The 72,089-nt window shown below is 41.5% G+C and overlaps 2 protein-coding genes across 2 annotated transcripts in view; one reads left to right on the forward strand and one right to left on the reverse strand.

Annotated features, from left to right (window-relative positions):
* Nucleotides 1-21,225: 21,225 nt before the first annotated feature.
* On the reverse strand, nucleotides 21,226-30,653 carry Triml1 (tripartite motif family like 1). The gene is made up of 6 exons (XM_021647615.2): nucleotides 30,139-30,653; nucleotides 29,806-29,901; nucleotides 27,764-27,994; nucleotides 25,743-25,765; nucleotides 25,461-25,558; nucleotides 21,226-22,087 (listed from the first exon to the last, which is right to left on the reverse strand). Exons 1-6 carry the CDS (start codon nucleotides 30,562-30,564, stop codon nucleotides 21,549-21,551), a joined length of 1,413 nt encoding a protein of 470 aa, XP_021503290.1. The 5' UTR covers nucleotides 30,565-30,653; the 3' UTR covers nucleotides 21,226-21,548.
* A 36,999-nt stretch (nucleotides 30,654-67,652) lies between these two features.
* Nucleotides 67,653-72,089, forward strand: part of Triml2 (tripartite motif family like 2) — an 11,968-nt gene continuing 7,531 nt past the window's right edge. Inside the window, exons 1-4 of the mRNA XM_021647613.2 lie at nucleotides 67,653-67,841; nucleotides 68,319-68,414; nucleotides 69,828-70,022; nucleotides 71,846-71,986. Coding sequence (XP_021503288.2) covers nucleotides 67,653-67,841; nucleotides 68,319-68,414; nucleotides 69,828-70,022; nucleotides 71,846-71,986 — 621 coding nt within the window. The remainder of the gene's footprint in view (nucleotides 67,842-68,318; nucleotides 68,415-69,827; nucleotides 70,023-71,845; nucleotides 71,987-72,089) is intronic.

Genomic DNA, 72,089 nt, shown 5'->3' on the forward strand with positions numbered 1-72,089 from the left:
ACAAAACAAAACAACAACAACAACAAAAACCAAAAAGGTGAGCCTATTTGTTTTGTTTTGTTTTTCTAATTTTTTATTTATTTTTATAGTGTCCTATATGTACACAATCCATATCTATCATGCCCACTCCTCTCTCCACTCTCCCATAACCCCACACACATTTCCTTTCCACCTTTCCCATCACTTCTCCTCCCTTTTTTCTCCTTCCTTGTAACTCACTGAGACCAGCTGGAATACTGACGGAACTTGTTGTCTTCATCATATTCAGGTCACATGCAGTTAACCATAGCTGTGTTGAGTTCATGCGTGCCTTAGCCACACAATATCCAGAGGCAGCATTCCATGGCTTTCATCCCCATACTCCTGCTCCTACACTCTTTCCCTCCTCTTCAAAATGTTTCTTGAGTCTTGGGAAGGAAGGTTTTGTTGTTGTTGTTGTTGTTGTTTGTTTGTTTGTTTTTAATTTTTTTGAACCAAAACCTCTCACTATAGCCTAGGCTTCTCTGGAACTCACTGTGTAGCCTAGACTAGGATAAAGCTCATGGTAGTTTTTCTGCCTTGACCTCCCTAGCCAGGCAGCAGTATTGAGCTTTTTTTTTTAAACCTACATTTTTAAAGTGATAAAATTATAAACATATGTAAAAAAATACTTAGGTTTTATAAGAGTGTGATTTATTTTTATGCTATCCTAGTCTCTGATCACTTCGGAGTTGATCCATCTTCATACTCTAAATCAGCTCTGTTATATTTTGAAATTCTAATATAATTTCTTTATGTTTCCCTTCCCTGTTTGACTATTTGGTATTGGACAACCAGATGGTGTGTTCTTTTCTGGGGAAGACTATTTCAACATTCCTTAGTTATCTATCATTATTTTTCCATTAATTTAATCTTTCATATGTTACATCCCAATAGCAGTTTTCCCTCTATCGTTCCTCCCAGTCCTTCCTACCCACACCTCTTCCCTCCTTATCCACTCCTCCCCATTCTCCTTCAGAAAATAGCAGGCCTCCCAGGGATATCAACCAAACCCGGCACATCAAGTTGTAATAAGACTAGGTACCTCCCCTTATATTAAGGCTGGACAAGGCAACCCAGCAGGAAGAAAGGGGTCCCCAAAGAAGGCAAAAGCATCGGACGCAGCCCTAGCTTTCCCTGTTAGTAGCCATACAAAGCCACCAAGCTACACAATTATAATATATATGCAGAGGGCCTAGGACACATGCAGGCTCCATGCTTGTCAGTTCCAACTCATTGAGCCCCAGTGTCTCCAGTGGTTAGTTGATTCTGTGGGTTTTCCTGTGGTGTCCTCGACCTTTCTGGCATCTACAATCTTTCCTCTCCTTCTTCTGCAGAATTCACTGAGTTCTGCTTAATGTTTGGCTACGGATCTCTGCATCTGTTTCTATCAGTTGCTGGATGAAGCCTCTTTAATGCCAGGCTGCTGTCTATAAGTATAGCAGAGAATCATTAGGAATCTTTTATTTACTTCAAGCCTGTAGGGTTGAGGCATTGTGGGCTTTCCTCATTCATGTTTATGTCTATTGTTATGGCCCTTGTTCATCTCATGATTAGGGAAGCATGTTGATAAGAATCTAAAGGTGTAGTTAGCTTCTCTAGCATCTTTTGTTGTTGTTGTCATTGTGTTTATTGGCTTTTGTACTGATGTGTTTTATGTCACCTTGATATAAGCTAGAGTCATTTGGAAAGAGGGAACCTCAGGAGAGAAAAATGTTTCCATCAGACTGGCTTGTGGGCAAACCTGTGGTTGGTTTTCCTGAGTAATGATTGATGCAGGTCATGACACCCCTGAGTTGGTGGTCCTTGTGCTATAAGAAAGCAGGCTGAACAAGCCATTAGAAGCAAACAAGTAAGCAGCACTCATCCATAGCCTCTGTGTCAGTTCCTGCCCTGACTTCTCTGGATGATGGACTACAAGATTTAGGCAGAAATAAACCTTTTCCACCCCAAGTTGCTTTTGGTCATGGTGTTTTAACATTGCAACAGCAACCCTTACCAAGATAGCGTGCTAAAAAAATTGTTTTTCATGTAATATATTTTGATTATATTCTTCCCCTCCCCCAATGTCTCCCAACTCCTTCCCACTTTCTACCAACCTAACTTCATGGTCTTTCTTTCTCTAAAAATAACAGAAGCAAGACAAAACAAAAGAAAAAAACTGAAAAAAAAAACCCAGAACCCCTGCACAGATGTAGCCCAGGGCAGTTCAGAGTCCAATTGGGTTACATAGTAATGTGAAGAGGGACTGCCTCTGACATAATCTGATTGGCCTGCTCTTTGATCACCTCCCTCTGGGGGGGAGCAGCCTTACCAGGCCATAGTAGAGGACAATGCAGCCACTTTTGATATGAACTGACAGACTAAGATCAGAAAGGAGAGGAGAACCTCCCCTATTAGTGGACTTGGGGAGTGACATGCAAGCAGAGGGAGGAGGGAGGGTGGGATTGGGAGAGGAGGAGGGAGGGGCTTATGGGGGATGCAGAATGAATAAAGTGTAATTGATGAAAAATTAAAAAAAAAAGAAATGCCAAACAAACAACATACAAATGGCGTCTATATTGTTTTTGCTAAACACAGGAGGCATGCCCTGAAGTGTGGCTGACATACTCCATGACACTCAGTTGGGGAGAGCTGATTTTTCCTCTCCCAGCAGGTATCTATTGCAAATAGCTTCTTCATTAGGAGCAGAATTTTGTACCCCCTTCTCTTTCTCTGAACTGGGATGTTTGTCTGGCTCAAATTTGTGCAGGTATCCTGCTTGCTACCCCTCCCCACAAGGCCTAGGAATCTACACACACACACACACACAAAAAAAAAAAAAAAAAAAAAAAGGAGACAGAGAGATCGCAAGAGCCAAGAAAACAAGAGTCTTCCAGACAAAATAGGGCTGGTGCACATATGAACTCACAGGGAATATGGCAGCATCTTTTATTAATATCCAAAAGTGCAAAGTGTTGATAGTCTAATTTAACCAGCTTACCAGGAACATGGTGGTGGACATCTCGGTCTGACAACTATAAAATCTGTAACAGTGAGCAAACGACGAGTAGTCATGACCCAAAGTGCTTTTATTTTGAAGTATCAACAATACCCTCTGGTTACTTAACTAAGAATGTGAGACTTCAACACTGTTGATCCTGCTTTATAAACAAACTCTGCTGGAATTTTAGGAGCCTACATTTTTTTGACAAAAAAAATGTGAGAAAAAAAGTAGATTGAGCTTTTGATTTTTTAATTTTACTCTTTAAGGATGAACCTGAGGGCTGAGGATATGGCTCAATTCAATAGAGTGCTTCTGTAGAAGGCAGGAGAGCTTGGGTTCACTCTTGGGCAGGATGACAAAGGCAGTAATCTCAGCCCTCTGAAAGAGAGCAGCCTAGAAACCACATCATAGACATCCTTGTCTATATAGTGAATTTAAGGCCAACCTATGCTATATAAGGTATTGTTTCAAAAACAAACTAACAGAAAGTATTTGATATCACTAGCATACAATAGTGCCACCTTATCCATAGAGATATATTCCAAGACTCACAGTGGTTTTCCTACACATACATACACACACACACACACACACACACACACACACACACTACTTTTCAAACATGCACATACCACTGATAGAAGTAAATTGGCAAGTTAGGCGTAGCCCAAGATTGACAATAATGGCCAATAATGAAGTGAAATATATAACGATACACTGAAATGGAAGTTTTATGAATGTAGTCCTCTCTGTTGGAGTACCTTGTTCTGCATTCATATTTGTACGTTTTTTAAAGATTTATTTATTTGTTTGTTTGTTTATTTTGTATACAGTGTTCTATCTGCACACATCTATCTGCATGCCAGAAGAGGGCACCAAACCTTATTATAAATGGTTGTGAGACACCATGTGGTTGCTGGGACTTGAACTCAGGACCTCTGGAAGAGCAACCAGTGCTCTTAACCTCTGAGCCATCTCTTTAGCCCTCATATTTGTAGACTTTTAATGGCATTTCTGTTATGTTGGAAACAACAGAAATACTATTCCTTTACTTTGTGACTATTATTTAGTAAAAATAAGATGCACTTCTACAAGCAGTGAAAGATTACCGTAGTTGGTATAACAATTGAAGGCTTACTAACTGAGAGCAGGTAGTAACTACAGTGTGGACACTGTACAAAAGGAGAGTTCACAATCAGGACATGATAGCAATGACTTCCTCACACTGATGAAGAAGGTACACAATTCCCAATTAATGAATTGTGCATTTTTCAAATTTTCCAATGAGTAACTTCTGCTTAAAAAAATTTTATTATTCTGTTTTTCTTTTTATTAATTACAGTTTATTCACTTTGTATCCCCCCCCCCAAAAAAAAAAAAACAACAACACTTGTTGGAGAATTGAGCGTACTGAACCACAGAAGAACCACACCAAATTTGGAATGCTTGTTTCATTCCAGCAGCTGTGAGAGGCATGGACCAGCTTAAAGCTCCTCAAATCTCCACCACAAGTCAACAAGTGACTCTCTGCAGTCTCTGTTTGCAGATCTGGAAATAGACCCACTGAGAGATCAGTTTCCAAAAGCACTGTGTATTTATTGTGGCTTGGGAGATTCATACCCGAAAACATCTGACCCCAAAACCCGTGATTATCTGTTACAGATAAAACCAACCTCTGGGGAAATTCAAACTCATGAATTCTTTACACCTTGTGCATGGGGACAAATGATCAATAAATTCATATATCAGGTGGGGTGAAAAAAAATCTTATTATTGCAATTGTGTGTGTACCTGTGCATGCGTGTGTGTGTGTGTGTGTGTGTGTGTGTGTGTGTGTGCACGTGCACGCGTGGTGTTTGGCTATTCACATGCTACAGTGTGACTGTGATATAGTAAGCATTGAGTGTGTTAATCAGAGAACAACTTGTTGAACTTGGTTCTTTCCTTCCATCCTACTGAGTCTGGAGATCAAACAGGTCATCCGGTTTGAGGCAAACACGTTACTTGCTGAGTCATCTTCCAGACCCTCCACTGATCACTTTAATCTGCTGTTGGCTATGTGTAACCAAAGCCGTGGGTAATGAAGGTAAGGCTAAGGAAAGGGGTCTCTGGAACCATTTTCTAGTGGCCACCATCTTGATCTGAATGGTGTGCCAGCAGAGCTTCAGCACATCCTCTGCTGCTCTCTGGGCCTGCACCATCAGCATTCCTTCAAGCAGCACTGAAAATAGAATTTCTCCTACTTCCTATGGGCACCTTTCATGAAGTAAAATGACGTCACCACCCAATTTCAGTTACTATATCTATGATGTTTGCTTTAAAATAATTATTCCTTCATCTCCAGCCTGTCAGTCAAATAGATTCCCTGCTCCTAAAAGCCTAGGAATTAACTGTTCTCTCCATGTTTCTGTGCCATAATGTCCCTCAAATTCAAACATTTAATCAAACTGACTCCTTCAACTAATTTTTACTGAAGGATTATATAGCTCTTGTGCTGTACAGGGTAGTGCATGCCTGGAATCCAAGAGCTTAGGAGACAAAGGAAGGAGGACCTCTCAGTTCAGCACCAGCCTGAACTCTTAAGGAGTTCCAGGTCAGTCTCAGCTACATAGGAAGACCCTGTCTCAATCTTTAAAAAGAATAAACGTGCTTCAAATAAAGAAAAGTACTAGCAATATAGCCCAGTGGCTAAGAAGAGGGCCTAGTGTTAGTCAGCCTAGATAGTGCTTCGACTTGGTGGACATGTGGAATTGAGCAGCTTTCCTAATTATAATAAACATTATACACAGTACCCAGCCTGTGGTGAAGGTTAATAAAAATGGGAACCTATTGTTCGTCTGGGATATATTACCAAGAGACTGTAACATTCTTAGAGAGAAAACACACATGCACAGAAAATTTTGTTTTCCAGGTATTCTTCTTGATTTAGAAGAAGTCAAAGAAAAAAGGAAGAGGAGGAAGGAGAAGAAGGTGTGGAGGGATGCCACTCAGCATAACTCAGTGGGCTATGAACCCAAATATGAACCCTAACTCATCATTATGCAGAGATGAGCCATCCAGGTGACAAAGTCCTGGGCTTCCAGGGAAAGGATGCAAACTTGAATTCCAACACAATTTCCATGAACTGGAAGACACACATGCTAAAGATGGTTAGAATTCAGTTTGTAGCAGAAAAATATAAATTATTAAATGGATTGTCCATCTATCCTCATTTCCTTCTAAAGGTTACTCTCAGCTTTTTCTCAATAGCAGGTGAAAAGAAACAATTTTCAAGCTATCTATTCAGTCTCCAGTCAATAATATCAGTTTTCTGTATTTAATATGTAATGAATATTTTATTCTGCAACTACAATGGTATACAGGGGCTTGGAGCCAGACCACCTGCATCCAAATGCTGCCTGTCCTGGTCCTTAGCTCTGGGAAAGCTGGCAGATTACCCAGCCTCCCTGTGTTTCATTTCCTCAGTCAGAAACCCTAGATAACAACAATAATTATCTCTTGGGTTGTTGTGAGGATAAAATGAGTTAATGTGTTTAAGCATTTAGAACATTTAGTTCCAAGCAAGGAGAAAGTGCTACAATCATTTGCTCTCATCATTATTATTACTATTATCATTGCATTTCAACACATTTCTTTTCTCACAGGAATTGTCCTGCTAATGACAGCAGAAAACAATTTAAATGACAGTAATGGAGTTAACAGCAATGCTTCGCTTGATGGGAGTCTTTGTCTGGGGAAGCTGGGCCTCTTTGGGTATGAATGTGTCATCTGTGCATACACGTGTCTGGTGAGGAAATCTTGAAGGAAAGAACAATTAGGATAGTCAAGGTGGTGTTCACAGATAAATTTCACATCATGTATTTTCTCTAAAACTGTTTATGAATTATAGCATGTAAAACTTTTAAATAGCACCAATTAATAGCCTTGAGTACCTGATGCATAGTAAAGTCTTCTCCCTATTGACAGAGGAGGACAGTCCATTGCAATGAGGTGGCATGGAAATCCCAATAGTTAAACATGGTGCTACACTCACACAAGAATAAAAAATAAATAATTTTTTTAAAGATTTATTTATTTACTATGTATACAATGTTCTGTTCTGCATATGGTTGCTGGGAACTGAGCTCATGACCTCTGAAAGAGCAGCCATTGCTCTTAACCTCTGAGCCATCTCTCCAGCCCAACAAAAGTTTCTATTGGCTTGGATAAGTTTCATGTCTACAGTCATTCCCGTGGCACACATAATGCATGTACTCTTTCTTCTACAGGAAGAGCCAAAAGGTTGCCAGCAGGCCTTAAGTAGAGTCCAGCTTGATGTTGTGAAACAAGCAAAAAGACAGCAGAGAGAAAGTGTGTGTGTCTGTTCAGACTCTGATGGAAGATCAATTTAGATGCATAATTAGACACTTCAAATATGATTAGTTTCTCTTTTTTAAATGTCACAGAAAGGATATTGTCAGCCTCTTCATTTTATTTTTTGAGAACTAGAGGAAACTTTATTCTCAGGGTTCCCTGAAGAGTAATTTGCAAGTCTAAAGCATGCACCCCAAGAAATGAAGTGTAAGAAGGTAAGCAAAGAAGTAGAGCACACTCCAGTGTGCTATCTTGTTAGCTCTGAGATTGGGGTGGCGGGGAAGCTTAAGCACCCAAATACTACAGCAGCTATAGGATAAGTAGGAGAGGCCTGAGTTATGGTGATGGTAAGGAAAGGTCAATCCCAGAGGACGCTGCCCAGGTTTTTGCCATCTCTGAATAATGATTAATATTTCCATATAAAACAATTGCCAAAGGTAATATGAAATGTCAGTTTTTAGTTTTATTGAAGTTCTGACACAGGCAGAGCCTTACAATTTAAAACATTTTGTTTGCTTGTTTGTTTGTTTGTTTGTTTGTTTTATTTGAGACTGGGTTTCTCTTTGTAGCAGTGGCTGTCCTGGGATTCGCTCTATAGACCAGGCTGGCCTCAAACTCACAGAGATTCACCTGCCTCTGCCTCCTGAGTGCTGGAATGAAAGGCATGTGCCACCACCACTTGGCCACAATATATATATATATATATATATATATATATATATATATATATATATATATATGTTGGTATTTTTTATTTTTTTATTAATTACATTTTATTCACTTTGTATCCCCCCATAAGCCCTTCCCTCCTCCCCTCCCAATCCTACCTTCCCCTCCCCCTTCTCCACACATGCCCCTCCCCACATCCACTAATAGGGGATGTCTTTCTCTCCTTCCTTCTGACCTAGTCTATCAGGTCTCATCAGGAGTGGCTGCATTGTCTTCCTCTGTGGCCTAGTAAGGCTGCTCCCCTCAGGGAGAGGTGACAATACATATTTCTTTAAAATATATATATATATGGAAAATCTCTCCTCTCTCTCCACCCCCCTCACATTCACACACACACACTCGCACACACATTAGCATTAGCCTGTGAAAAACAAAGTTTAGGGAAAGGACCCAAGTAAGAAGCCAAGAGAAAGAAGAAAACCCAACAGAGAACTATCAAAAAATGTACATGTAAGGACAGAGCCACTGTGTATAGAATATAGTGCTCATGGCTTAACAGTTTCAGGCACAGACACAGGTAGGAAGCAGGTGGAGAAAGACTTATTTTCATGGGGAACTGTTTGAGAGAAAGAAGAGTAAGCTTTATAAACTGACTTGGGATACCTAAAAAGTTTTAAGGAGAATAAAACCTCCTGAAGGCCAGGTATGGTGGCTTACATCTGTGATCTTAGGACTAAAGGGGTGATTACTATATAAACTCAAAGCCAGCTTGTGATAAACAGTGAACTCTAGACCAGGTACAGCTACAATAATAATAAAGGGGTGAGTGATGGGCACAAGTGTGCCCAGTGATTAAGTGCACAAACTGCAGCCAGGGGGTGGGGAGACATGCCTTTAATCCCGATACTGTAAAGAGTGTGTGCCCTCCATCCTAAACAAAGGCAGCCTCTGCCTCCCAACTGCAGGAATGAAAGGTGTGTGTTACCACCACCAAGCCACAGGCTCTGATGCAAGAAGTTCCTCTCCAGGGTGAAATTCCAATCCTCCTGCCTTCACCTCCTGAGTGTTGGGATTAAGGGTAGGCACCACCTCACCCTGTTTATGAGAAGGCTGCCACGGAACCTTGTGGTTTCCAAGCACACTATCAGCTGAGACACATGTCCATCCCTCCCCGCTCCCCATTTTCTTTTTTCTGTGCTTTCCCAGCACCTGGCACAGAGAAGGTACCCAATGATGATCTGAACTGAATGAGTGAGTGCTATCGCTCTTTCTATTATTTACTATTTTTCTCTGTTTGCCTTTTTTTTTCCTTTGTATATAGGATCTTGCTACACAGCCCAGGCTGGCCTTGAACTCATTCATTCATTCATTCATTCATTCATTCATTTTTAGTTTTTGAGACAGGGTTTCTCTATGTAGTCCTGGCTATTCTGGAACTGGATCTTTGGACTAGGCCTCAAAGTCAAGGAGTCTGTTTTCCTCAGCCCTCTAAGTACTGGAATTAAAGGTGTGCACCATCACACCTGACACATGATCCACTCTTAATCTTTCTAGTTCTGTGATGACAGACTTATGCTACCTTGACTAGCCTTTCCTCCTGTTTTTCTTTTTTTTTATATTTTTTATTTTTAAATAATTTTACACATTCACTTGTATCCCAGCTGTAGCCCTCTCCCCCTTTTCCTCCCAATCACCCCCTCCCTCCCTCATCTCCATGACCCCTTCCAAGTCCACTGAGAGGGGGTGTCCTCTTCTCCCTGTCTGGCCCTAGCTTAACAGGTATCTTCAGGATGGTTGCAATGTCCTTATCTGTGGCCTAGCAAGGCTGTTCCTCTCTCGGCAGGGGAGGGGAAGCTCAATGAGCCAGACACTGAGTTCATGTCAGAAACAATTCCTGTCCCCCTTACTAGAGAACCCACTTGGATACTGAGCTACCATGGGTTATGTCTGAGCAGGGGTTGTAGGTTATGTCCATGCATGGTCCTTGGTTGGATAAACAGGCTCAGAGAAGACCCCTGTACCCAGATATATTTGGACCTTGTGGGGCTTCCTGTCCCCTCTAGGTTATACTAATTCCTCCTTCCTTCATATGATTCCCTACACTCTGCCGAAGGCTTGGTTATAGGTCTCTGCGTCTGCTTTGATACTCTGCTAGGTAGAGTCTTTCAGGTACCTTCTGTCCTCCTGTTTTTCACTGTCAGAATAAGGGGAATTTAGAGCTGGGGATATGGCTCAGAGGGTAAAAAACTCACCTGCCATACAGAAATCTCTATACTAAGTTTGATTCTCAGTACCGCATGAACTGATGTGGTGCTGCATGTCTGTCTCCAATCCCAGCACTAAGGAGGTGTAGGCAGAAGGACACTCTCCAAATCAAAAAAATCAGAAATGAAAAGGGAGACATAATGGCAGACACCGAAAAAATCCAAAGAATCATTAGGTCCTACTTCAAAAAGCTATTTGCAACAAAATTTGAAAAGCTAAATGAAATGGACAATTTTCTTGATTATTCCATTGACCAAAGCTGAGTCAAGATCAGTTAAATAAATTAAGCAATCCTATATCCCCAAAGAAAATAGAATCTGTCATCAAAAGTCTCCCATCCAAAAAAAAAAAAAAAAAAGGCCCAAGCCTAACAGTTTCAGTGCAGAATTCTACCAGACCTTCAAAGAAGAGCTAACACCAATGCTCTTCAAACTATTCCACAAAATAGAAAGAGAAGGAACATTACCAAACTCATTCTACAAAGCCATTGTCACCTTGGTACCTAAACCACACAAAGACCCAACAAAGAAAAAGAACTTGAGATCTATCTCTCTTATGAACATTGATGCAAAAATACTCAATAAAATAAACACAAACCTAATCCAAAAACACATAAAAGATATCATACACCATGACCAAGGAGCCTTCATCCCAGGCATGCAGGGGTGGTTCAACATACAAAAATCCAACAATGTAATCCATATATAAACAAACTGAAGGAGAAAAACCACATGATCATCTCCTTAAATGCCAAAAAAGCATTTGACAAAATCCAATACCCATTCATGTTTCAAGTGTTGGAGAGATCAGGGACAAAAGGCACATACCTAAACATAGTAAAGACAATATACAGCAAGCCTATAGCCAACATCAAACTAAATGGATAGAAACTTAAATCAATCCAACTGAAATCAGGGACAAGGCAAGGCTGCCCATTCTCTCTGTATCTCTTCAACATAATACCTGAAGTCCTAGCTAGAGCAATAAGACAACCACAGGAGATCAAGGGGATACAAATCAGAAAGAAAGAAGTCAAAGTATCACTATTTACAAATGATATGATAGTTTACATCAGTGACCCCAAAAATTCAACCAGAGAACTCCTTCCGCTGATAAACATTTTTGGCAAAGTGGCTGGATACAAAATTAACTCAAAAAAATAAAAAATCAGTAGCCCTCCTGTATATGAAAGACAAAAAGGCTGAGAAAGAAATTAGGGAAACAACATCCTTCACAATAGCCACTAATAATATAAACTACCTTGGTGTGACTCTAACCAATCAAGTGAAAGACCTGTTTGAGAAAAACTTCAAGTCTCTGAAGAAAGAAATTGAAGAAAATGTAAGAAGATGGGAAGATCTCCAATGCTCATGGATCAGTAGGATTAACATAGTGAAAATGGCTATTCTGCCAAAAGCATTCTACAGATTCAATGAAATTCCCATCAAAATACCAACACAATTCTTTACAGACCTTGAAAGAAAAATTCTCAATTTCATATGGAAAAACAAAAAACCCAGAATTTCTAAAACAGTCCTCTATATCAAAGATCATCTGGAGGTATCTCCAATCCCTGATCTCAAGCTGTACTACAGAGAAATAATAATAAAAACTGCATGGTAATGGCATAGAAAGAAAATGGGGGATCAATGAAATCAAACAGAAGACCCAGAAATAAACCCACACACCTATGGATAGTTGATTTTTGACAAAGAAGCCAAAACCATTCAATGGAAAAAAGACAGCATCTTCAAAAAATGATGTTGTCCCAAATGGATATCTATATGTAGAAAAATGAAAACAGAGCCATACTTATCACCCTGCACAAAACTAAAGTACAAGTGGATCAAAGACCTCAACATAAAACCAGATACACTAAATCAGTAAGAAGAAAAAGTGGGAAGAGCCTAGAACTCATTGGCACAGGAAACAACTTTCTGAACAGAACACCAACAGCACAGGCTCTAAGAGCAACAATCAATAAATGGGAACTCATGAAACTGAAAAGCTTCTGTAAAGCAAAGGACAGTGTCATCAGAACAAAACAACAGCCTACAGACTGGGAAAAGATCTTCACCAACCCTACATCTGATAGAGGGCTAATATCCAGAATATATATAGAACTCAAGAAGTTAAAAAGCAACAAATCAAATAATCCAATTAAAAAACGGGGTATAGAGCTAAACAGAGAACTCTCAATAGGGAAATATCGAATGGCAGAAAAATACTTAAAGAAATGCTCAATTAGTCATCAGGGAAACACAAATGAAGACAACCCTGAGATTTCACCTTACACCCATCAGAATGGCTAAGATCAAAGACTCAAGCAACAATACATGCTGGAGAGGATGTGGAGAAAGACAAACCCTCCTCCTTTGCTGTAGGAATGTAAACTTGTACAACCACTTTGGAAATCAATCTGGAGTCTTATCAGACAATTAATAATAGTGATACCTCAAGATCCAGCTATACCACTCCTAGGTACATATCCAAAAGATGCTCAAATATACAACAAGGACATTTGCTCCACCATGTTTGTATCAGCTTTATGTGTAATAGCCAGAAGCTGGAAATAACCCAGATGTCCCTCAACTGAGGAATGGATACAGAAAGTGTGGTACATTTACACAATGGAATACTACTCAGCAATTAAAAACAAGGAAATCAAGACATTTGCAGGCAAATGGTAGAAACTAGAAAAGATCATCCTGAGTGAGGTATCCCAAAAGCAGAAAGACACACATAGTATATACTCACTTATAAGTGGATATTAGAAACATAATATAGGACAAACATACTAAAATCTGCACACCTAAAGAAGCTAAACTAGAAGGAGAACCCTGGGTACGATAATCAACCCTCATTCAGAAAGGCAAACAGGATAGACATAGAAAGAGGAAGAAAACAGGGAACAGGACAGGAGCCTACCACAGAGGGCCTCTAAAAGACTTTACCCAGCAGCATATCAAAGCAGATGCTGAGACTCCTAGCCAAACTTTGGGCAAAGTGCAGGGAATCTAATGAAAGATGGGGAGATAGTAAGACCTGGAGGGGACTAGAGCTCCCCAAGACCAACAGAACCAGGAAATCTGGGCACAGGGGTCTTTTCTGAGACTGATATTCCAACCAAGGACCATTCATGGATACAAATTAGAACCCCTGCACAGATGTAGCCCATGGCAGCTCAGTATCCAAGTGAGTTCCCTAGTAATGGGAACAGGGTCTGTTTCTGACATGAACTCAGTGACTGGTTTTTTTAATCACCTCCCCCTAAGACAGGTGCAGCGTTACCAGGCCACAGAGGAACACAAGATAGCCAGTCTTAATGAGACCTGATAGGCTAGGGTCAGAGGGAAGGGAAAGAGAACATCCCCTTTCAGTGGACTTGGGGAGGGCCATGGCAGAAGGGGATTCGTAGGGGATGAGGGAGGGTGCTACAGCTGGGATACAAAGTGAATGAAATATAATTAATAAAAACTAAATAAATTTTTTAAAAAACAAAAAATAAAGTTCCTTTTTGCTTATTTTGTTGTTTCTTCATTTATTTATTTATTGACTTTACATCCAGATAGCAGCCCCTTACCTCCTCTCCTTGGAGTCCAACCTTCCTACTCAAGCAGATTCCAGACAGAATTAACCATGCAAGGATTTTAGTAGTTGAGATGCTGATGAAAGGTAATATGCAGATAATTGTTTTAATGGCCAGCATCTAAAAGCATCTAAAACTGGAAGCAGAGCCTGGGCATTCTGCCTTGTCTTTCCTATCTTTTTCCACTGAAAGCTTTCAGTATAGTATTGCTGAACCCCAAACTGGGAAGAGATATTCATGGCACACTTGAGTGTGTCCCAGTCCTGGGAATCCCAGCTCTCTGTCCTCTAAAGAAAATAAAGGAGCTACTTATGGCCACACTTAAAGTGAAATGCAAAGAGGGGGGATGTGATATGAACTCTGCTACTCCTAGTAAATCATAAAATAAGTTTTAGGAAGTCATAGCTCATATGGAGACATTGTGATGGGCTTCGAGGTACAGCAGCTGGATCCCTTATCAACTGTATTCTCTGCAATTAGAAGTCTTTGAGATGTGATGTTCTCTTGGACTTTATATCCTACAGTCATTCTTCTTCCATTCAAATTTGTTTTCATGCACAGTTCCACTACCTAGTAAAAGGTGAGTATGGAGATAATCAGAATAAGCTAATGAAAAAGACACAAAGAAATATAGTGCATGGATTAGAGAAAAGGTGCCCAAAACAAGCTGAAAATTGCAAAGAAAGCCAAAGTAGTCAGATACAGTGGCACACACCTGAATCCAACACCTGAAAGGTATAAGCAGAGGATCACAGTAAGTACAAAGCCAGCCTGGTCTACTTGGTGGTACCCTGTCTCAAAAAATGCCAGAGCAGTAAGTCAGATGCAATCAAAACAAGACAAAGGCAAATTTCAAGGCTAAGTGAGGTGGTTCCCTCAGTAAAGCACTTGCCTTGTAGGCATCATGACCTTCGTTCAATCATGAAAGCCCACCTAAAATGCTGGACATAGAGGCCTGCACCAGGAATTCCACTGTTAAGGAAGTAGAAACAAGAAGATTTCTAGATCAGCCCAACTGATGAGCTCCAAGCACATGGAGACCCTACCTCAAAAGAAGTCAGCAATATTTTTTTGTTGTTGTTTGGTTGGTTGGTTGGTTTTATTTCTTGAGGCAGGATTTTTTCTGATTAGCCTTGGTTGTCCTGGACTATCTCAAACTCACAGAGATTGGCCTGTCTCTGTCTCCCCAAGTGCTGAGATTATAGGTGTGGCCACAGAGCCCAGCTGTCAGTAGTAGTCTTACAGATGATACCCAAGGTTGTTCTATGGCTTGTGCCTACATACACATGTTCTGACACCACACATATATACATATACACATACATACACACATACATACATGGCACATAAAAGTCATATTACATAAATATTATATAAGGTTGAAGGGACGATCTATAGCTTAAAGTTCTGTGGGCAGAACTATGTGATCCAGATTATTTTAAAGCAGAGCTGATATATAACACCTTCCTATAATGCCAGCAGGAGATGCAGGAGGATCTCCAGAAGTTCAAGACCAGCCTGGTCTACATAGTGAATTCCAGAGCAGTCAAGGTGTTATATAAATTTGTACTGAGGAAATTTGGGCAAATGTCTTTTTACTGGGTAGGGCACCAAAAGTAAAGAAACAGTTCCACCTTAGTTTGATGACATGGTGAGTTTGATTGTGCTCACTACAAGCAGCTACACCACTAAAGAAAATGACACAACTATGTGTCCGTAAGCCCTTGGGAAGTGTAGGTCCTGAGTCTCACTTTGCCTCCAAGATGGAAAATTAACATACCCACCTACTCAAGCTCACTGCAGGTCATCACAGATGTTAGCAGTTCAAAAGGACAACAGCCATGCCATGTCCGGAGTACAGTATTCTACAAAGGGTCATGTGTGAGATCATGTCTCAAAAACAAGCGAATAATAACCTGGTATCCATGTGTCAAACACCAATGTGTTGGATTAAAGAACTTACCTACATGGATTCTGAAATAAGTTCCTAGAAAGGAAGGCCAGAGGGCTAGAGGCAGAGTTCAGCTGGTAGAGTGTCTGCTAATAAGCGTGAAGCCCTGAGTTAGATACTCAGCATTGCATTAAACCAGGTGCAAGCCTGTGGTCTTAGGACTTAAGAGATGGAAATAGGTGAATCAGAAGTTCAAGGTTTGCCTGGATTCTATAGCAAGGTTGAGACCTGTCTGGAATCTATGGGCTGACTAAAAACAAACGAAGCAGGAACAACAAAGCCAGAAGGGTCAACAGGTCTTAGACTTCAAACTTCCCTCTTTAGGTCCTCCATGGTTGTGGGTTGGGTCCAGATGCCTCTCCTACATTCCCCAACAAAGAGACCTGGCTGTGCCTTTTGCTGGAAGCATCGTAGGTAGATGGTCTTGGCTGCAGAGAGCCACATTACTAAACTCAACCCTATGCAATGGCACATAGGAGTCAATTATGTCACTTAAAGACTCAGCCATCAAATTTCATGATTTCTTTGTTTTTAATTGCCGAGTAGTATTCCCAGAAACAGAAAGACACACATGGTATATACTCACTTATAAGTGGTTATTAGACATATAATATAGGATAATCATACTAAAATCTGTACACCTAAAGAAGCTAAGCTAGAAGGAGAACCCTGGGTAAGATGCTTAATCCTCATTCAGAAAGGCAAAAGAGATAGATATCAGAAGAGGAAGAAAACAGGGAACAAGATGGGAGCCTACCACAGAGGACCTCTGAAAGACTCCACCCAGCAGGGTATCAAAGTAGATGCTGAGACTCATAGCCAAACTTTGGGCAGAGTGCAAGGAATCTTATGAAAGAAGAGGGAGATAGAAAGACCTGGAGGGGAGAGGAGCTCCACAAGGAGAGCAACAGAATCAAAATAATCTGGGCCCAGGGGTCTTTTCTGAAAATGATAGTCCAACCAAGGACCATTCATGGAGATAACCTAGAACCTCTGCACAGATGTAGCCCATGACAGTTCAGTCTCCAAATAGGTTCCCTAGTAATGGGAACAGGTGCTGTCTCTAACATGAACTCAGTGGCTGGCTCTTTGATCACCTCCCCCTGAGGGGTGAGCAGTCTTACCAGGCCACAGAGGAAGACAATGCATCTAGTCCTTATTAGACCTGATAGGCTAGGATCAGATAGAAGGGGAGGAGGACCTGCCGTATCAGTGGACTGGGAAAGGGGCATGGGAGGAGAAGGAAGAGGGAGGGTGGGATTGAAAGGGGATAAGGGAGGGGCTACAGCTGTGATACAAAGTGAATAAGTTATAATAAAATTTAAAAAAAAAAAAACAACCATCACAGTTCAATTCCAGATGACCTTAGTCTAACAGAGGCTCTCAGCCTGAGTCACCACCCTAGGAGGTTGAACAATCTTTCACAGGGGTAGTCTAAACCGTTGGAAAACACAAATATTTATAGTATGTTTTATAACAGTTGCAAAATTACAGTTACAAAGTAGCAGCAAAAATAATTTTATGATTAGAGGGTCACCACAATATGAGGAACTGTATATTAAAAGAAGGTTGAGAACCACTGGAAAGGGACATTTTAGCTCTGCCTATGTGTCGGTGAGGATTTCCCCTGTATGTCTCTAGATTTTCCCCTTCCACTTAATCTTGCTAAAAATCCCTCCTGGCTTTCAAAAAGCACGGTCTTCACGCCCCTCTTTTAAAAAATAAATAAATAATAAATGACCTGCCTGCTACACTCCCTCTCAGTATGTTTCACAGCAACCTAAACTATGATGAAAGACAGCCGTGTTTTTTTTCCTTTGATTTTTTTTTTACTAAACTACAATTTACATACAGAAATTGAACATATAAATTTCCAGCCCATTGCATTTTCATAGCCTCAACAATAGATGCAAGCTGTGCCAGATACAAACAGAGCATTCCCAACACCTCTGAGGAGACAGCACATTTCACAATTGCTCTTTAAAATACCTCATAAAAATTTAACTAAGCCTAGCAGTTCTTCAGATCTATTCAGAAGAACTCATACATTGCTAGCTCGAGAGTCCCAAACTCAAGGGAACAAAACAATTTCAACTTTTAAGACATGGTGTGCTGTGTGGCTCTTGGTCTTTACAGGGCTTAGCACTGGCTTTTGATGCTGTTCATTAATTTAAGAGAACTCATTATTAAAATAACCAGCATAGCTGGAAGAGGGACGTGAGCCCCTCTAGATTAGTTAGGAGGCTCTCCTGCTTTCCTCTGGAGGAAAAGGGACTTGGTTTGGGATAAAATCTTAAACCATCAGTCAGATCCTTCCCTGTGCTTTTTCTGAAGCTCTTCTCTCTGACAGTTTATTCCAAGGAAAGTAGCTACCAGGAGTGTCAGAAACAAAGAACCCTGGAAAATCCAAATAAGATCCTTTTCTGTAAACAGGTTTGAGAAACCAGCAACTAAGCCTAGGAAGACAGGGAAGGTTCAGACAAGAGGAGTGGCAACTGGAAGGGGAGGGACACAAACTGATGGGACAAGAAGAGGAAGTGAGAAAGAAACCAGACTGACCCCCTTAAGCGTTCTCCCTATAACAGATTTGTGCATACTGCCAAAACACACACGCATACACGTGATTATTGCACTACTCAGAATCTTGTCTCTCCAGAGTACACAGCATTGATTTTTCCATACCGAGGGAGAGCAAGGAAATGAGACATTTTGGAAAAAAGGTATCCTGAAAGCATAAGGGGGAACTCTTTAGTGAGACGGAGTGAGACGGAGGGGAAAAGGGAAGCGAGGCCAAAATGAAACCTTACAATTCTTGGTAGATCCAGGAGTCTTTCCCTTTAAACTAAGACCTGTGAATCAAAACACAAAACAGCAAGTGAACAGCAGCTTTGAACATTATGATCACATTCTTTGAACTGGAAAAGAATGAATATGTAAAATAAAAAGCAACAACTAAGATGCTCAATAATTTTCCACAAAAATTCCTTATATATAAGGAAGAATTAGAGTTAGGCCTGATGTGGTAACTCATGCGTGCATTCTCAACACTAGGAAGCTGAGGAAGAGAATCATCCACAAAGGCCATCCTGGGCTACATCTTGAGTTCCACACCAGTCTAGGCTACAGGATGTGATTCTGTCTGCAAACAAGAAAAACAATTTTAAAATTAGAATTATGGGCTCCAGACAATGAGTTAGCAAATGCCATGATCTGGTCTGTAGTCCAGGGAGGGTTTCCAGGATGGAGCAGTATGAGAAGTGTAGGGGAAGGAGTAAGAATCTAGGCAGGCAATCAATGAAACTGAGATTCTGTTGTCAGCACTGTGACAGATGGGTGGCAGTCTAGCTGGTGTGACTGTTAAAGCAGAGTCAAGAAGGATGGATAATTGACAGCTCCAGATTTAAAGGAGGTGATGTTCTCCGGGCAGGGGCAGTCAATTGATATGTGCCTTTGAGGCAAACATTTTTTACCTCATTTTACTGAAAAGACTGAGGCATGGGGAAATGAAGAAACTAGCTCAGAGCTGGGTGCAGAGGAGAACACCAGTAATCCTGACACTCCGTGAGGCAGAGGTAGGCGGGTTTCTACAAGTTTGAGGCCAGCCTGGTCTACAAAGTGAGTCTAAGAAAGAAAGAAAGAAAGAAAGAAAGAAAGAAAAGAGAAAGAAAGAAAAAGAAAGGAGAAAGAAAGAAAGAAAGAAGGAAAGAAAGAAAGAAAGAAAGAAAGAAAGAAAGAAAGAAAGAAAGAAAGAAGAAAGAAAAGAGAGAAAGAAAAAGGAAGGAAGGAAGCTAGGAGTTGGAAGGAAAAGAAACAAAACAGTGAAATGAAATTAGCTCAAAACTGAGCATGGTGGCACACGCCTTTAATCCCAAAACTTAGGGAGGTAGAAGCATGAGGATCAATGTGAGTTTGAGGCTAGCCTGGTCTACAAAGTGAATCCAGGACAGTCAAGAGTACACAGAGAAAACAACTGTCCTGAAAAAGGCAAAGAGAAAAAGAAACTAGCTCAGAGTGTTTCAGAGTAGATAGAGACACAAGCTGGCGCCTCAGATGCTTATTTCCCACCTCTGTACTCCATTTTCGCACATGGCTAAGCAGAAACAGATGTACCACGAAGGTAGCGAAATCTAAGTGTCAGGCCGTTCATTTGCTTGAGATCCTAAGATTCTGATCCTGTTGTGTCATTTGTAATTTTATTAATATTGTCCCTCTTTTAAATGACTTCCTTCACTTGCATAAGCTTCAGGCCTCATTAAACCTCACATTATACTGGAAGCCAATAAAAACATATAACAGGACCTCCTAAATCATCTCCCTCCCTCTCTGTCTTCCTCCCTCCCTCCTTCTTTCCCTCCCTTCCTTCTTTCACACTTTCTAAGTGCTGGGAATGCAGATGTGTGCCACTCTCCCTGCTTGGTCAAAAGGACTTCTGTGAAATATGAAAGCTAACTCACAACTGTTTTCTCTCTCTCTCTCTCTCTTTCTCTCTCTCTCTAACTAGCTTTTATATTATCATTTTTCCTCCTTGTATATGTTCTAAATGTTTGATGCCCACGTTTTCCATATTCCACACATGCCCTGTGCTTTTACTGGCCTCTTTCTGAAGAATTTTGGAGGTCATTTGAAGGGCAGAGGAGAACCAACAAAATGTATCATCTCCTATGAAGACTTTGTCTTCTCACAAAATCCACACACCAGGTAGATACTTCCTATGTTTCAGAAGAACAAGTCAGACTCTGAGAACTGATGTGCTTTTTGATGAATCCAATTCTTTGCAGTAACACTATGATTGGTGACACTCTTTAAGATTTCTGTTTTTAAAAAATAGGGATAGAAAAAACTTAAATGGGGAAAACTACAAAAATAAAACGCATGTCTGCAAATTTAACTCCCCCAGCAGGTGATGTGAGATCCAAAGGAGTTTCACCTTGACGCCACTCCCATATCCTTCTACACCCTGGCATCCCGAGATGAGAAAGGCTAGCATCCACCTTCCAGGAATGAAAAGGCTTCCCCTCTCGGCAAGTATCAGAAGAATAGCCAATACCCTCAGCTGAAACCCAAACCACTTGGCGCCCATTCCCTTGATACATTTATTGACCAGACCTTTAGCTGCAATAAATTATAGAAAGTACTCGGCTATTAAGATCATAGTCACACGAATGGTCTGATGATGATAACAAATATTAACAGCACCCTGAATCTATACGCCTTTCTGAGGACAAGTACTTCAGACCTCATGGAAAAGTAGCTTTCCAGAGGAGGTAGAGTTTTAAGTCTCTATTATCCACTGTAGGTGGAGGAACTCACGAGGTGGCCATACATCTGCACGTATACATATTAGATAAGAACACAAGCTGCATAGAACGAGAAAAGCAAATAAGCAGACTGAAAAAAAAAAATGACGTGTATTTATAAAACTGGCCTATGACAGATTCACAGGTAGAGAACAGTAGAAGTGTTGTATGTTGAGTGGCCAGCACACACAGCGTAACTCAGATAACTAACTGGCTTGAAGGCAGGGTATCAGTTCTATATTCTTGGTGTTGAATCCATTTTTAATTGACTCTTTGCAGAACTGAGTTTGTAGAAAGTTGTTGCAATGGAAGGATTTTTTTTTTTTCTTTCAGATAATCCGATGTGTGATGGCTTTGAACGCACTAAGTGACTAGGTTGGTCCTTGACCTTGTCTTTGGTGATGGCTCTGGGCATGTCCCTCAGATTTGGCAGATGATAAGTGGGTCTGTATTTGTCCCTTCATTTGGAAGACAAGGGGAGAAGATAGGCCTGAGAGGTTCTTGGAAGGAGGTTGATGGGAAGCTGTAGATGAGGGACTCGTCTGTCACATTGTAAAATGCTATGTGTCCAGATTCATAGTCCAAGAACACACCAACCTTATGCACTGGCTCTCTGACGTGCTGACCTTTCAAGGGCGACGACACCCAGAGACTGTAATCATCACCAATTTTTAAGCCTATCAGTGAGAAAAGGTCCCCAGGAGGTTTGGGCAGATTCCCCTTTCTGTTCACAGAGTCCTTGCAGATGCCCACTTCCCACTCAGTCTTCTTTCCCACTTCCACCTCCCAGTAGTGTCTCCCGCAGGTGAAGATCTGAGCTCCCAACACAGTGGCAGACTGATCAAATCTTTCTGGGTTGTCAGGTAATTGCTGTCTGGTTCCTCCATATCTCACACTCTTCAGATCATCAGACAAAACTAGGAAGGCATTGGCTGTGGCTGGATCTAGAGTTATATCTGCTACAAAAAGAGAGAAGAATGAATCTTTTTACATCCTTCGAAATCTCCCATATATATTAATTTTAAGCTAAACTCTTAATAGCTAGTCCTATTGTTATTTGTTTATTTGTTTTTGAGACAGGATCTAACCAAGTACCCCAGGCTTGTCCCTGAACTTGTCAGTTCTCTCTTACGTTAGCCTCTCCCATGCTGGGATTTAAGCATGACTACCAAGCCCAGCTGGGCCTAGTCTTTAAGTGTAACTTAAATGTTAGCAAGGCAAGCAATTTTAGCACCCATAAGACTAAATAAGGCAAGATAATAAGTGTTCAAAGCAAGACTGGGCTGCATAGTGAGTGGAAGGCTAGCCTGGGCTACACACACTATCTGGTTTCAAAACAAAAGTTGAGGCCAAACGGTTTATGTAATGAATTTAAAACTAGCCTGGTTTATAGCGTAAGGCCCTGTTTCAAAACAAAAAGGGTTTTAAATGTAATTTCAGGGCCTTTGATAAGATAGCCTTCTTTAGAATAGAAAATGTCCACCTCTGGCTGGACTTGGCATCCTATGTCAGTAATTCCAATATTTAGAAATCTTAGGCAGGAAGATTACCATGAGTTTAAGACCAGCCTGGGCTATATAACGAGACCCTGGAATAAACGAAAAAACAAAACATAGACCAGAATCTCTGAGTTCATTTTTACCGACCCATAGAACAGACACTGAAGCTATAAGAAGAGACAGAATAGAGTCATGTGCAATGAGAATTTACACATTAGTGAGGGTCAGAGGAAACTGTAAGTGTAACAAAAGTTGTTTTCTAGACAAGACAGTTTTAGAATTCAAGTTATTTGTCTACACAGGGACACCCTTGCTGTTCGCCATGGCGGGATTTCTGCAGCTTGGACAGAAAGAGACAACTGACATTGGTTGCATTTGTAAGTGCAAATCATTTCCTGTGCATTCATGTTGTTCCTATGCATTAATCTTTGTTGCACTCATAATGATCTCATATTAAATGCAATAATGCATTGGGAATAACAACAAGGGATAGAAAGGAGGCTCCATAGTTCAAGTACATGGTGTTCTTCCAGAGGACCTGAGTTAGATTCCCAGCCCTCATGTTTGACAGCTCACAACCGTCCCCAGGGGATCTGACACCTCTGGCCCTTTTGAGACACCAAAATTCATGTACACTCACACACAGACACACACACACACACATAGTTAATAGTGAATATTTTTTAATAAAAAAAAAAATTGGAAGTAGGGTTGGAGGTGTTGCAATGTTGGTAGAATGCCTGCCTAACATGCATAAAGCCCTGGCTTCAGTCTCCAACACAGAAAACAAAACAGAGCTGGTGTGGTCACACAAATTTGTAGTTATAGCATGTGGGAAGTGAAGGTAGGAAGATCAGAGAATCAGATCCTACATAGAGAGTTCTGGGCCAGCCGGGGGTACATGAGACCTTATTTAATAAATACAAACAAATAAACCAAAATAAATTGTAAAGAAAAATGAAATTCACAAAGATTAATTTTACTATAAAATCATAGAGTATTATAATAGCAAACTCTTTTTTTTCCTCTTCTTGTAAATTTTTTTTTTATTATTTTTGTTGTGAAGCTCACACCATGTGCCCCAATCCCCTCTTCTACTTGTCCCTTCATAGCTGCCCTCTGCACTTGTAACCTCCCCCTTAAGAAAACAACACAAACAAACAAATCTGGCCGTGGAAGCTGTAGTGTAACATGATTTGTCGTCCCTCAGTATATCCTTTTGTCCACACATCTTTTTTTTCTTTGTTTTTTAATTTTTCATCAATTACACTTTATTCATTCTGCATCCCCCCATAAGCCCCTCCCTCCTCCCCTCCCAATCCCACCCTCCCTCCTCCCTCTGCTTGCATGCCACTCCCCAAGTCCACTAATAGGGGAGGTTCTCCTCTCCTTTCTGATCTTAGTCTGTCAGTTCACATCAAAAGTGGCTGCATTGTCCTCTACTATGGCAAACTCTTTTTTTTAAAGTTTTTTTTTTTTTTTTTTTTTTTTTTTTTTAAGTAGCAGAGTGCTCTATCTGCATTTACACCTCCCTGCCAGAAGAGGGCATCAGATCTCTGTAAAAAGGGTTGTGAGCCACTGTGTGGTTACTGGGAATTGTACTCAGGACCTCTCCAAGAGCTAAGCCATCTCTCCAGCCCCCTGATAGCAAAATTCTTAATTCGTGCTTTTTGCTATGCCATGGTCAAATGCAGTTTTGCATGAGTTAGCACCCCAGAACATTATGAAAGCACATGTGAGCTACTGGGAGGCCTTTCTCATCACCCACCTTTGCGGAGGACATAAGAGAGGCCTCAAACTTTCATTGACTCCAGGTGGGATAATTTGCCCCCTTGAGGCAGGCAAGCATGGAAGGTAGTTCAGTTTGGGACCCCGTTTGGTTTTAAGTTATTGAAACTATACACACCCTCTTGTAATAATGCACTTGGCATTCTGGTTCCTTTATCTGCACTATGTGTACACACCCCTCTCCCATCAGTGCACCTAGGAATTGTCGGGACCCCCTGCACCTCAACATACAGCAGGCTATACATACCCCCACATATGTTACACCCACGGTCTCCTCTCACCCTCAGAGATATACAAAATCTCTGCATGTGACTCCTCTGCACTGACTCTATTCTGTCTAAGACAGTAAAGAAATAAGCTCAGATATTCTGCTCTGTTCTTTTGTTTGTTTGTTTTTGTTTTGAGATAGGGTCTCCTGGTATGCAGTTCCCATCCCAGATCACAATCTGATTTAGACAGTTTCTCTTCAAATGTATTCCCCAAAGCATCCAGGCATGACAAAGAGAGGTAAGACAGAAATCTGCTGCAAAGCCGAGTCAGAGACTGCCACCCAAGGTTGCCCCCTGACCTCCATACGAATTGACTGCTACATACACATCAACACTCACGCTCATGTACATACCCACACCACCATCACCCTCACTACCCCCACACACATGAAGATTAAAACAAAAGAATTAAAAGAGAAGAATTTAACCTAGCTTTTACCCTAACAGGAAGAGAGCCTGCAAGGCAGGATCCTCTGCCAGGGGGTTATTGTGCGTGGTGGGTATGATGTGTACATATCACAGAACAAGGTGACAAAGGCAGGACAGGGACACTTTGAGAACCAGCAGAGCCTGGAGGAACATCAAACAAGGCCCCCTGCCTCTTGGCCCCGGCATAGCCAGTGTTTGAAACTTGGCCCTTAGTAGCTGCTCAGGATACTGTAACTGGGAGAAATGATTATGGCAGAAGGAGCTGCCCGGTTGCTCAGTGGTGCTCATAGCATGTGCTGAACTTAACTATGAAAATCCCTTGAGATGGGACAAGGAGGTGGACTTACTGCTGAATTTTCTCAGCATCTCCCTCATCCCTGTGATGCGGCACAGGCTCAGTTCTGTGATGGTGGTCTCTGGACACTGAAGCAGCAGTGATTCACACCTTCCAAGAGAAAGGGGAGGCTCATTTGTTCAGTGACACATGCCATCCAACCTGGATCAACCTGGCAATCCATAGCATCCCCACCCCCTGAAAAACTACATCCACATGTTCATCCCACCCCATCACTGTTTTATCAGCACTAGATCTCCAGAGGCTACACAACGGAGACCTGATGGAAACCTACCGATCCATGGCTCCTCTGACTTCCTAGGGATATAAAGAAAAGACGGTTACTATCTGTTAATCTCTATCAGGATCAAATACTGAAGCCATTTTCATCACACTCTCTTGCTAGTTTCACGGACTCTAACTTCCATGGTCCTAGCACACCTGTTATACCCTGAATAACAGATAGGACAAGGAGAGTGAAAAAAAAAAAAAATCCAGCTTCTGCTAAGGATGTTTTTTGATGAACATGGGACATTTCTCACACTGACTAGAGAATTGTTTGGGTTTTTTTTTTTCACATCCATGATTTTAATTTTAAAAAATTAACATCCTCTTTGTAGGTAGTAAGGAATGCACTTTGCCACAACATGAACATAGGTGAGAGGACAACTAAGAGGACTCTGTTTTCTTATACCACATGGGTCCCAACCAGGAACCGAATTCACATGGTTAATCTTGATAGCAATCACCTTTACCCACTAAGCAATCTCTTGCTGGCTCTGAAGAAATCTTTTTTAAAATGTTTTAACATATATTTATTACGCATAATAATGGGCTTCATCCTGACATTTTCATACATGTATGTCATGTATTTTGCTGTACTCATATTTGTAAATAATGTATTTTGATGTGCCATATATGCACATAATTTAGATCCTGTTCTCTTTCCCATTCTTATTCATCCCCTTCCTCTTCCCAACATGTCCACAATTCTACTCATATGACTTGTTTGTTTGTTTGATGACCCAATGTGTTTAGTTAGTGCTATTTATGGGGGTATGAGGGTATGGTAAGGGTTAATTTATAGAACATGAGCAGTTTACCAGTGGCTGTAGCACTGAAAAAAAAAAAAAACAAAAAACAAAAAACAAAAAAAAAACCACAACCCACTCCCAACAATCATTACTTGCCTAGAAATGCTGAGAGAATACGAGGGACTCCTAAGTCCCCTTCCTTTGTTGAGAATGAAACCAACTATTAACCTCATGCCCCAGAGAACCAGAGATGAGTAAAGAAAAGTGACCCAGTGGGAGCTAAGACCAAGGCCCTCTTACGTTTTCTTGATGTTAATTATTTGTTTAGCAGACACAAAGTAAGACTGCACTCTATAGAATCTGGTAATGAATGAAACCTGAAGCTGAAGTTGGTCCCAGTCTTTTTTTTTTAATTTTTATCAATTATATTTTATTCACTTTGTATCCCCCCCGTAGTTCTCTCCCTGCTCCCCTCCCGATCCCATCCTTCTTCCCCCTCCTCCATGCATGACCCTCCCCAGTCCACTGATAGTGGAGGTCTTCCTCTCCTTCCTTCTGATGCTAGTCTATCAGGTCTCATCAGGACTGGCTGTATTGTCTTCCTCTGTGTCCTGGTAAGGCTGCTCCCACCTCAGGGGAGGTAAACAAAGAGCAGGCCAATCAGTTCATGTCAGAGACAGTCCCTGTTCCCATTACTATGGAATCCACTTATGACTGAGACGATGCCAATGAATAGAGTAGCCTAGGGAGGCAGTAGGCAGAACAGTGGACTTGGTACACAAACATCTGGGTTCTGGGACCTCTTAACTGTAGGACAAGCAGATCTCCTTTCCTGCCTTGAATCTGATTATCCAATATTTGCCAGCCTAAGTCCATTTTGGAGCTGATGATCACCTGTAGGGTACATAATGCTAGTACTTGCCCTTGTCAGAACCTTGAAAAGATTAAATTTACCATGCCCAGTAGCTTACAAATAAATTATGAATTGCTAGACAAAGCTGAGTTCGCAGAGGCAGGTCCAGAAGGTACAGTCAAGCCTGGGCTTGTTTGTGAAAAGTTTTTTTGTTTTGTTTTGTTTTTCTTCTTGTTTGATTTCTCCTCCTTTTCAAGAATTTTTAAGACCCAGAATGTCAGTTCCTTAGGAAAACTACTTTTAAGGCGGAGCTTAATTTTTCAGATGAGTACAGAAAAACCTACTTCTTATGGCTTGAAATACTATGTGCCAATCTGCATTTTCTTTTCTCTCCTAATTTTCCCATCGTCCTCCTGAGTTTTACCTCACCTCAAAAGAATCCAAAGTCAAGTTTTGGCAGGTGGACTCAATCCTCCCAATCATTTTGCTGAGGCGCCGGACTTGCTGGGTCAGGTGGATCTCGTTGGTCCGAAGCTTCTTCATGTTCTCTTTTTCCTCCTTCTCCAGGAGCTGGAGCTGTAGCTGCTCCTCTTCCTTCAGGAACTGGTGCATCTTCATATACTCAAACACAACGACCTGCTTACAAGTCTTTGTCTCCTCCTGCTATCACATGTGCACAAAAATGCACAAGAGCACACACAAATGTTAGCAACAGAAACATTCCAATAAAGAGTGAAGTTTTGAAAGGTGTGCATTACCCAATAATCAACAAAATCAGATTTTCTAGGCTAAGAACAGTCATTTCAGTTGGGTGTGGTGGCTCACACCTTTAAACCCAGCACTCAGGGAGGCAGACGCTGCCAAATGGCTGTGAGTTTGAGGCCAGTCTTGTCTACAGAGTGAGTCCAGGACAGAGGAAAGCCAAGGCTACGCAGAGAGACCCTGTCTCAAAAAACAAAAACGAACAAACGAAAAAGAAAAACATTAGGCTCGCAAACAGGCCTGATTAAAAAGAAAAAAAAAAAAAAGAACTGTCATTTTTTTCTGAAAGAAACAAAAGAATTAAAAGTTTGACACATAGTAATCAGCTCAAAATGAAATTGAAAAGAGGAAATTTTTGAATATAAAATTAAAAGAATAAAAATTATGACAATGAAATAAAACTTAAAAGGAGAAAAATATGAAAAATGCATATGTACATTATTAGACAAATATTGATTTTTAAAAGCAAATTGGCATCAAATTACATACTAGAAATACATCAGAAAGAGTTGCACTTTATTCTAGATATAAGCCAGCAAAGTGGTACATGCCTATAAAACCAGCACTCAGGAAGCAGAGGCAGGATTATTAATGCAAATTTGCAGTCAATTTGTTCATCTACATGGTGAGTTCCCGGCCAGCCAGAACCATAAAACAAGATTCTACCCCACAAAACAACAGCAACAAAGGAACTCAAAGTACCAAGAGTGTTGTGGTACACCACCGCTGAAATTCTAGGAGTTGGGGGCAAAGGCAGGAAAAAAAATCAGGAGTTTGAGGTTAGTCTGGGTTACATAGGGAGAGCTTGTCTCAAATAAGCAAATTTTCTCAGAGTCTATTGGGAGACTCAAATATTCACTTTTGTTGCAATAGCATGTAACTAGCAAGTAAGGAAGTGTGTGTGTGTATCTGCATGTGTGTCTTGTGTTTGTATGTCTGTGTGTGTGCATGTGTGCACACATGCACACACATCCACATGTGCAGACCATAGGCCAACTTCAGGTATAATTGATCTTCACCTTCAACTTTGTTTGAGACAAGATATTCTTGCTCACTGCTGGGTACACCAGGCTAACCTGCTGGTGAGCTTCTGGGAATTGTCATATCTCTGCTTCCCATCTCCTAGTAGGGATCCCAAGAAGTGACAAATAGTTGTCCTTCTGACATTTATGTGTGCCCTGGATAGCCACACTCAGGTCAACGGGCTTGTATAGCAAGTGCTTTTACCCCCTAGCCTCTTCCCTAGTACTAATCTCTACACTGTTTGTGCCATAGTCAACGTTTAATTCTTTGCTTTCACTGCTAGGCAATTCAAGTCCAAATCTGTGACTAACCTTGGGCATTCATTCCAGTATGATTCAGTCTGCTACTTTGCCATTATTGTCCTTTCCTCTTTTACTTTGCTTTTAATTTGCATGCAATGATTCCCCAAGCATCTGAGAGCCTCATTTTTAAAACTGCTTTCCATCCTATCTTGCAAATGCTTTTGAAATAATATTAATCAGATCCATCATAGAGGCTATCCAAGGACCATAAATGAAGAAACATAAATCTACCTGTGGTGAGTGACCCTGAGCTGAACTGTCATATACCCAGGTGAACACACAGAGGCAGCCAACTGCCTATGATGGGACTCCAAACCTGTCCTTTCCCTCTGACATGTCACCAAGTATCTCACAACAAAGACCAAACAGTAGACAGACACCGACCTTACACAGTATCACTCGCTCCTTCTCATGGTTCAAGATGGCCTGAGCTTCCTTCTTCTTTTTTTGTAGAAGATTTATGATATCCTGGAGTTTTTCCTACAATATAAACAAACCCCTGGGCAAACAGCAGGGTACCCCATGGCAGAAAGATCAGGAAAACCACTCACTGGAAGCTAAGACTTCCAAAGAAAGGGTGGAGGCAAGACCCAAGCTACCACCGGTGTGCCACCTGAAGATATGTGCCAATGGCTGTCACCAACAGAGACCTCTATGAGAATTAAGGGATAGGACCAGTTCTGTGTTCTTAGGTTGCTGTTGAGCAACCTAACTTACTTTGTGTTGCTCCTCAGCCTCACTTGAGAAATATACCCTGTTCATCCCGTGACTTTGTGTCGAGAAGTTATTTAGACTCTGCTCATCATCAGAGAACACCCTGTTAGTTCCCGGTGTTTTCCCGCAGCTGTTCTGCTCGTCCTCACTCTGCAGCACCTGAGACCTCAGCTGCTTGCCAATGGTAGCCAGTCTCCCCAGTCGCTTGTTGGCTTGGAAATGAGGGGCTCCCAAAGTCCTCCAGCACTCAGGACAAGATAAGGGTGTGTTGTGCTCCTCCCAACTCTTGAGGAGGCACATCAGACAAAAGCTGTGCCCACACTCGGTGGTCACTGGACTGCTGAAATAGTCCAAGCAGATGAAACAGGTGAGCTCCTCCCTGAGGGTTTCCATCAAATCTGACATGGATATTTTCTCATGGACAGACATCGGGACAAAGCTACCCTTCTAGTCTAGGATTAGAGAAGTCCTCTTTAGTCTCAACTGGGTGATCAGGTGCTGTGTTGTTGTTACAAGAACCTCTTGTTCTCATCTGTGCCTGATTACACCAAATGATACGTGTTCTCCAGCACAAAGCCAATTGTGACTTAATGTGGAACTCCTGAACACTGACTCATCACCAGCCCCAAACTTTCTTTGAATGTCTTCTATGCATGCCCCATGCTAAATGCTAGGGATCCAATATAACTGACATTATTTTTTAGCTCATTCCTGTATATAAACAGCAGCATGAAACCATTTAAACACAGAGTTTGGGGGCTCAGAATATGAATTACTTAGTGTAAACCAGCACAAAAATCGTAGAGGTCTCTGACACATGAAGAGGAAGTGTGGCCTAAATCCTTCAATAGACTTCACTTGGCAAAAAAATAGCTAGTAGAGAAGAAAACTACAACGAATATTATTCTTCTCATTGAACTCAGACCGAAGCCTAAGCTTTTAGCACAATGGTCAAATACTCTGCACATTTGCTTGATTGCATTCATCCTAACAAAGAACAGCACCATCGAACTATTTCTTGGTCTTACTTGTACAATGAACTGAGGGTTGTGCTTACCATTCTGCCCTGATAGCTTAGGATTCTCACCTGTCATAATAAAAAGTAGCTTGAGTGATCTTCTTGAACATTACCTCAAGAGACCATGGTGCCATAGATACAAATCATTATATCTTGGTATAAACATAATTTTGTTTGCTTCTTTTCACCTCCCAGAAACAGTCAAACTAGTCATAATCTGCCTGGTTCTCTTTTCTTACTTGACAGAAGCTGAGTGGGTAGCCATTTTTCTTTTGATGTATTTTTAAAAAAATGATTGTTTAATATAGCGATTTATGTGCAGTGACCTCTACAATGAGGACCAAGCGCTATAAATTCACGTCATATGATCAGGAGTCATTCTTAGCATGCCCTCCTTTTGAATGCAATTTGCCAGAGAGTGTATCTCAAGCTCCGCTCAGCTCACCATACCATGTTCATATTCTCAGCCTGTTGTTTATCCAGCTTGGCAGTCTTCTGTAGGTGTACAGTACCAAAGTTAGACCACTAACCTTTTGTCCTGACCTTCAGGAACTGATCCACTCACCTCCTATGGGATGTCAGTATTGTCTTGTTTTCTACTCTGACTAGCCAAAACTCACCTTTTTGAAGCTGTTGTCCCATCACTTCTTGACCTGCTGTCGGAGATCCAGGGTGATGACACTGATTCAAATATTTTAAACATGTGTTGTTGGTGCATCATTTTCAAAAATTAGGATTAGAATTTACAGAAAACCATCAAAGAGTCGTGTTACTTTCCCATAGGAGCAGGGGCATCAGTGGGGCACCATGAAAGCACTATGGCAGCCAGATGCGGTGGCTCACGCCTATAATACCAGCACTGGGGGAGGTAGAGGCAGGTGGATCACTGTGAGGTTGAGGCCAGCCTGGTCTACAAAGCAAGTCCAGGACAGCCAAGGCTACACAGAGAAACCCTGTCTCAAAACATAAAAAATTGCCTGGTATCTGACTTCCAGGCTGCTCCTTGAGCATGTCTTCATAATAACTTAAAAATTAGTCATAAGCAGAAGTCTTCTAAAAAACAAATCTACAGTGACTCTAGCTTAAATGCCATCACAGGAAAAACAGATTTACAAAATGCCACCACTATTCAATGTAATTCACATCTCAACCTAGAAGGAGTCATTAGGACGGTCAAGTTGCAGTACGTCACAGAGCCCACATTCCGACTTGGAATTGAGAGGCTGGTGTGTTCTACCTTCGGTTCACACTAGTGTTCCATGATACTTCCCTCTTCCAAATAAGCACCTGTCTTTTATAAGCCTCAAAAATAATGCCTGTGTCCCATTCAACTCTGACCAGGGGAATTTTTCCCACATATCCATAGATCAGCATAAGGAAGTTTTCAAGTGAGGGATGATGAAACCATGCCCATATTTCTAACACCCAGGAAGCTGAACTATGATGATCGCTAGATATAGGCTAGCCTGGGCTATGGGGCAAGGTCCAGGCCAGACCAGCCTACATAGTGAGACTCTTATCTTAAAACATTAAAAATAAATGTATTACATGAACACACAAAGGAATCACATTATTGCACAGCCACAGTCTTCTGCTTGGCTGGAAGTAGAAATACCTTACACCCAAATTACCTTCTTTAGATGAAGAAGCAAACTGAGGCCCCCATAAGTAGAGCTGAACTTCCACGCTTAGGTCAAATCAGGAGGATAAAACTGGGTCTCCTGCTCTGTAGTCATTGTCTTTGATCAGCACTGTACACTACATCTTTCTTGTTGACTCTAACATAAAAAAAAACTCTAACTAGCTCAAATAAATTCTCTCTGATGACATCAGAAGTGGACAAGCGATCATTAAGGCACCCGAGTCACACCCACTGGCACAACTCTTTCTTGGGAACACAGCCTTTATTAATTCTCTAAGTACACTGGGTAGGCTCAGTTCAGAAATGGGCTAAATTCACAGAGCAACCCAGCCCTCCTAACATATCCACAGTCCCTCAGAGCACTGTGTTGCCCGTCATGACTCCTGAGACCAATATGTCAAGCATCTTCCTCTGCAGTTTCACCTCTGTAATGATGTAACGCTAAGGAGTGTCCCATGGTGACAACTGTCACCAGATGTGGCAAAAAAAAAAAAAAAAAGAAAAAGAAGAACTTCAAAGATCTATAAGGCCATGCATATTAGGGAGCATCAGGCTAGATTGAGCTTATTTGGCAAATATCCTGTATGAAAGCCTAGTTTTAAAAATATAACTGTCATTACATATCAGTGCGGAAAAGACAGATTATTCAACAGATGGTTTAGGACAAGTGAGTGCAGCCATCTGTAAAAATAAAGTTGGATCTCTATGAACAACCAACCCTAAGTGTTTTCCACATGAAACAGTGTGTGCTTGTGTGTGCTCCTCGAAATTATGAATTTCAGCTTACTTTGCATTGCTTTGTCACTATATTGGCTTTGATATTTAATTTTATTTTATATGTGTTTTTGTTTTAGATCAGGGCTTCTTAACCTTTTTCTACTTTGCAGCACTTTCCCCTAAGAAATCTGTATAACCCTGGAAAGATAGGTATGCAAATATGTATGTAAAATAAGTATGCAAATCAAAACTTCACTGATGATAAATCATAGCAAGATGTGTTTTAAACAATTCTTTGCCATACATACAAGTTTACCCATTTATGAAAAATGAAAACAAAATTTTATATTAATGAAATGATGTGCTTGTCTGAGGAATAAGAAATAAATCTTAACTGGGTAGTTGATACTACAGGATGAGAGCATATGTGTTGTTTTTCAGAGTTTATCTGTTTACATATATATTTATTTATTCTGTTTTGTTGTTGTTTTGTTTTGTTGCTTTGTAGTGGTTTGAGTTTTTTGTTTGTTTGGTTTTCTTGTTGTTGTTTACAAGTGCATGTAGCCAGAATGTCTTCAAACTTGCTATGTAACTTAGGCTGGCCTGAACTTCTGATCCTCCTGCCTCACCTTTCAAGTTGTGGGACTATAAATATACACCACCATGCCCAGTTTGATCAACATTTTGATTTTACAATCATCAGTCCTGAGAACACCACTTTGAGAAAACAGTACAAAGTAGGATAAATAGGTTAAGGGCCATTTCAGTAACTGTTCTAATCTGAAATACAAGTTCATTTATTAAGAACTAAGAAATGAATGCCCCTAAGGATCTGTGCATAGAACATGTGACTGTGACTTGGAAACTCAAGGAAGAAGGCAACATGTTTGAGGAAGTGCAACCCAGAAGATTGCATTCCTTATCCAGGAAGTGTGGCACACTCATGTAATCCCAGAGTGCAGGAGGTAGAGAGGGGGTTATCGATGCAGTTACAGTCTAATCTGGGCTATGTGACAAGTTACAGGCCAAGCAGAAATCCTTGTCTCTCTCTCAAAAATTTTTTTTTTCTTGAGACTTAAAACATGTGCTGACACCAGTTTCTTCTTGTAGACTAGATGTCTGCTTGCTGCTTCTAGGCACCTAATCATTCTCCCTTAAATGTTAACTCTCATAGTAAGTAACTCCCTGTCTTAACCCTATGTATGACTCACCTTGGAAGGGAAAGGAAGAGAGAATCAAATTGTCACAGAGGACTCAGATGATGGTGCTCAATATTACGGAGTTCACTGGAAGTGGAAACACTTAGACTGACCCCCAACCTAACTGAATAAAAAACTCCAGCCCATGCCTCGAACCCCGGCACTCAGGAGACAGAGGCAGGCAGACCTCTGAGACTTCGAGGCCAGTCTGGTCTAAAAAGCAAGTTCCAGGACAACGAGGGCTCTGTTACACAGAGAAACCCTATCTTGAAAAAAAAAAAAAAAACAAGAAAGAAAAGAAAAAAAGAAAATCTCTGGCAGTGGGACCCAGCACCTTAGCTTTAACAGGACCTTTGATGATTCTGGTGTACTATAAAGTCTGGAAACCTCAAATTCAGGGATCAAAATTGATTAACTCTCTGGGTGATTCCAACACTCAAATAAATCTTTAGATCAAGTCTGCAACTCATAAAACGACTGAAGGCTGGATTGCTAGGTATCTAGAGGCTAATCTCTAGAACACGGTTTTACACAGCCTCCTGCTAAAACCATCTTGCCTCTCCCTTATCACAAAGTTCCCAGCATGAACTGCAAGTGAGCAGTGAGGCCTGGGGCAGAGGGTTTAATGTCTCAGACAACTTTATATCGGAAAAGCATCTGAGGATGAAAACATGTGCTGTCTCAAGAGCTGACAACTCCGATGCTGAAACTCAGGCTGAGGCCAGGCATGGTAGTAATCCCTGCACTTGAGAAACTGAGGCAGAGTAGGTATGGCAGTCAAATCTCAAAAGAGAGCAACACTTTTTATTTAATAATTAATTTGTTCTTTCATTTAAATTGCTTTCATGAAACACAATGATCATATTCTTCCCCTTCCCCATCACCTCACAAATCCTCCCCACCTCACTGCCCACCCAACTTCATGTTTTCTCTCTCCCAAAAATAGGAACAAGCAAACTAAAAGAAAAACAAAACAGAACAAAAACAAAAATGTATTCCTTTGTAAAGATTTTTATTTATTGTGTGTGTACGCACCTGTGCCTGAGGACATGTGTAGAGAGGTCAGAGAACAGCTTTTGGAAGTGATTTTTTGTTTTGCTTTGTTTTGGTGTTGTTTATGCTTTTCCTTCATTTTTGTCCCTGTGGTCAAACTCACATCTGCAGGCTTGACAGCAAGCACCATTATCTTTCACTGGTTGACCCATACCTCCAGTCTAATAATGAAAGATGAACAGGTAACTACCTCTCTTTGGGGTTCTTCAAATGAAGATGACCATGTGCTCAAGGTATAGTGAAACCATCCTGCTCCAATGGGAAGACCAAAATGGTATTAAAGGTTGGAAAATGTAATGAGTTCCTTCTTGGAGAGGCTAACCTATTAAAGGAACCAGTAAAGTGACTGGCCAGTCATGATTTAGAACTACAGCAAAATGACTGTAATGGGGCTACCCAGGCACTGTCCCTAAGAAATATTTAAGAACTTGGCCCAATGATCACTTTTTCTACCCTAACATGGTTTGAAAAAAGAGAAAAGTAACAAAGCCAGCATTGTTAAGTATATGAAATTACAAAAGAAAGTCAATGTATGTTTTTGTATTAGTCTGGCCTTGAACTCCTTGATCCTCCTGCCTCATATCTCAAATTCTGGGATTGAAGATGTGAACTATCATGTCCACTTTGGCAAATATTTTGGTTTTATAATCATCAATTCCCAGAATTCCACTTTGTGCTATTTGATTTTGTTATTTTAATGTGAAACCTAAGACAAATTATTAGAAAGATAGGTGGGAGGGTAGAAAGAGAGAGGAAAGAGGGGAGAGAAAGAGAGAGAATTATTCAGGCCTCAGTATAGGACTGTGATCCCAGGTAGCTGAGTCAGCAAGATCACATAGTCTAGGCTGGCCTCAGCAATGTAGCAGGAGTTTGTCTCAAAAATTAAAAAGAGGATGAGGACCTGGCAATACAGGTCATCTTACTAAGCATTCTCAAGGCCCTAAATTCAATCTCCAGTACTGCCAAGAAAGAAAAGGAGAAGGAGGGAAAGGAGGAAAAAGATAGAAGGAAAAGGGTAAGTAAGAGGAAGAGCAAGAAATGGAGAGGAAATGGTGGGTGGCAGAAGGAGAGGAAGAGGAACAGAGGTAGGGTAAACGGAAGAAGAATGTTGTTTCTTCTTTTTAAAAAAATATTTTAGTTAATTATTTTTATTTTTATTAATTACAGTTTATTCACTTTGTATCCCTTCTGTACCTCCCTCCACCCTCCCCTCCCAACCCTACCCTTCCTCTTCCCCACCCATGTCCCTCTTCCAGCCCACTGAAAAGGGAGGTCCTCCTCCCCTTCCCTTTGACCCTAGTCTATCAGGTCTTATCAGGAGTGGCTGCATTGTCTTCTTCTGTGGCCTGGTAAGGCTGTCCCTCCCTCAGAGGGAGGTGATCAAAGAGCAGGCCAATGAATTCATGTCAGAGACAGTCCCTGTCCCCATTACTATGGAGGCCACTTGGACACCGAACTGCCATAGGCTACCTCCATGCAAGGGTTCGAGGCCATCTCCATGAGTGGTCCTTGGCTGGAGTATCAGTTTCAGAAAAGACCCCTGTGCCCAGACTTTTAGGATCTGTTGCTGTCCTTGTGGAGCTCCTTTCCTCTCCAGGTCTTACTGTCTCCCACTTCTTTCATAAGATTCCCTGTACTCTGCCCTAAGTTTGGTTATGAGTCTCAGCATTTGCCTCGATACCCTGAGGGGTACAGCCTTTCAGAGGCCCTCTGTGGTAGGCTCCTGTCCTATTCCCTGTTTTCTCCCTTCTCCGATGCCCATCTTCTTTGCCTTTCTGAATGGGGATTGAGCATCTTAGTCAGAGTCCTCCTTCCTGATTAGCTTCCTTAGGTGTACAGATTTTAGTATGTTTATCCTATATTATATGTCTAGTATCCACTTATGAGTGAGTATATACCCTGTGTGTCTTTCTGCTTCTGGGATACCACACTCAGGATGATTTTTTCCAGTTCCCACCATTTTCCTGCAAATTTCATGATTTCCTTGTTTTTTATTGCTGAGTAATGTTCCATTGTGTAGATGTACCATAATTTCTGTATCCATTCCTCAAATGAAGGGCATCTGGACTGTTTCCAGCTTCTGGCTATTACAAATAAAGTGACTATAAACATGGTTGAGCAGATGTCCTTGTTGTATGCTTGAGCATCTTTTGGACATATGCCTAACAGTGGTATAGCTGGATCTTGAGGTAGCACTATTCTCTGAGAAAGTGCCAGATTGATTTCCAAAGTGGTTGTACAAGTTTACATTCTCACCAGCAGTGGAGGAGGGTTCCCCTTTCTCCACATCCTCTCTGCCATGTGTTGTCACTTGAGTTTTTGATCTTAGCCATTCTGATGGGTGTAAGGTGAAATCTCAGGGTGGTTTTGATTTGCATTTCCCTGATGACTAAGGACAGTGAGCATTTATTTAAGTGTTTCTCTGCCATTCATTTATTTATTTATTTATGGGTTTGAGGGGTTGTTTGTTTCTTTTTAAATGTATGAGTGCTCTGTCTGCATGTACACCTGCATGCCAGAAGAGGGCATCAGATCCCTTTATAGGTGGTCATGAGCCTCCATGCCCTTGGTAGGAAATTGAACTCAGGACCATTGGAAAAATCGGCCAGCACTTTGAACTGCTGAGCCATCTCACCAGAAAGTAATTTCTTAAACTTCTACTCTTAGAGGCTGAAAAGCCCAAGATTAAATGAGCTCATTAGTTCAGCCTTTGGGTGAAGGCCTAGTGGTAGATAGCCTCATGCCTAGTGCTACAGCTTGCTTCTTCAGCGTCCCCCAGAAGTTCGTGTATGAAAACCTTATTCCCAAACTTTCTGATATAGAGAACTGGCAAAAGCTTTTTCAAGAGGAAAGGTCTAGTTGTACAGATTTTAGTAGGTTTGTCCTATATTATATTTCTAATATTCACTTATAAGTGAGTATATACAATGTTTGTCTTTCTGCTTCTAGGATACCTCACTCAAGAAGATCTTTTATAGTTCCTACCATTTGCCTGCAAATTTCATGATTTCCTTGTAGTATTCTGTGTAGTATTCCATTGTGTAAATGTACTACAATTTCTGCATCCATTACTTCGTTGAGGGATATCTGGGTTGTTTCCAGATTCTGGCTATTACAAATAAAGCTGCTACAAACATGGTTGAGCAAATGTCCTTGTTTACTTGAACATATTTTGGTATAGCTGGATCTTGAGGTAGCACTGTTCCTAATTTTCTGAGTGCCAGAAAAAGAAAGTGAAAAGAAAAGAGAAAGTGCCAGATTGATTTCCAAAGTGGTTGTACAAGTTTACATTCCCACCAGCAATGGAGGAAGGTTCCCCTTTCTCCACATCCTCTCCAGCATGTGTTGTCACGTAAGTTTTTGATCTGAGTCATTCTAATGGGTATAAGGTGAAATCTCAGGGTTGTTTTGATTTGCATTTCCCTGCTGACTAAGGAAACTAAGCAAGAAGGAGGGCCCTGGGTAAGATGATCAATCCTCATTCAGAAAGGCAAACGGGATGGACATTGGAAGAGGAAGAAAACAGGCAACAAGATAGGAGCCTTCCACAGAGTTCTCTAAAAGACTCTACCCAGCAGGGCATTAAAGCAGACACTGATTCTCATAGCTAAACTTTGGGAAGAGTGCAGGGAATCTTATGAAATAGGGGGAAGATGAAAATCCTGGAGAGGACAAGAGCTCCACAAGGAGACCAACAGAACCAAAAATCCTGGGCAAAGGGGTCTTTTCTGAGACTGATACTCCAACCAAGGACCACTCATGAAGATAACCTAGAACCCATGCACAAATGTAGCCTATGGCAGCTCAGTCTCTAAATGGGTACCCTAGTAAGGAGAACAGGGACTGTCTCTGACAGGATCTCAGTGACAGGCTCTCTGATTACCTCCCACTGTGGGGTGAAACCTTACCAGGCTACAGAGGAGGACAGTGCAGCCAGCTCTGATGAGACCTGATAGGGTAGGGTCAGATGGAAGGGGAGGAGGACTTCCCCTATCAGTGGTCTGGGGGAGAGGCATGGGAGGAGAAGAGGGAGGAAGGTGGGATTGGTAGGGGATGAGGGAGGGGGCTTATTGCTGGGATTAAAAAAGTGAATAAAGTGTAATTAATAAAATAATTAATTAAAAAAGAGGTGTGGCCTAGAGGCTAGAAGATGCTCTGCGAGTAAGAATGTTTGCTGTGCAAGCACTGGGACCTGCATTCAAATTGTCAACATCCACATAGAACCTGGGCATAGCAATGGCCACCTGTAAGCCTAAGGGCTGTGAGAGCAGGGTGGAAACAGGCAAATCACTGGGGTTTGCTCACTCTCAACTTAGCTCCAGTTTCAGCCACACACCGGGTGTCAGAAGAATAAGTTAATAGAGCCAGGTGTTGGGTGTCCTCTTCCAAACTACACAGAGATGCACAGGGGTATGTACTCTCTCCTTTTGTACACACATCACAGTCACACCTACAAGTACATTTTTCAAAAAGAAACAGGGCAGCTGGGAGGTGGTGGCACATGCCTTTAATCCCGGCACTCAGAAGGCAGAGGCAGTGGTTTGTTCTCCTTGCTTTCCCATTGTCTTGTACTGCCTTGCCACAAATGTAAAAGCAAGGCCAGCCAATGACAGCCTGGAACAGTGAACCTAAATAACCATCTTACCTCTAAGTGATCTAAGGTATTTGCTAAAGGCATCTGGTGCAGAGCTAACCAATACCTGCTGTATGATTATGTGTGGTGGCAAGAGATGGTCAGCCAGAAGAAATCCAGATGGTAGTGCAATGTCAAGCTCCAGTCAGGACAGCACCCTTTGTGAGACAGATGAAAGAAAAAAAATCCCTAAAGAATGACTTCAATTCCCCTTGAGGGTTCCACAGGAACCCCACCCCTTAAAGACCCAACCACTTAGCCAGGCACCGTGGCACATGCCTGTAACCCCAAGAGTCAGCAAGGCAGAGGCAGGCAGATCTCTGTGAGTTCGAGGTCAACCTGCTCTACAAAATGAGTACAGGACAGCCAAGGCTATACAGAGAAACCCTTTCTTGGAAGAAAAAAAAAATTCCAAACCAAACCAAACCACCTTTTTAAACTAAGAACAAAATTCCAACACATGAGCCCTTGGGAAGCAAACTATATCCCAACCATCACACTCTATTAAAACAGCATAAGTTATCTGGGGGGGAGGGGAGGATAGGCAGGACTTTGCAAATATAAGGGCATTTTATTTCATTGCCCAGTAAGTTCCTATTCGCAGACTGTATGAGCAGAGGTTAATGACTGTGACAGTTGGGTTCAAAATAATTAAAACAGTCACACAGCTTGACAGTTGGTTGCAGTTCTCAGCTAAAAGCTAAACTGGGGCGATGGGGGTAGGAATAGAAAGGAGTGAACTTTCCTAATGAAATTTAAAGGAGACCAGCAGTGCTAGCACTTGATTAATTAGAAAATGGCAAAGGAGATGGTCACTTGTAGTCAACAGCAAGATTCTTGCTTAACTGGATGTGTTTGGTTGGCATAGGGAGAAGATAGTGTATTCTTGTACTCAAAGACATCAAACATGAGCATGAGGGCTTTGAGATGGCTGCAGGATATCTGAATGGAGACTTCTAGTCAGCACCTGGACATATGAGTCTAATGACCAGCAGAAATATCTAAACTTTACATAAAGGCTTGGCATCAAGATGGCAACTAAGGAGCCACCAAGATGCCTCAGCAAGTAAAGTCACTTGCCACCAAGTCCAACAACCTGAGTTTGATGCCCAAACCCACAAGGAGAATGAAAAAATCCAATTCCCACAGTCGTCCTTTTATCTAAACATTCACACACACAGGTACCACAAATAAATAAGTTAATAAATAAATAATAGATAGATAGATAGATAGACTGACTGATGTTGAGAAAGAGGCTATTGAAAACCATAGAACAGGTACCTATCCCTGAAAACTATGGTGTAGAATGGAAAGTCCACTATATTTTGTTGTTGCTGCTGTGTTGTTTAAAATAGAGCCACACGTAGCCCAGGTAAGGCTTGAAACCATTGAGTGATCAAAGCTGACCTTAAACTCCTTATCTTCCTGTCTCTGCTGGAAAGCAGGCATTATAAATGTATAACATCATGCATAGCTTTAATTTTTTTTTATTTATTTTTGTAGCACTGGGGGTCAAACCTACTGCATGCAAAGCAATCACTTCACTGACTGAATTACATCCCCAACCTGAACAATCCCTGCTTTCATGATCATAGACGGCAGGTGAAATTCAAAGCGCAGTGAACTACAGAGCATACTAGAGGGAACTTTCCCATTGGAATGAGGAATCAACCAACAGGCTAGAAACACTATAAAATAGAGGGGCTTATAGCCAGGAGATCACATTGGTTTAAACAGGGCTTTCCCCAGCACATTGGGATTTGTTTCCAGGTAAAATCAGATAAACAGATTACCTAGATCAGCCAGATGCACAAGGCCGCAACGAGGTGACCTGTTTCCACAGTGATCAGCAGCCCAGCACATTCTGTCCAAGAAAGGATTTGGGTGATGGGAACAGCACAAGGCCCCACTATGTAGCCCACATTTGCTTTGAACACTCTGTGTAGCCCAAACTAGTCTTGAATTTACAATGCTCTTTCTACTTCAGCCTTCTTAATATTAGAATGAGAAGGTAGGCAAGAGGTTTGTTTTGCTCTCAACAAAGCACATTCTGCCCTTGCCACGATAACCCCAGTATATAATTTACCCAAACTGCCTGTCAAGTAGAGGCTACTTCTTGAAAGCACTACCTCCGTACTTTCCTCCTATTCAGGTGTTGCTGGAACGTCTGTCTTTGGCTCTGCGGTGTGTGTGTGTGTGTGTGTGTGTCTGTGTGTGTGTTGTTGTTACTAACATTTTTAAGCATCTGGACTGAGTGGAATAGTTATTAAATTTTCTGCTCTAACACCTGAAAAACACTTATTTTTAGTACGTGATTTGGCAGAGTGTGAAGAGTCTTGCTTGTTTTTCAGAAAAACAAGTCACATAGAGCAAAGATGCCTACGTGACAGGGAAAATACTATTTTATCAGGATTAAACTCTAGGTCTAAGTGAAAAAAATTGCTCAAGTGTATAAACAGCCAAAAATATACAAAATGTGTCTAATTGCCTGAGTGTGCATTCCCACATTTGTGCACGTGTGCCCTGTGTTGCTGGGGGGAAGGGGTGTTTCAGTCTTTATTAGTAGAAACTACAAAGGTCATGGGGTCATTCGTGTATGATTAAAAATTCAGTGATTCACCAGGGTGGTGGTGGCACACACCTTTAATCCAGCACTTGGAAGGAGGCAGAGGCAGATGGAGTTCTATGAGTTCACGGCCAGCCTGGTCTACAGTTAGAGTTCCAGGACAGCCAGGACTACACACAGAGAAAACCTGTCTCGAAGAAAACAAAAAAATAAATAAGCAAACAAGCAAATAAATAAATGTGGTGATAGCAAATACCTCTGGTTGCAGATACTCAGGAGGCTGAGGAGGAGAGCAGTTTGGGTCCCAGTGCTAAACCTTTTCTCATAAAGGAAACAAACAAACAAACAAAAAGTCCCTGCTTAGGGAGGCTTAAATTGAGAAATTTATATATTAAGTGTTTAACTATGTTCACTATAAGGCTGGAAAAATAGTTATTTAGCATGTGTGTTAAAATTGATGACTATAACATTATAAATGCCCTGAAACATGGTAAAACTTCATTTTCTCTATCTCTGTATGACTGTGTCTAAATGAGATGACTGTATGAGCCTTAGAAGGTAAGGAAGATCCTCTCTGAGAGTCAGGATAGGGATTTTCCCCGTTTTAGATGTCAGAATCACAGACTCATTGGCCTTGTACCCAGGGACAACTTATACTAGTGGTACTATTGGGTTCTTAGGAGTTCGGTCTTTGATGGAGAATCTTATCACTAATTTCCCTCATTCTGAGGTCTTCCCATTTGCACAGAGGCACACCACCAACATCCCAGGGTCTCCAACTTGTAGGCAGCCATTCTTGGGATATAGTTTCCATGATCATATCCAGAATCTCTCCCATAAATCCTCTCTCTTCTCCCAACATCCTACATACTCCCTCAAGGGAAGGCTCTCAAAGGAAGCCTTGCTGATAGAATGAAATTACAATTATCTGCTAGTCATCAATGGAAACCCTTTCAGGAACGAAAGAAAAGATAACAAAATGCCAAGTCGGAATGCAAGTATCTGTCAGATTCAACAGAAGAGACCTCTGTAGGAGATGCTCTCAGAATGGAGGATCTAGTCTGAGAGAGGAAATAAAAACTGACACCGTTAGCAATTTGTGCTCATTTAACTAAATGTGTGAAGACATTCACAGCACTGTCTTGTATGGACAGAGATAAAGATAAACAGGATGGATCTTTGTGAAATAAATACCTTCTGTCTCTAAAAACCTTTTCACTCATGATGGGGTTGTTCATTTCAAGAAGGAGGGTAAATTTTATTCTTCCCTCATAGAAATCATCCATGTCTATCCTGGGCTTTCTCGAGACTACCATTGTAGAGTCTAATAAAAACATTTTGTGACTGAGAACAGAATTTTAGATCTGTTCTCCAGATCTGTTTTCTGTTTCATCCAATATAAAATGATAGTGCTGCTTAGAGAATCTATCTCTAACTCTATTTCTTTTCTTCCCCTCAGGCACCAAGAAGCAGTTCACCGAACTAAGTGCCCTTATTCATTTTCTATTGAATGCTAACAGAGTATGAGAAATTTAGCATCCTAACACGGCACCTATTCATGAACTCACAGCTGTATGAATCTGCTGTCCAGCCTGGCATGACTAGATCATGTCTCAGGAGATCAAATTAAGCTAGTGGTCAGGACATATTGTCATCTGAAATCTGAGGACTTCTTCCAAGTTCATTTATATTAATTGGGATTCTTCAAATCCTTGAGTTATAAAACTGGCCAACGGCCCCTCCCCATTTCTACTCTTTTAAAAGATTGTTTTTGTTATGTAAATGTGTTAAGGGATGTGCTCATGTGTTCAATGCCCACAGAGACCACAGTCATTGGATGACTCCAGGTACTGCAGCTGCAGTGATTCTAGCTGCCCAGTGTAGGTTCTGCAAACTGAGTTTCATGCCTCTGCAAGAACAAAGGAATGTTCTTATGAGTGCTTAGCCCCTAAGCCATCTCTCCAGTCTCCCAAAGAGACCATTCTCTTGATGGCAGTTGTTTATAGCAACTTATCACAACTTAGAAAATATCTACCATCCTAGCACGGTGACTCACACTACTAACCCCAGTACTCAAGAGGCTGAAGCACACAGACAACCAAAAAGACTTGTGCCACCTTCCATCTCTCAAGACACCAGTCTCTCAATACAAGAAGGTTAGCACTGAGGAGATCCGACTTATCTAAAGTTGTCTCCAGGAAGTGTTAGCACTTCCTCGTCTCTATTTCCTATTCAACAAGGGAAGAGCCACAGCTCTGAGTTTCTGCTGCATGGACTTGAGTGCTGCACACTTTTCCTGAATGCTGTGAAGGACTACTTGTGGTTTGGGGTTTTTGTTTTCGTTCCTTTGGGTCTTTTTGTTCCTTTGTTTTTGCTGGTTAGTTTTTCAAGACAGGGTTGCAGATGATATAATAGTATACATGAGTGACCCCAAAAATTCTACCAAGGAACTCCTACAGTTGATAAACACCTTCAGCAAAGTGGCTGGATACAAAATTAAATCAAAAAATCAGTAGCCCTCCTGCCTACAAGAGACAAATGGGCTGAGAAAGAAAGGGAAACAACACCCTTCACAATAGCCACAAAGGACATAAAGTACCTTGGTGTAACTCTAACCAAGCTAGTCAAAGACTTGTATAAAAAAACAAAAACAAATAAAACAAAAAACAAAAAAAAAAAAAAAAAAAAAAAAACCTTCCAGTCTCTGAAGAAAGAAATAAAAAAAGATAGCAAAAGAGGCAAACATCTCCCATGCTCATGGTTTGGCAGGATTAACATGGGAAAAATAGCCATCTTACCAAAAGCAATCTACAGATTCAATGTAATTCCCATCAAATTACTAATACAATTCTTTACAAACCTTGAAAGAACAATTCTTTTTCTTTTTTTTTAAATTTTATTTATTATGTATGCAGTGTTCTGCCTACATGTAACACCTACATGCCAGAAGAGGGCACCAAACCTTATTATAAATGGTTGTGAGCCATCATGTGGTTGCTGGAAATTGAACTCAGGACCTCTGGAAGGACAACCAGTGCTCTTAACCTCTGATCCATCTCTCTAGCCTGAAAGAACAATTCTTAATTTCATATGGAATAATGAGAAACCCAGAATCACTAAAACAATCCTCTAATGTCCTCCCCAATCAGTGGACTTGAAAAGAGGCAGGGAGGAGATGAGGGAGGGAGAGAGGGTTTGGGAAGAAATGAAGGAACGGGATACAGATGGGATACAGATGGGATACAGAGTTAATAAAATGTAACTAATAAAAAAAATAAAGATACATGCCATTCAAAAAAAAGACAAAATAATCCTCTACAATGAAAGATCTTCTGGAGGTATCTCCATCCCTGATCTCAAGCTTGTACTATAGAGCAACAGTAAAAAAATAAAATAAAGAATTGTGTTGGTAATTTGATGGGCATTGCATTGAATCTGTAGATTGCTTTTGGTAAGATGGCCATTTTTACTATGTTAATCCTACCAAGCCATGAGCATGGGAGATCTTTCCATCTTCTCATATCTTCTTCTAATTCTTTCTTCAGAGATTTGAAATTTTTTTCATACAAGTCTTTGACTTCCTTGGTTAGGGTTACTCCGAGGTACCTTATGTCATTTGTGGCTATTGTGAAGGGTGTTGTTTCCTTAATTTCTTTCTCAGCCCTTTTGTCTTTTGTATACAGGAGGGCTACTGATTTTTTTGAGTTAATTTTGTATCCTGCCACTTTGCTGAAGGAGACCTGGAAAGGAAAATTCTCAACTTCATATGGAATAACAAGAAACCCAGAATTGCTAAAACAATCCTCTACAATAAAAGATCTTCTGGAGGTATCTCCATCCCTGATCTTAAATTGTACTATAGAGCAACAGTTTTAAAAACTGCATGGTACTGGCATAGAAACAGAATGGTGGATCAATGGAACCGAACAGAGGACCCAGAAATAAACCCACACACTTATGGACACCTGATCTTTGACAAAGACGCCAAAACCATACAATGGAAAAAAGATAGCATCTTCAACAAATGGTGCTGGTCTAACTGGATGTCTACATGTAGAAAAATGAAAATAGATCCATACTTGTCACCCTGCACAAAACTGAAGTCCAAGTGGATCAAAGACCTCAACATAAAACCAGACACATTAAATCGGCTTGAAAAAAAAGTGGGAAATACCCTAGAACTCATCGGTACAGGGGGAAACTTCCTGAACAGAACACCAACAGCACAGGCTCTAAGAGCAACAACCAATAAATGGGACCTCATGAAACTGAAAAGCTTCTGTAAAGCAAAGGACACCGTCATCAAAACAAAGCGACCACCTACAGATTGGGAAAGAATCTTCACCAACCCTTTATCAGACAGAGGACTCATATCCAGTATATATAAAGAACTAAAGAAGCTGAAAAGCAGCAAACCAAGTAATCCACTTAAAAAATGGGGAACAGAGCTAAACAGAGAATTCTCTGTAGAGGAATACCGAATGGCAGAGAAGCACTTAAAGAAATGCTCAACCTCATTAGCCATTAGGGAAATGCAAATCAAAACAACCCTGAGATTTCACCTTACACCCATGAGAATGGCCAAGATCAAAAACTCAAGTGACAACACATGCTGGAGAGGTTGTGGAGAAAGGGGAACCCTTCTCCACTGCTGGTGGGAATGTAAACTTGTACAACCACTCTGGAAATCAATCTGGCGCTTTCTCAGACAACTAGGAATAGCGCTTCCTCAAGATCCAGCCATACCACTCCTGGGCATATATCCAAAAGAGGCTCAAGTACACAAAAAGGACATTTGCTCAACCATGTTTGTAGCAGCTTTATTTGTAATAGCCAGAAGCTGGAAACAACCCAGATGCCCCTCAACTGAAGAATGGATGCAGAAATTGTGGTACATCTACACAATGGAATATTACTCAGCAATGAAAAATAAGGAAATCATGAAATTTGCAGGTAAATGGTGGGATCTGGAAAGGATCATCCTGAGTGAGTTGTCTCAGAAGCAAAAAGACACACATGGTATATACTCACTCATATAGACATACAACATAGGACAAACCCACTAAAACCTGTGCATCTAAAGAAATTAAGCAAGAGAGAGGACCCTAACTAAAACGTCCAATCCCCATCCAGAAAGGCAAAGAGGATGGACATCAGAAGAAGAAGAAAACAGGAAACAACCTAGGAACCTACCACAGAGGGCCTCTGAAAGCCTCTGCCCTTCAGACTATCAAAGCAGATGCTGAGCCTGATGGGCAACTGTTGGGCAGAGTGAACGGAATTTTAGGTAAGAACTGGGAAATAGTAAGAGCTGGAGAGGAAAGGGTCTCCACAAGGAGAGCAACAGAACAAGAAAATTTGAACATAGGGAACTTCCCAGAGACTCATACTCCAACCAAGGACTATTCATGGAGATAACCTAGAACCCCTGCACAGATGTAGCCCAGGGCAGTTCAGAGTCCAATTGGGTTACATAGTAATGTGAAGAGGGACTGCCTCTGACATAATCTGATTGGCCTGCTCTTTGATCACCTCCCTCTGGGGGGGGGGAGCAGCCTTACCAGGCCACAGTAGAGGACAATACAGCCACTTTTGATGTGAACTGACAGACTAAGATCAGAAAGGAGAGGAGAACCTCCCCTATTAGTGGACTTGGGGAGTGGCATGCAAGCAGAGGGAGGAGGGAGGGTGGGATTGGGATGGGAGGAGGGAGGGGCTTATGGGGGGATGCAGAATGAATAAAGTGTAATTGATGAAAAATTTAAGAAAAAAAAAGAATAAAAGAAAACATGCTTGAAAAAAAAATAAAATAAAATAAAATAAAAAATAAAAAATAAAAAATAAAAACATGGTACTGGCAGAGAATTAATGGAATCAACTTGAAGACCCAGAAATAAACCCACATACTAATAGACACCTGATATTTTACAAAGAAGCCAAAACCATACAATGGAAAAAAAGACAGCATCTTCAACAACTGGTGCTGGTCTAACTGAGGTCTACATGTAGAAAAATGCAATAGATCCATACTTATCACCTTGCACAAAACAAAAGTTTAAGTGGATCAAAGACCTCAACATAAAACCAGATACACTAAATCAGTAAGAAGAAAAAGTGGGGAAGAGCCTAGAACTCATTGGCACAGGAAACAACTTTCTGAACAGAACACGAACAGCACAGGCTCTAAGAGCAACAATCAATAAATGGGACCTCATGAAACTGAAAAGCTTCTGTAAAGCAAAGGACACTGTCATCAGAATAAAATGACAGCATACAGACTGGAAAAGGATCTTAACCAACCCTACATCTGACAGAGGGCAAATATCCAGAAGATATAAAGAACTAAAGAAATTAAAAAGCAACATATCAAGTAATCCCATTTAAAAATAGGGTACAGAGCTAAACAGAGAATTCTCAATAGAGGAATATTGAATGTCAGGGAAACACTTAAAGAAATGTTCCATGTCCTTAGTCATCAGAGAGATGCAAATCAAAATGACCCTGAGATTTCACCTTACACACATCAGAATGGCTAAGATCAAAAACTCAAGTGACAACATATTCTGGAGAGGATGTGGAGAAAGGGGAAACCTCCTCCATTGCTGGTGGGAATATAAACTTGTACAAACACTTTGGAAATCAATCTGGCACTTTCTTAGACAATTAGGCATAGTGCTACCTCAAGATCCAGTTATACCACTCCTAGGCATATATACAAAAGATGCTCAAGTATACAACAAGGACATTTGCTCATTGATGCTCATAACAGATTTATTTGTAATAGCCAGAATCTGGAAACAACCCAGAGGTCCCTCAACTGAAAAATGGATACAGAAATTATGGTACATTTACATAATGGATTACTACTCAGCAATTAAAAACAAGCAAAACATGAAATGTGCAGACAAAGGGTGGGAATTAGAAAAGATCATACTGAGGGAGGTATCCCAGAAGCAGAAAGACACAATGGTATATACTCACTTATAAATAGATATTAAATATATAATACAGGATAATCATATTAAAATTTGTATACCTAAAGAAGCCAAATAAGAAGGAGGAGGACCCTGGGTAAGATGCTCAATTCTCATTCAGAAAGACAAAGGGGATGGAAATCAGAAGAGGGAGAAAAGAGGGAACAGGACAAGAATGTACCACAGAGGGCCTCTGAAAGACTACCCAGGAGGGTATCAAAGCAGATGCTGAGACTCATAGCCAAACTTTGGGCAGAGTGTAGAGAATCTTGTGAAAGAAAAAAGAGATTGAAAGACCTGGAGGGGACAGGAGCTCCACAAAGAGAGCAACAGAACCAAAAAGTCTGGGTCCAGGGGTCTTTTCTGAGACCAGTACCCCAACCAAGGACCACGCATGGAGATAACCTAGAACCCCTGCACAGATGTAGTCCAAGGCAACTCAGTCTCCAAGTGGGTTCCCTAGTAATGAGCACAGGGACTGTCTCTGACATGAACTCAGTGGCTGGCTCTTTGATCACCTCCCCCTGAGGGGGGAAATAGACTTACCAGGTCACAGAGAGGAAAACAATGAAGTCAATCCTGATGAGACCTGATAGACTAGGGTCAGAAGGAAGGGGAGGAGGACTTCCCTATCAGTGGCCTGGGAGAGGGGCATGGGAGGAGATGAGGGAAGGAGGGTGGAATTGGGAAGGGATGAGGGAGGGGGCTACAGCTGGACTACAAAGTGAATAAACTATTTAAAAAATAAATAAATTTTAAAAAATAAAAGCTGGATACTACACAGTCACAGAATGAATGCATCAACGATGTAATCTTCACAGGATGCAAAAGCTGGATACAACAAAGTCACAGCTTATCCTAGAGGGTCCTGAACGAGTCACAATCTTTTGACTTCTGTATTTGAGCCTGTGACCCATTAGGGACTTTTGATCTTTGAAATCATGAAATAATAAGTGCATATTTGTTATAGAAATAATTACAAACTGATACAAACTCTGTTGCAATCAATACAAATACTGTCTCTATTTGCTGGGATTTTATAAATCAATACAAATACCACCTTGAACTTCTATATATTACGGATGAGTATGTAAAAAGGTAATTTTACTCAACTCTCATAAAACTCTCCAAATAATGTTTGTCCAGATTAACCTGCTTCCTTTAAATTGAAGTTAATGTGATAAGAAAAAAATGTAAGAAAAAACAAAAATATTTGACATCTTAAAAATGCTTTAATTGCCTAAGGAGCAAGGGGATTTGTAACTACTGTTTTTGCTTTATTGTTTTGATAGAAATAAGTGCTGGGTTTGTATAAAAAATAGATTGTCTTGCTCCCATCCAACCAAAAAAAAAATTCCTCCTCAAGCAAATACAGTTTGCTAAGAACTTCTTTAGATGTTTCTCTTGACAAATATATTATCATTACTGATTTAATGCCGAAAGAAAGAAAGAAGGAAGGAAGGAAGGAAGGAAGGAAGAAGGAAGGAAGGAAATGAGGGAGGGAGAAAGAAAGAAAGAAAGAAAGAAAGAAAGAAAGAAAGAAAGAAAGAAAGAAAGAAAGAAAGATGAAGAGCCACAGTTCTAAGTTTCTAAATTCCTACTGCATGGACCTAACTGCTGCACCCTTTTCCTGAATGCTGTGATGGACTACTTATGGTGGGGGGGGGTTGGGTTTTTTTTGGTTTTTTGTTTGTTTGTTTGTTTGTTTTTGCTGGTTAGTTTTTCAAGACAATTTCTCTGTGTGGCTCTGGCTGTCTTGGAACTCATTCTGTAGACCAGGCTGGCCCTGAACTCAGAGATTTGCCTGACTTAGCCTCCTAAGTGATGAGATCAAAGGCATGCATCACTATGCCTGTCCTGTGATGGACTGTTACCTTCTTAGATGTTGAGCAAGAAGAAATCTTTCCTTTCTTAAAAATAAATAAATAAATAAATAAATAGGATAGGTAAGATGTCTCAGGAGGAAGAGGAATTGCTGCATGATCAGAGCGCCATTCCTTGGTCCCATGTCATGGTGGAAGAAAACTGACTCCTGAATTTGTCCTCTGACCAGGGGTATGTGCCCCCTGGTATGGAAGTACACACACACATGATTTTTTTAAAGATTTAAACATAAATAAATAGACCATATATTTTTTGAGACTGTTTTACTATAACTGTGTATGGGTGTTTTGCCTACATGTGATATCTATATGCCACACGGCTATGGTACCCCTCAGAGCCCAGAAGAGAAAGGAAGTCCCCAGGACTGGAATGACTGACAGTGTTAACCTCAATATAGATACTAAGAATTGAATCATGCTCCTCTGGAAGAGGAGCCAGTGCTTTAAACTCTCTTCCCATAAATTTCATCTTGAGGTCACTTGGTTTGGGTCTTTGTTTACAATTCTTAAAATCTCTTCTGTCAACAACCTGGTTCGTGTTTATTTGGAAAAGGCAGGGAGAGGAAAATGTGTACTTGAAGATGAGAATTTTGAGCATCTTCTCTGAATTCCACCTAAGCGATGTCCATTCTGTATCTTCCTAAGGTAAGAGAAGCCGTATGTGTTAGCAGTAGTCAAAAAAGGAAATGGGAAGAGAAACTGTTTTCTGTTAGGAATTCTCTGAACTTGCCGGGTATGGTGGCACATGCCTACCGTCCCAAGACTCAGGAGCAAAGGCAGGATGATAACTGAACTCAAGGCCAGCCTGGTTTAAACACTGAGTTCCAGGATAGCCAGGGCTACACACACACACACACACACACACACACACACACACACAACTGTCTAAACTGAAACTCTGTGTAAAGACACTATTTCAGGAATATTAACTTTCCTGGGGTGGTTTGAAGATTTAAGGATGATTAGAATAAACAATAGCATTCTCTGTTAAATCTAAGCAACATTTTCCTTTCCAATAGATAGAGCCCTATATAAGAAACCAGTCTTATTTCACTGTGTCAATTGATCTGGGGAGTATACTTAACAGTGCCAAGTGGGACATGCAAGACCATCTTGACAGGTTTTTGACCAAGAAAGAGAATGAATACTTATAATCCTACTACTTGGGAGAGAGAGAGATGAAGATCAAGAGCTCAAATTTGTTCTTGCCTCCATAGCCAGTTTGAAAGCAGCCTCCAAAATAAGAATATATGGAAATGAGAGAAATCCACACTGACAGATTTTTTTTTCTTTTTCTTTTTAGAAGACCATGTCTAACATTGCCCAGCCTGGTCTAAAACTCCCTCTGTACCCTAAGATGACTTTGAACTTCTGATCCTCCTGCCTCCACCTCAGAAATGCTGAAATTATTATATATATGCTATCACACCCTGCTTATGTGCTAAGGGCACTTAAACTAAAATATTCTGTAATACTAAGCATGAACTAAGTGAGCCACCTCCTCGGCCCCACAATAACATACATGATGATTCTGCCATCATGACAATTCAGAAATTTACCTCCGGGCTGGTTTATTGGGAGGCAGTTGTGGGAGGGGTGAAGGACTTAGAAGCAAGAATCTGTACTGTATCTTCAATTAGAAAGAATATTTCGTTCTCCAGCTGAGATTTAGAATTTGCTCAATCATTTGGCAAACAAAGCTTATTGCAAGGGGAGTATGCTATGTGATTTTTGGGCACTGTTTCACTTTACAGTGGTTTCAGAGACAGCTTGCTACTTCACTTGCCAATTTTGACATTAAGACACTGCATCCCATTGCCTGGGAACCCACAAGCCACGCTAGCCAAAAAAGCAGGTAGGCTAAGTACAGACCTTTGTGGGTTCTCCTCCTGCCTGGGGCCTGTCTCCCTGCAAAAAGTCAGGAAAGGCAGGAGAAGCGTGCTTGGGATGGCCAGGGAGCACCTGGAATAACACCTTACAGGGACTGATCACACACTCTGGGAACCAGCTGATAGCTAATCAACTTTAATTACAGAGAACAAAGCTTATATTCCCCTTGGGGAGTGGGTGGGGGCTCCAATGATAAGTGTACATAATTAGTTGGAACTAGGCACTTCAAGGATGCTTGATTTGCCTTATATAGCACCCTAGTATCATATGAATGGAAACACAGTACTTAATTATCATAAAGGCACAGGGTGGGGAGAGCTAGCAGGGAGCTGTGTCAAGGGCCATACATTGAAGGTGGCTAGATGCATCTGTGTCTAAAGACACTCTCCAGATGAAGTCAGGCAGAGAGGAAAAGGCCCTGCTGGGAAAGAGGGAGTCCTGCCTTTAAGACCTGAGCTCAGAATGGCTATTGGACTAGGCAAACTGCATCCTCAACCAGCAGGGTACCTCCAAAAGACCTTCACCTATCTTTCAGCTTCTTCAAATCTAATCCCCAAATTTTATCCCTAGCAGACCACCTGCTGCAGCCTGCCCTTTCTTCCTGCTACTATCTCCAGCCCATCACACAGCTTTTTTCCTCCTAATATTCCTCCCTCCACTCATTGCTTTATCCCAGCCTGCAACCACAGTAGGTATTCCTCCCTGGGAACCCAAAGGCCACTCCAGCAAGGCAAAGCAAGTAGGCTAATTGCAGATCTCCACCCCTTGCTCCATTCCCCCAAGTCCAAGCCCCCAGTCTCATCGTCCTGTGGATTCCCTCAGCCTGTCTACTAGCCAATCCCCAATACCAAGTGTCAGCTCTCAATACCTAGAATCATTTTGACCTGGAATACTCAGCAGCCACCTAGCAGGCTCCGAAAAGAATCTCTTACCAGGCAACACACAGCCACTGCCTGCACTCTCCTCAGAACCCGAAATGGAAACAGAAACCAAGAGACAAAGCACGCAGTTAAGAATGATAAGACCAGATATCAGCACCTAGAACTACAGTCTTCCCAAACCCAGAAGCCTAGATGCCATTGTAAAAACACAATCAACAACAGGAAGGACGCTGTGTCTCCACTAGAGCCCAGCAACCCTACCACAGCAGGCCCTGAGTATTGCATCATAGCTGAAACACATGCACGCACCTAGACACACACACACAGACACATAGACACGACCTTAAAATAGTATTTATGAATACAATACAGGTCCTTAAAGGAAATGAATAAATCCGATAGAGAAATCTGTGAAAACACAAAAAGTGGAAATAAGTAAATTGGAAATAGAATCAATAATGAAACCCAAACTGAGGGAAATCTGGAAATGAAAAATATAGGATCTCAAGCAGGAACTTCAGTGGCAAACCTTACCAGCACAATACAAAAGATAGAAGGGAGAACCTCAGGAAGTAAAGACACAATAGATACATAGGTCAAATAAAATGTTAAACCTAAAAAACTCCTTGCTCCAAACATCCAGGAAATCTGGAAAACCATGAAAAGAACAAATCTAAGAATAACAGAAATAGAGGAAGGAGAAGAAACAGGTCAAAGGCACAGAAAATATTTTCAACAAAGCCATAGCGGAAAATGTCCTTAATCCAAAGAAGAAGTTGCCTATCAAAGTACAAGAAGCATACAGAACACCAAATAAATTGGGCCACAAAAGAAAGTCCTCTTAGTGGATAATAATCAAAACATAAATTGTACAAAACAGAGAAAGTGTATTAAAAGCTGCAGGAAAAAGACCAAACAGCAAATGAAGGCAGACCTATTAGAATAACTTCTCAGTAGAGACTCGAAAAGCCAGGAGGGCCTGGACATATGTACTGCTGGCTATAAGAGACCACAGATGACAGCCCAGAGTATGATACCCACCTAGCAAAACTTTCTATTACCATAGATGGAGAAAATAAGACATTCCATTATAAAACCCAATTTAAGCAATGTCTGTTTATAAACCCAGCCCTACAGAAAGTGCTAGAAGGAAAACTGCAACCTAAAAAAGTTAACCACACCCAAGAAAACACAGGAAATAATCTCATACCAGCAAATCAAAAGAGAAGAAACACACACACACACACACACACACACACACATACACTCCACCACCACCACCACCATCACAATAATAATAACAAAATTACAGGAATCAACAAGTACTGCTCACTAATATATCTCAACATCAATGGTCTCAATGCCCTCCCCCCGAAAGACACAGACTAACGAATGGATGTAAAAACAGGATCCTTCCTTCTGCTGCATCCAAGAAACACATGTTTACATCAAGGATAGACAACATATCAGGGTAAAATGATGGAAAAAACATGCTCCGACCAAATGGACCTAAGAAGGAAGCTAATATAGCCATTTTAATATCTGACAAAACAGACTTCAAACTAAAACTAATCAGAAGAAATACAGAAGAACACTACATATTCATCAAAAGAGAAATCCACCAAGAAAATATTGCAATTCTTAACATCTATACCGCCCAAACAAGGCACCCAAATTTGCAAAAGAAACACTACTACAACTAAGATCACACATTGATCCTCACATACTGATAGTGGGAGATTTCAGTACCACTCTTGCCAATAGATAGGTTACCCAGACAAAAACTAAACAAAGAAATGCTGGAGCTAACTCATGTCATAAACCAATGGACCTAACAGATATTTACAGAACATTTCACCCAAACACAAAAGAATATGCGTTCTTCTCAGTACCTCATGGAAATTTCTCCCAAACTGACCACACAGTTAAGCACAAAACAAGTCCCAACAGACAGAAGAAATTAAAATTACCCCCTGCATTCTATCTGGCCACAATTAAAACTGGTTATCAGTAACAACAGAAATAACAGAAAGCTTACACACACATGGAAAATAAACAACTCACTACGGAATGAAGAATGAGTTAAGACAGAAAGACAGAAATTAAAGACATTCTGCAACTGAATGAAAATGAATATACAACATGCCCAAACTTATGTGACACAATGAAGGCTATTCTAAGAGGCAAGTTCATAGCATTAAGTGCCTACCTAAAAAGATGAAGAAGAGCTATCATACTAATAACTTAACAACACTCCTGAAAACTTTAAAACAAAAAGAAGAAATCACATCCAAAAGGAATAAACAATAAGAAATAATCAAACTTGTACACTCACAAGTCTTAGAAAGCAAGTATTTGTGTTGTTTAGTTTACGGAAGGAGATGGCAGGGCTGAGGGAGGGAGGTTGTTTTGTTTTGAGACTGGTAGCCTAAATTGGCCTCCAACTATTGGCTATCCTCCTGTCTCCCAGCCTTTAAGGTCTGAGGGTGTAGGTGTGACCCACCACACCTGCCCACTTGTCCTCTTCTATGATTATGGATGTTTTGTGAGTAATGAACAATCAGCAGTTTTCATCTAATGAATACGCAATTCATAGCTGGTAAAATTTCAATAGCCATCGTTCATTTCATCTCGGTATTTTTTGTCTTGGTGGTCTTTTATCCTGGCAAACCATGACCTTTATCAGAGTCCTAACAGCTAACTACCACAGAATTATTGTCACTGTGCCTTCCCCCATTCTAACAAGAATGTAAAAGAAAGAGAAAGAGAGAGAGAAGAAAAAATCCTTTATCATTTGAGTTTCACTGTCACTGTCACAATGGCAGAAAGAGCCTCCCCAAACTGAAGGGTTTACAGGCAGGGTAAAGTTTAGTCAGGGGATTAAGGGTGTTAAGAAAAAGCCTTTGCTCACACTACTTAGGAATAATATTGCAGGCTGATCTGAGGTCAGATTTACCTCGTTGGACTTTGAGGGAAGATGCTAAAGCCTGATTTTGTTGTTTCCTTCCTGCCCTCCTTTGCTTGCTTGTTCCTTCAGTGAGGACTGTGAAAGTACAATACTGAATTTTCCATTTCGGTAGTCCTGAACTTCATAAATCACCCCAGCTACATTCAATTCCGTGAGACTAACACCAAGATTTTGTAAAAACAAAACAAGGAAAAACTTATTTTTACAAGAAAAATAGTCTATTCAAATTGACTGTTGCTGACATAAATACCAGCCAGTTAAATGGATTTGTGAAATTGGATTTTCCCTCAAATCTAGGAGTTTAGACAATTCCTTCTAATAAAGCTGCCAGTTGTCTTTCAACATGTGTGCTTCGGGGGTCCTGAGGCACGCTGCACTAGCTAGCTGACTCTGTAGGCATTAACTGTAGCACGTGGAAGGTGTAAACAGGAGGATCAGCCACATAGCAAATCCAAGGGCAGCCTGGGCTATAGGAGACCTCCCTGAAAACAAGCAAACAAAATAAAAGAAAAACAAAAGTGCCAAGTATAGATGAGCACCCACTGACTTACAAAGGCAACTGTCATGCTTATTCTTGAGCACATCTGGAATTAACTAAAACTCAAAAATAGAAGGGCACACCTGTGAAGGAATTTTGCTTAACCTGAAGTGGTCAGATACATTTCTAATTCAGATTTTTTTTTTTTTTTTTTGAGGTTGGAAGACACACCTTTAATCCAGATCTTTTGAGCTGGGAAAACCCACCTCTAATCTGGGCCACTCCCTCCACTGGAAGCCTTTGTAAAGGACTTGGAAGAAGGAAGCTTTTGTTCTTTGCCTGCTTAGTCTTGCCTTGGGAGCAAGTCCATTCATTCCTTTATGGGTGTTAGAGCTTACTTCTAGATTCCAGCTCTCCTAAAGACAGGCTAAAACTTTCAGCTTCGTGGACTGAACAACTACTAGATTCTTGGATACATAAGCAGTCATTGCTGGATTAGCTGGACCACAGTCTGAAAGTCATTCTAATAAATCCCCTTTCAACATATATACAGCAATTATAGAGAGAGATTAATTCTATAAATTCTGTTACTCTAGAACAGTGGTTCTCAACCTGTGGGTCTCAACCCCTTTGTGGGTAGTCAAATAATAATTTCATAGGGGTTGCCTAAGCCCATCAGAAAACACAGATATTTACATTACAATTCCTATCGGTAGCAAAATTACAGTTATGAAGTAGCAATGGAAATAATTTTATAGATGGGAGGAACTGTGTTAAAGTGTTGCAGCATTAGTGTTGAGAACCACTGCTCTAGAGAACCCTGACCAATAGAGCAACTGGCATACACTCTCTGGTTAGCCATATGTTCTGTTCTTGGAAAAATTATTTGTTATTATTGTGGGTGCACATCATGAACACATGTGAAGATCAGAGGAGAAAGCTGTGGAGTTGGCTCTTTTCATGAAGCTTTATCTGGGGTCTGGGGAACAAACTCTGAACTGCTAGAGACTTTGCCTGCTGAACCGTTAGCCCAAATGTTACATTCTTCAGTGCTAACCTTTGGGGGAGGGGTTAGTTGGTTGATTTTTTTGTTTTGTTTTGTTTTGTTTTGTTTGAGACAATGGTTTCTCTGTGTAGCTCTGGCTGTCCTTAACTCAGGGAAATGTACTTGCCTTCTGCCTCCCAAGGTCTGAGAGTAAAGGCTTAGGCCACTCCTGACGAATGCCAACCTTTTTTGTTTGTTTGTTTGTTTGTTGTTTGTTTTGTTTTTTGTTTTTCAAGACAGGTTTTCTCTGTGTAGCCTTGATTATCTTGGACTCACTTGTAGACCGGGCTGGCCTCAAACTCACAGCAATCTGCCTCTCAAGTGCTGGGATTACAGACGTGCTTGTAATACCAGGATCACAGGACCCTCAGAGACCACCAGGAGACAACTCGATGCAAAAACGAGAGCTTTATTACAAGAGCAATAGAAGTTGGGACTCAAGTCTCACTGACGCAGCAGCAGGGAAGTGGGACCTTGAGCCCTGAGTGAGCAGGGTTTTTAAAGGGAAAGACTGTAAGCAGGGGCTTTCCATGACAGCAAGCAGGGGGGTTCATGCCTTGATGTTACAGGACTGGGGAAAAGCCATAGGGGAGAGGTGACAGTTTACATAATCACAATTTCCAGGGAGATTGTCTCTATTTTTTACTAAACATTTATTCTGTGATATTTCCTGGAGGCTGTTGCTAGGAGAGCTAACTTTGTTTTCTGCCAGGTGCACATTCTGTGATATTTCCTGGCACCTAAGTTCAGCTCCCTGTCAAGATGGCTCCTCATTTCAAAATGGAGTCACCCAGGCTAACTTAAAATCTTCAGTGCCACCATGCCTGGCTAATGCCAACCTTTTAAAGGGCACAGTTGTAAGTACTATCTGGACTTCTTACCGATCAGAAACAACCAACAGATCTAAAGAAAGCTAATGAAATCTAAATGCCCGCTTCTTTTCCCAGATTAATTTATTTATTAAGATCTTGGCTGGTTGTGGTGGTAAACACCTTTAAACACAGTGCTTTGAGACAGTCAAGTGGATCTTTGAATTTAAGACCAGACTTGTCTGCACAGCAGGTTCCAGACCAGCCATGGCTACGTAATGAGAACTTGTTTCAACAAACAAGAGTGATTATGTGCACTTACATGCAGGTGACTCTGGAGGCCATAAGAGGGCATCAGCTCCCTTGAGCTGGATTAACAGGCAGTTGTGAGGCCCCAACAAGAAATATTGCAAACTCAACTCCGTTCCTTTGCAAAAGCTGTTAGTACTGAGCAGTCTTTCCTATCCTTGCTTCTTATGCACAGAACAAACTTAGATAAAATGAGCCAGATAGAAGCCCTTTCTTTCAGGGCACGGTGCTGTATACTTTCAGTTTTCAGCATTAGGGAAGGTGAGGCAGAGGGACTGCAAGAAGTTTAAGGTCAGCTATCAAAAGTCAATATCAAAAAAAAAAAGCATGCATACAGAAGTAGCATACATGATTGCACCATTTTCAGAACTGGGTCACAACATTTAATTTTGTTTGTTTTTTAAATATTTATTTCTATGTATGAGTGCTCGATCTGCATGTATACCTGCATGCGGGAAGAGGCCATCGTATCACATTATAGATGATTGTGAGCCACCACCGCGTGGTTGTTGGCAATTGAACTCAGGACCTTTGGAAAAGCAGACAGTGCCCTTAACCAAAGAGCAATCTCTCCAACCTCTAGGCTTTTTCTTTCTTTCTTTCTCTCTTTCTTTCTTTCTTGCATTTGTTGTTGAGACAGGGTTTCTCTGTGTAGCCTGGTTGTTCTGGAACTTTCTCTGTGACCAGGTAGGTCTTTTTCTCATAGAGATTCATGTGCCTCTGCCTCCTGAGTTCTGGGATCAAAGGTGTGTGTCACCACAGCCCAGATAAAACATTTAATTTTCAATAAGTAAGTTTTAATATAGTACAAGACTAAGCTCAGCTGTAAGCATCTTCAGAACCTGAGGACTGTACTTTGTCAGTATCCTTTGAGTTGGTCATAAAGCAGGGATCCTTATTAAAAAAAAAAAAAAAAGCTGTTCTAGGAAGGCTAAAGGAATGGTGAGAATTTGAATGACTTTTTGAAGGCTGAGGTGGGAGAATCATGGGGGGTGGGGCACTGTGCTGCAAAATGAGGCTCAGGCAAAAAAAAAAAAATAGCCCAAATTTGTTACCCCTAAGTTTAGAAGAGAAACGATTAGGTATTTTACAAAACAAAACTTTCTCTAAGCTAAAGGAATATAAAGGAATGAAGGTGGTTTATCTGAGGAAGGCTAAAGAATTCAGTTTAGAGCCAGGGTGCAGAGGACTATCTCTTAAGATAGGAGAAGGGTTGTGCTAGGCTTGAATGCCTAGGCTTAAATCTTATCTGCACGCCAGGTAGAAAGAAGGATTTGCTGGCTGTCTTGTCAACTACTTTAAAAAATAAAATAAAAATTTTAAAAACCTCTCTCCTTTGCTTAGCAAGGATTGGTGTATAAATATAATCCCTATCAAAGACAGAACTGTAAGACTAGGAAACCAGTCAGAGCTTCTCTTCACTGGGCCCAGCTGAAGACTAGCCAGGATTGCCTCCTCCCCATCCTATCAGGGACAAAGTCCTTAGGCAGACAGTTATCTTCTTCACAATGCAGTGACCTCCCTGCACCCCAACCCCCCACAGAAAACCTTCTGGAGACCCACAAGACAGCGAGTCATTATTCTCTAGCAAAAGAATATTTACCAGTTTAAGATAAGAGGTTGAGGCTAAGAAGAAGGCATGGTGGGGTTCCGGTTACTAGTTTAATAGCCTGCATTCCTACAAATTGTCACAATATACAGGAGACTCTGCTTTGAAAGTACTTTTTCTGCTGTTTTGTTTTTTTTTTTTTTAATTTCTTTTTAATTACTTTATAGCATTGCAGGTTTTCTTATGGCATTATATATAATGCTCTATCACACACACAAACACACACTTAAAGCCTTTGTTCCTCTCTCGGACTCGCTTCCGGTTTCCTAGCCCCATACACAATCACTCCAGCATACATAAATATGAGTAACACTTAGAAACTAGGGTCTGCATCTAAGAGAGATCAGATGGTGCTTATCTTTCTGAGCCTGGGTCACCTCAGTATAATCATTTTCCTATTATATATAGAGAGAGAGACAGACAAACACAGAGAGGGGCTCTATGTAGCTGTGGCTATCCTGTGAGCAGGTGCAGTAAGGGACCTCTGAACATAGCCTATGTGGATGGAAAGAATGAGTAGTTCTGAATGCCAAACGTCGGCTCCTCGGAGAAGAGGACAGAGCTGGCTGCAAAGCTTATAGTTTTACAGGGCTGTGTGGGTGGGCAGCTCAGGCACCGTACCCGGCCTGTCAGAGAGAGGAGGTGCTGGGAGTCGTGGCTGGATGGATTAGGTGTGTGCCACGCGGTGGCCGGTGGCCACAGTGGTGGGAGCGGTCCCTTAGCTGTGAGAGGCTACTGAAAAACGCTTTTGCTTTCTTGGCATAATCAAGCTTAGGTAGAACCCAAACCACCATCCTAAATATTGTCATCAGCTCGCTTGGGGGTCTTCATTTGTTTGAGGCACGGTTTCTCTGTATAAAGTGGGCTGTCCTCGACTCTCTTTACAGACCAGGATGGTCTCGAACTCACAGAGACCCTCCTGCCTCTGCCTCCTAAGTGCTGGGACTAAAAGCATACCCACTGTGCCCGGCTTTTTTTTTTTTTTTAATTGCTTAATAAAATTCCATGAAGACTGAATGAGCAGTGTTGTTTGTTTGCTTGGAATTCACTTCTTAGCTTTGGCCCACCTCAAAACTGCAGCAATCCTCCCGTCTCAGCCTTTCCAACTAACTCAGAGATTCCCGGAGACTGCCGACCCATCAGGCTGACCAAAGTCACCGTTTCACAGATTTCTTTCTGAAAGCTCTTTAGAAACGTAAATTAACCTACCCCGACAGGACTCCGCTGAGTCCAGGAGGTGGGGCCAGGAGCTAACCAACTGGAGCGCTGCTTCCAGACCCTTCCTAGTGATCCTATTCGGAACCGCAGGTCTCCCCGAAGCCATGAAGGAGAGGCCTGCACGGACTTAACCGGCCTGGGCCGTGCACGCTTTTTCCCCTGAAGGCAATCCGTGAGGTTTCGGAAAGTGAGGTGAGTTTTCCGTTGTGCGTCGTTTCCGTAATCGTGACTTTTTTCAGCTACTAAACTTTTTGTTAAGTCTGGCCTGCCGGAGTCGTAGGTTCTCGCCTTCCAACCCGCGGGTCCTGGGGATAGGATTCAGTCGGCAGGCATGGCGGAACCTGCCTTCACACACTGAACCGTCAGTCCGGCCCAAGCTTTTACTTTATTGGTATTATTTTTTAATTTTATTTGCTTTTTCGAGAGACGGTTTCTTTAGGTAAAACTCTTGCTGTCCTGGACCCGATTTCTAGACCAGCCTGGCCTTGAACTCACAGAGATCCTCCTGCCTCTGCCTCCCGAGTGCTGAGATTAAAGGCGTTGGCTACCACACTCGGCTAACTTTTTATTTTAAAAATTAGCTAATTTTTGTGAGTGTGGGAGCTTTGAATGCACGCGTGTCTGGGCACCACGTGGTTCCCAGGGAGGCCGGAAGAAGGTGTTGGGTCTAGTTGGAGCCGAAGATGGCTGAGAGTCAGCCTGTGGACCCTGGAACTTGAAACTCCACAGGCCCGCCAAGCCGACCTTGAACCTGAGGACAATCCTTGGCTAAAAAAGCCTGGCTCTGGCTTTGGACTGCTGTTGGCGTTGACCTCACAGCAGTCCCCCTGCCTCAGTGAGCTTCCCCCGGGCTGGAATTATAAGCCCGTGTGAGCCATCCTGCCTAATCAAATTTCTCAATTTAATTTTTAGTATCCCTGGAAGCTTGATAGATGGGTGATCGGTTGGTAGGTGGTATGGCACATGGATCAGTGAGAGCTGCAATAAAAGGGTAAAAGAATACGTGAGGAAAGCAGGACAAAGGAAAATAAAACAGTTGGGAAAAACAAGCATGGGAAGCAAGGAATTCCTTGGTTTTGTTTTTTGGTTTTGTGGTTGTTCTTTTGCATTTAGGTTTTTTTGTTTTGTTTTGTTTTGTTTTGTTTTGTTTTGTTTTGTTTTGTTTTGTTTTGTTTTGTTTTGTTTTGAGACAGGGTTTCTTTATGTAGTTTAGGGTTGTCCAGGAACTTTCTCTGTAGACCAGGCTGGCCACCAACTCACAGAGATCTGCCTGCCTCTGCCTCCTGAGTGTGTGATTAAAAGTGTGTGCCGCCACTGCCTGGACTGAATTTTTAACCTGCCCTTCTTTGATTTTGCTTTAACCTTTTGTTGATTGGTAGAAGTGCTTCCCACCCCCGACAGTAATACTGTTTTTCAGGATGGATGTGATGGCACACTTAATCCGAGTACTGGGGAGACAGAGGCTGACCTGGATCTCCCTTCCTCGACCAGGCTGGCCTGCCTCTTCCTCCAGAGCATTGGGATTAAAGGCATAAGCCACCACTGCCTGGCCTTACATAATGCACTTTTTGTAAGGCCTGGTCTCAGGTGGTCATGGCTCTCCTCTTGCAGAGATCTGCTCCTGCCTCCTGAATACTAGGATAAAAGGAAGATGCCATCACATCTTTATTATTTTCAAAATACGTATTGAGTAGCTAATATGCTGGATACATAGATCTAAGGAACTTGATTCCCTGTGAAAAATGACCCATGAGTAAACTTTTTCTGCGTGTGAAGTCGTTCAGACACCCCAAAACTAAAAGGAGGAGATGCTTAATGGGAAGAATACCGGCTCTCAGTCTTCCGATATTCCTGGATCTGGAGATTCTGGTCCACCTCCTTAATCCCATCACTCAGGAGGCCGAAGCAGGCAGATCTCTGTGAGTTGGAGGTTTCTGGTCTTCAGAGCGAGTTCCAGGATAGCCAGGCCTATGTAGAGAAACCCTGTCTCAAAAAAGAAAAGAAAAAGACTGGACAGAGACAAAAATAGAATGCTGAGCCCTGGGTGGGATCGGCTAATAGGATCTTTAGAGCTGAGGGAAGGACGGAGTCTGCTGTGTTCCCTGGCGCAGGCTGAGGGGACTAGGCAGCCATCGTGTCTGTCTCTGGAGTAGGCTGATGACTAGCTCCTGGAAGCCAGACCGGGGAAGCTCTCCCCGATATCAGAGAATGTGTGGAAATTGCATTTGCAATTCACGGGCTACTTGTTGTGTTTATTTTTGTTTTTCCATCCTGGGCTTCACTATATAGGCAGGCTGGCCTTCAACACTGCGTAGAACAGGCTAGCCTCAAACTGGTGGCAGTCCTCCTGTCTTCACCTCTCGTGCTGAGAGTACAAGCATGACCTCCTACTTCTTCAGAGGGGCTACTGTTAAGTAGATAAATAACCATCTCTTAAAGTTTGATTCAAACCCTGATAGAAAAAATGGATAAGAGAAGTGAATAGGCTCTTTATCATTGGAAGGTAAAAAAAATAATGAAGAGTATTTAATGACAGTACTTCTCACCCAGTCAGTGGGCAGTAACCCAAAAGTTTGACACCTTCCTTATACATTGCTTAAAATGCACATTTATATAGCCCTTGTGGCTAGGAGTCTTACAAAGTTACTAAAATCATAAATGATTTGCCAGAAATCCCTTTTGAGAGAATATGCACTTTAAGGCCAAAATTCTCAATGATTAATGACAGGATTTTATTTAGCTTAGGGTGCATTAAACTCCTGGTCCTCCTGCCTCAGCTTCCCAAATGCTGGGATTACAGGCTTTAGTCGCTTTTGTTTTTCCCATTTATGGCTTGTCAAAAAAGTTGTTTCCTGGTACCTGTTTGGCATTCTGTCTTTAGTAATAGATGGTTTTAGTTGTTTGCTTCAACTCTGACCTCACACAGGTAATCATTTGGAAAAATGGATAATGTTCTAATATTACTTCCAGGTCATTGTTTATTTTCCTGTAATCAGGCCAGCTGATTTTTTTTTTCATTATTGCATTGAATTGTATTTATTTACTTATAGGTACTGGGGTTTAAGTCCAGAGTCTCACACATGGTAGGCAGTGGGCCATACCCGCAGCCCTGTTTTCTTTTCTTTTTTTTTTTTTTTTGTCATTTTGATGGAAAGCACCACGTATGTTGACCATGGACTCGGTCTGTGACCCAGGTAAACCTCAATTTATGATCTTGGTCTGGCCTTCAAAATAGCTTAAGTCCTGTGCTTCTAGGCCAAGCTGTTCGGGTGTCAAGTCACAGTCCATTTATCAGCTGTCAGAAAAAGTAAGTGAGGTTTTTGAAATACTGTGTTAACACAGTTTGTCTCTGAACTACCTGCCTGAGCCTCCAGAGTGATGGAAATTACAGAATGAGAACCAGGCCTGGAAAATCCTTTACAAAAATCTCTATTCCACCAGAGCAGTGTTGACACAGGCCTTAAATTCCAGCACTTGGGAGGCAGAGGCAGGTGGATCTCTGAATTCAAGACCAGCCTTGTCTACCAAGCGAGTTCTAGGACAGCCAGGACTACGAAGAGAAACCCTGTCTCAAAACACCAAAAAAAAACAAACAAACAGAAACAAAAAACCCCTCCCAACTCTCTACTTTAAGATATAATGTAGCTGGGCATGGTGGTGCACACTTTTAATCCCAGCACTGGGGATGCAAAGCTGCAAAAGAAAAGAATAAAAAAAGAAAGAATCTGAACACAGTGGGTTTTGTTTTGTTTTAAGAAATTTATGTATGTATTTTTTAGTTGTTTGAGACAGGGTTTTGTGTAGACCAAGCTGCCCTCAAACTCATAGATATGTGCCCACCTCTGGGTGCTGGGATCCAAGGTGTGCACCATTTCACCGTGTGGTATTTATTTTACTCTTAATTATGTGTCCAAGGGTGTGGCTTGGTACAGGTACATGTAGGTACCTAAGAAGGTCAGAACTGTTGGATTCCCCAAAGCCAGAATAGTTGGCTTTTATGAACCTGAGTCATCTCTTAACTTGAGTCATCTCTTGACCAACAGAATATTCTGTTTTTTGTGTTAGCCTTGGCTGCCCTGAATTCACTTTGTAGACCAGGCTGGCCTCCAGTTCACAAAGGTTCACTGCCTCTGCCTACCACGTGCCAGTGTATCACCACGCCTGGCTTCAGTAACCTCTGCTTTAAGAGGCCTTCAGAGAGCCCCTCATTGTCAGTCTCTCTCTTGGTGTTGGGAAAGTGAGGCTATACCATGTGTATAGTCCGTGTGACTTCGCCTCAATTGAGCGTTTACATTCCTCTCCCTCGTGCTCCCATTTTGCCTTCTGCTGCCTTGTAGAGAAATGTGCACCCCTGTTGCTTACAGTTACTCTTTCAAGCTACTGCTGAATTGTCAGAAGACATGAGTGAGTGAGCCTGTCTGGCCAGGAAGACTGCCACAACCCTGTGTCCTTCCTCAGCCCAGAACTACTGAAAAGCTAGTGGGACTCTGCTCCAGTGCAGTGACTGATTATGCCAAGTGGGCCTGCTTCAGATCACAAAAGAACTGCTTATCCCCTTTGCCGGCAGTGAAGAAGTCTACCTGAGAAACAAGTAGTTCAGTATTCAAGGATCGATACTGACCAGAATGTCCCAAATGCCCGAGCCCCGGTTAATGTGTAGCATCACGGAGGAGGCTTGCTGTGGAACGGACCCCGAACCATTGCAACTCTTCTGTGATGACGACCAAATCATAGTTTCAAGCACACGTGTCCAGTCTCCAGAGCACAAGCAGCGTATGGCATTTGGTATACAAGAGGCCGCCGAGTATTACAGGGTATGCCTGAAGGAAAATCTAAAGGAGCCTAGCCAACTCCTGACGGATTATTGATTGATTGACCAGACAGATACAGTGGTTCTCCAGAAACAATTCCTGGTTTTCGCTTTAGAAATACTACAAACTGGGCATTGTGCACATCGTTAATCCCAGCACTCAGGAGGTAGAGGCAGGAGGATCTTCCTGGTTTGCGGCCAGGATAGCCAGTGCTATGCAGAGGGGGGGGGGGGGGGGGGGAGTTAACTAAACCTTCTACCTTAAGTCTAAGAAAACACATGGTCGTGTTAGCTACGAACTTTTTTGTTTTCTTTGTATAAGAATCCCGCTGGGGGGTGAGATCGGGGATATTCACGCCTTTAATCTCAGCATTAGGGAGGCAGAGGACACAGAAACCCTGTGAGGTGGGGTTGCTGGCTAGGGAAATATTCTTCTCTCACAATGAACTTACCTGCAATTCTGTGATCTGTTTCTCTGTAGAAGTTATTCCAGGAAACACTGGTTACTTTGAGGGAGAAGGTTGAAGCAGCAAAGTGCTTACTGGCCGAGGAGCGGGAGAGAATGGTGATGATTCAGGTGAAGGTTTACTCTGATGCTGGGAGGGTGGGGTCTACCAATGAAGTGGCAAAGCAGGAAGTATTTCAAGTCTACCAAGGGAAGATTTCCTTTTGTCCTTATCATATTTATTTTTAAAGTTTATTTACAAATATGTGTGAGCACATAAGTTGGGTGCCAAAGGAAGTCAGAAGCAGGTGTCGGGTCCCCTGGAGCTGGAGTGATTGGCATGAGAGCTGACTTGGCTCCTCTGCAAGAACAGCAAGTGCTGAGCCATCTCTATCCCAGAAAGATAACTTCTTGATAAGAAACTCTCCAAAGTAAAAAGAAAGAAATTTCATGTTTAAAGGTGACTAAGGAAACAGAAGGCAAAGTGTTAATATCTTTTTGTGTGTGTTAGAAATAAATCCTCCTATTTTCTTTTTTAGTTTAATTCGATCTGGGGGGAGGGTTAATGTATTTATTTTTATTTTATGTGAGTTAGTGTTTTTCCTGCAAGTATAGCATTGTGAGGGTATCAGATCTTAGAGTTACAAACAGTTGTGAGTTGTCATGTGGGTGCTGGGAATTGAACCCGGGCCCTCTGGAAGAGCAGCCAGTGTTCTAAACCACTGAGCCATCTCCCCAGCTCATGTTTTTTTCTTATGATTTAAACAAAAACAATAGCAGGAACATATGCTTACAGCTCCCAAAGTTGAAAAGGTACAGGCTGAACTTACCTAATGATTTACAGTGGGCAAGCCTGAGCTAAATTAGCAAGACATGTCTCAAAAGGAAAGCTCTCAAACAAACAAATAAACAAACAAAACCACCATGGCCTTGGCAGGGATGGTGTAGGTCATTTGGTAGAATAATTGCTTAGCATGCATAGAGCCCTGGGTTTGGTCCGTAGCAAAACTGGGTTTGGAAATATCTATAATCCTAGTCCTAGAGAGGTGGAGGTGAGAGGGTCAAAGACATAGTCAATCACGTTACAAGCAAGTCCGAGGCCAGACTTTATCTCACAAAGAACAAAACAAAAATGTGCTTTTTTTTTTTTAAAGAACTTTGCTCATGTTAAAGAAAGATCCTAATGGTTTTTGCCAGAGGTTCGTAGTTCCCTTAGTTTGTTTGGTTTTTGAGACCAGGCTTTCAGGTAGCTCATACTGGTCTCCAAACACCACAGTTCCCTGCCTCAGCCTCAGGTTCCCTAAGACTACAGCAACAGACCTAAGCCTGCTTCCTCAGCTCTATAGTCAGTGAACATTCCTCAAGCCACAAAATTGAGTTTCTGATTTTGTTGCTATCCTGGTGAATCTTAACTGAATCCCCTTTACCGTTCAGAGTTGCGGCTTTTATTTCTCCCCTTGTGTCTCCTCGTGGCTGTTCTGCAGTTAAAGGGGTGCGTAACTGTTGTTAGTCTATTCTGAAATCTAACATCCACATCTGAGGAAGGAAGAAGAGCAGAGATTTGAAGAGATGATCAAGGCTGAGTATAGGAAGAGACTCCTGTTACTGACTGAAGAGATGGAACTGCGGTCTCTGAGGCTGCCCACCTGCAAATTTGACCTGGATTTAAGAAGAGCCGATCAGAACCAGCTGATGGAGTTTAGTAGCGACCTCATGCAGAAGTCCCAGGAAATGATGCAGGTGAGAGAATATTCTGGAAGTAACAGCTAAACAAGTGTGTCCATTCCCACATAAATTATCCGGTGATACAGGGTCGGGTGGGGGCACATCGTTAATCCCAGCACTCTGGGAGGCAGAAGCAGGTAGATCTCCGTGAGTTCAGGTCTGCAGATTGAGTTCTAGGACGGCCAAGGTTACACAGAGAGACCCTGTCTCAAAAAACAAAAGCAGAAAAATGTATCCAGTGATAGACACATGTGTGAAGACATGTGACTCTGTTCAAACACACATATGTAGACAAGCCCGGAAGAAAGTAGGCCCATACATTCATTTGTATATAATCACTATCTCGTATTATACTGGGAATACACTTACATCCACGGAAAGACACAGCCCTAATGTTGTTTCTGTCCAAAACCGCGTTGAGAATTAACCTCATAAGACAGGTTCCTGAGGCTCTTATTGGCATTCTAGTAGCTACTGGCTTTTAGGTAGCCTTGGGCCTGTGCGGCTTCAAGTCTAACCCAGTTTGTTTAGCTGTGGAATGGAAATGGCAATGGCCTCTTAATTCATAACTTGGCTGTGAGTTTTGACTGAGGTAATCTACAGAGGGCCCCGAGACAGTGCCTTGTAGGTTTTTAGCGGTGTGTAAGTAGCTGGCACCGTTATTACTGTTGTGCTCTTTAATGGCAACAGGAGATGAAATGTAGCCTGTAGCCTCCTGTAAGAGGCTTGCAGAATGGGCTGCAGCTATACCAGGAATGCTGCTTGCCACAAGGCAGGGTTGGCGTTACTCCGTGTGTCAATGATTCATTCTGTAAGACAGAAACACGTTGTCAAGTGATAAAATCTAGTATTGCCTCTTTTTCCCAATTAATACAACTATGTGCTAATGAGATTAGGTGGAATTTCTTTAGAAGGATAAAAATGAAAGCCAGGCATCAGTGGTCTAATTATACAAGCATAGCTGCTAATTACTGTTTAAGGTATAAGTTTTATTATTACTTTTTTTTTAACTAACCAGGTGTGGTGGTACATCACAACACTCAGGAGGCAGAGGCAGGTAATTCTCTGTGAGTTCAAGGCCAGCCTGTACTACATAGTGAATTACAGGACAGTCAGGGCTATACAAAGTGATCCTGTATTCAAAAACAACAACAACAAAATATTTTGAGATAGTGTCTTGATGTATAGCTCTAGCTGTCCTGGAACTTGTTTGTGGACAGACTGGTCTGGGTCTGGCAAAGGCACCTGCCTCTGTCCCTGAAAATGCTGCAATTAAAGGGATACCATACCCTAATTATAATTTTAATTAGTGGTAAAACATTGAACTTCTGAGCAAAATGTCTCAGCAGAACGAGTGTGGTGTTTAGGGTGTCATGTTTGTTGATCTGAGTAATAGATTAAATAGACAAATGCCTACCTAACTTTCTTGTATTAAACAATAAGCATCATTTGTTTATTTGGAAATGAAATCTCACTGTGTAGTCTGGGCTGGCCTGGATCTTTCTGCCTGTCATTTCAGATTCCTAAGTGCTGGGATAAGAGGTATGTGCTGCCATCATACCGGCCAAAGGTGTCTATTGAAAGGCACCCAGCTTCACAAAGAAGCATGGTTTTACCTGATTATGTCTTCCTAAGAGAAAGCAGATTTCCTGGCCAAGTAAATTAAGAAGGGCACGGTGTAAATGCCTTTAACAGTTCACAATGTCTCTGTCTCCAGCTCCAGAGTATTTGACACCCTAACAAACATACATACAGGAAAAACACCAATGCACATAAAATTTAAAAGGAAATTTTAAAGGTAGAAATTGCTAAATGGTAATGAGGAGATGCATCTACAGAGACTTAGGTACCTGGGGAGAGTGAACATGAGCAAACTGAAGGCGAGTGAAGCCTGGCTTTGTGAGCACCTCTGCAGCCTCCAGAAGATCATCATGGAGCTGGAGAAGACGTGTGGAGACCCTGCCATAACCCTGACCCAGGTAAGCCTGGAGAAAACCATTTCTTAACAGCATTTAAGAACTGAAGAGTACAGGACTCATTAAGGGCCACTTCTAGAATGCCAGGTCCAGTCATCTTCAACCC

Source organism: Meriones unguiculatus, chromosome 4 (genome assembly GCF_030254825.1).
Source record: "Meriones unguiculatus strain TT.TT164.6M chromosome 4, Bangor_MerUng_6.1, whole genome shotgun sequence".
In the NCBI taxonomy this organism is placed as follows: domain Eukaryota; kingdom Metazoa; phylum Chordata; class Mammalia; order Rodentia; family Muridae; genus Meriones; species Meriones unguiculatus.

What these genes read in the sequence shown, in the direction of transcription:
- Triml1 (XM_021647615.2), bottom strand. Translation starts at nt 30,564, where the DNA reads ATGTCTGTCCATGAGAAAATATCCATGTCAGATTTGATGGAAACCCTC. An exon ending in AGGCTGAGGAGCAACACAAA is followed by an intron (nt 29,902 to 30,138) that starts GTAAGTTAGGTT and finishes TTTATATTGTAG; the next exon opens with GAAAAACTCCAGGATATCAT. An exon ending in GATGCTGAGAAAATTCAGCA is followed by an intron (nt 22,088 to 25,460) that starts GTAAGTCCACCT and finishes CTCTTTTTGTAG; the next exon opens with CAGATATAACTCTAGATCCA.